The 72,089-nt window shown below is 39.1% G+C and overlaps 1 protein-coding gene across 1 annotated transcript; it reads left to right on the forward strand.

Moving 5' to 3' along the window:
- Window positions 18,968–45,685, forward strand: TMEM47 (transmembrane protein 47). Its single transcript, XM_021408039.1, has 3 exons — window positions 18,968–19,496; window positions 33,641–33,781; window positions 41,882–45,685. Exons 1-3 carry the CDS (start codon window positions 19,271–19,273, stop codon window positions 42,058–42,060), a joined length of 546 nt encoding a protein of 181 aa, XP_021263714.1. The 5' UTR covers window positions 18,968–19,270; the 3' UTR covers window positions 42,061–45,685.

The following is a 72,089-nucleotide window of genomic DNA, read 5'->3' on the forward strand; positions in this document are numbered from 1 at the left end:
CTCTGTTACAACATTGCAGTACACACACACACACAAAAAGCAGTAACGGTATTATCACAAATAAATGTTATTATTCTGTGTAATTTTCATATTTGTTCTAACAGACAGATTATAAATCATTGATATAGAATCTAAGCTAACAAAAAGAGTAGGAAAAGTTTGTGAGCCTGCAATATATTTTCTAGAAAAAAATGCTCCAAGGCCCCTCATCATCTTTGTGGCTATATACCAAAATGTCAGGCCATTTTCCATTTATGAATTGGGACTGTACAATTGGTAGTATAAACACACCACAGTTTGGGACCTCTTAATTTATGTCAAGAATCTCTGTGAGTTTGTACAGAACTATAAAGGCTTTTAAGCAACTAAATGAGATGGTGAATTTTTTTGAAATAGTATTTGTGGCAAATGACTATATTCCAGCTGAACAATAATGAAGAAAGCTCACTGATCTGCAGTGATTTCTGTTTCTTGTAAAACCTTTGGTTGTTCAGCTGGAGAAGATCCTCAGCTCATGCGGTACAACCTCCTGTATGGAGCACGACATTCTAGTACAGTAAGCCAACAAGAAACGTATCTAACCTATTTTTGAACATCATTAATGAAGGTGACTCAGGTTCATCAGTAGAAAGCATTTTTCCATTATCTAATTGCTTGTCTGCTAAGAAATGTTTCCTTTTAATTTTACACCATTAATTCTGATTTGATTTTGAAATAGAAAGCAAGTCATTCCTTTAGCTTTCTCTTCAGATGTAAGCAACTGGTAAATAGCTTCAAAGACAATTAAGTAAGACCAATTAAGTGCTGCGCAATTTATGATGATTACCTTTGCCATGACGATATTTTAAATGTGACAAAAAAAAAAAAAAGGCAACGTAGGTATTTGGTTTTAAAAAGGCAGATAATTCATGATCTCCTGAGTAGACAAATCTAAAATATTAAACACAGAAAACTAACACTTTTTTTTTAATAAATAATGTATTTCCCATTGAAATGAGGGACACGTTGAGTTTTTGTTAGGTCTGGGTGGGTATTTTAAAAACACCTCAGCAGTCTTCCATACAAAATGTTGGAAACTCGTGTATATATACGCACTAAAGAGCATACTGCTGAATTAGATTTGCTAGTGCAAATTCCTGTGAAAAGCCCGAAATACATCTGAATGCTGCCTGTAACTACTACGTTTCACAAAAGCAGGAATTAGAAAATACGTAACTGAACTTTAACTCAAATCCTGAGCCTTATCTTTGAATTTTGTATTTGTAAATCATATGAGACATCAAATCAGGAAATTAGAATCTTTCTGACTTGTTTTCCTTGTGATGCAAGTTCAAACTTTTGCAAGAAACCTTTTAAATGGTAGACAGGAAATTAAGGTTTTCTGATGAAGAATATTTCAAATTCTCATGTCGAGGAGCAGTTATGAGTTATGTTGACATTGCCTGATGTCAACAGCCAGCGCGGTTGCTCATACTCTGCTCAACTCTTAAATCTCAAACTTATACCACACTGTTTTTTCTAAGCTCAATATAGCTGTGTCTAAAATGTGACAATAAGTCACAACATTTTCCTGTAGACCATCTGGTGTCCAAAGTCATGGGAATGTTGGCTGTTTCGCCTGACTTCACATGCAGCTAATTTTAAATGTATTACTCTTGTTTTGGTGGAGGAAAAAAGGAAGTCCAGAGTGTCGTCTTTGGTTGCAAAGAAGTAAAGTTTCAAATTAGAGAACAGAAACATTTGAAATACACAGCAGAGCAGTAAGTGATAATACCTAAACCAGCAGAGGAGCTGAGGTCAAGAGCTTAAAAGCTCCTTTCTAATTTTCAGGTGACAGATAATTATTACACAGCAAGATTCAAATTTAAAAAAATAATAATCAGGGAAAGTGTCAGCATGAAAATTGCGGCTAGACACAATTGAATATAGAGAAACATGAGTTTATTTTGGTCACGGTTGAATTTTTAGAACAGATCTTCCTTTCTAGAGAGAGAAAGTCCTACCTCTGCTTCTCATACACTGGGGGGCGCTTCCCTGAGAGCTGCTTCTCCCGAGCTGGTGCATATACTTGAGTAAGAGCACCACAACAGGGTTTGTGCATGTGGAACACATCTCCTTGCCCTGCTGTTCTAGGACATTTTGCATTGTCTCTATAACAAAAAGCTGTTTTCAGTTAGGGTAAAGTGGATTTATGCCTCCTTAACATGTGTGGCATCCTGAGCCTCACCAGAGGCTGCTGCCTTAACCACCAGCTTGCACAACCAGCGTTGACACCTCCTCTTGTAAATAACAACAGTTTATACTGCTAGATGGGTATGTCTCCACATAGCAAGATCCTCAGGACATTTTTCTGCTTTCTCTTCAACACATAATTTTAAAGCTTCCCAGAGGGATGGCAGAGAACTGTACTTTCCATGTTTTACAGGGAAACCCAACATTCAGAGGATACTTAGAGGAAATCCTTTGACCATATTTATCCTCATTCTACAAGGAACCAAATAGAATGCTATTCTGCAAGCTTTAGGATTCATAAAATCGGACATGGGTACTTGATTCATATTTCTTTTCATCCATTGAACGGAAATAGTACTCATTAGCAGAATAGATTTATTTTATTTTCTTCCAGAGAATGCAGTGTATCTCAAATTGGAAGATACACACCTAAGGACGTTATAACACAAGAAATAAAACAGCAACGAGAAATCCAGCAAGAAGTCTGGGCGTTTTTCTGAAAGGTGAGCAACAAAATGATATTTTACTGGAGATGATGCCAGTTCTAGACAGTGACAACTGAGTGCCAGTGATGGATGAAGCAATTCTTCTGTGTGTATGCACAGACATCAGGAAAGCCACCAGGACTTAATGTTCTTTTCAGTGATGTTAATTGGGATTTTGCCATTAAAAATCATCTTGAGCTCTTAGGACTCCAATTTCCATGAGTCAAATTGTACATATCTACATGAAATAATTTAGATAAGTAATATTTCATGGAATCATAGAATGGTGTAAGCCTCTTCAACTATATGTGTTAGTACAAAATGATTTTAAGAGATATCTGGACACCTCCTAAGCTCAAACCTGACTGAATAGCAGGATTCACTTTGCTTCCAGGAGCACTGAGTATATAATTGCATTGTGGATTGGTGCCACCCAGATAAAAGAACTCAGATGAGCTGCAGATGTCAGGTGTCTACTGAATCTAAAAAAACAAAGGAACAAACCCCAAAACCAATTGTTGTGGTTTAACTTAACATGCAACTCACCACAACACAGCCATTCACTCACTCCCCCTTCCCAGTGGGATGGGGGAGAGAACTGGAAAAAAAACAACAAAGTGGAACTCCTGAGTTGAGATAAAAACTATTTCCTAAGACAGAAAGGGAAAAGAGAAATAATGGCAATGATTTAATATATATAAATGTGTGTGTGTATAGATATGTGTGTGTATTAGACACATAAAACTAACACTTTTTTAAATAAATAATGTATTTCCTATTGAAATGAGGGACATTTCAATATATATATCTATCTATATTTATATACTATCTATATACTATCTATATATAACTATAACTATATATACTATATAACATATACGTATCTATACTTATATACTGTCTATACTTAGATGTACATTTCAATATATATATATCTATACACTCACACATATATATATACACACAACTTGCATGCGCAAGGGCTGCTCCAAAAGTAGTACACCCTATTTTTTTATGTTGACCCACAACATCAGAGGTGGATATTGGTGGTATGGCAGTAGAAATCAAATCTCACCAGTATTCCATCAAATTTTGTTGCTGTGCGACAGACAGCAGAAGAAGAGAAGTCTGACACAATGGTGTCTGAGCTGCAAGTGTGTGTGAAGCAAAGGTGTATCACTGAATTCCTCCATGCAGAAAAAATGGCACTCACTAGCATTTATCAGTGCTTGTTGAACATTTATGGAGACCAAACAGTGGATGTGAGCACAGTGAGGGGATGAGTGTTGTGTTTCAGCAGTGGGAAGAGTGATGTGAAAGATAAGCCTCGTTCCGGATGGCCATGCAGAGCTGTCACTCCATGAAATTAAATGCTTTTTGATTGGCTCATCCATGCAAATTGGCTAATGGTGGTGACTGTGTTGAAACATAGTGTTTTGTAGCTAATAATTTGTTCTATCAAATAGAGTTAATGTGCTCTTTGTATCTGTTGTACATAGTTCCCATGGAAATAAGTAAGACATATTGCTTTCAGCACAGCCTCTGTGTGTGTAGATCAATGTCCAGCTAGTCTAAGTAGTGGTGGCCCACCCCAACCTCCTCCCCAAGTTTATACTTCGACATGAAACCATATAGTATGGGATGTCCCCTTGGCCAGTCTAGGTCAGTGTCCTGGTTCTGTCCCCTCCCATCTTGTTATGGCCCCCAGTCCCTTGCTGGCAGGGCAGCATGAGATGCTGAAGTGTTCTTGGCTCTGTACAGCACTGCTCAGCAACAACTAAAACATCAGTGTGTTATCAACATTGCTTCCTCCTAAAGCTAAGACATAGCATTGTACCAGACACTACAAAGAACATTCACTCTGTCCCAGCTGAAACCAAGACTCCAACCAATGTACCAAACCCCCCCCCAACCCCCAAAAAAAAAACCAACAACAACTTCAAAAACCCTGCACAATGCTGAGAATGTGTTGTCCAACTGTGGCCTTAGAAAAGGTCCGAAGGCAGCATAAATCTCAGAGGAAGAAAGAATGAAATATTCCTCTGGTAAGTGGAAGAGTAATTGGAGGAAACAGTGGGGATCAATGATACTAATATTATATCTAATATTATGTATGCATCTGGGACTTTATCAAACATACCATGGTAGAGGGATGAATGTTTCTGACATATATTTAAAGTATGTGTGTATAGATATGTATTACTAATCAGATTTTATTTAAACATAGTATATTTATGTTCAGAGTGTTTTATATATGCATGCATAAAGTAAAACTACAAAAATTTCCCATCATTTACATTGTTTTCCACAACCAGTAGTTATGTGAAAAAGTGATTAAAAAACACTGCAATTCAAAATACATTATCAGTCAGCGACCTCATCTAAATAAATGCCTATGTTTCTGGAAAAATAGATTGCCTTTTTAAAAGGATGAAGGTAGCTTCTGCTGTGACTAATCTTATCCCGATATCTGAGAAAGGCATAGCAGGAACCAATTTATTGAGTGTAATTATTCAGTATGCAGGTAGCAGTAAATAACAAACATGAGCTTCTTAGAGCATAGTCAGTAAGAGAAATACCTAATTACTGAGAATTTTTGCAAATCTCCTTTCAGGCCAGAGTTAACATGCAGCTCCTAGGAACAGTGTATCATGATCTGTTTTGGAAATGCTTTGGGCCAACAAATCAACTTTGGATACCTTGGCTGTACTTCTGTGTCAGTGATAAAGAGGAAGAAACAGCTGAATATAGATAACATAACAGTATGATTTTCTGAAATATAAAAACTCATAATTACTCAACTAAACTGTTAATATAAATTAAAAGTTTATTATTATAATTAAAAGTTTCTGCTGGATTATCCTCTTCTCTGGCTGTATAAAATGTATATTTTGGCATCTGTCAATTCATCAACTTTTGGACAATTGCTGTTGTCAGAAACTGAATGAGCCTGAGACATAAGAAGGGTAAAAATAATATTTGGTGTTTATATCACCTCCAAAAAGATCTTAATCAACTTTACTGTGCTCTATAGCATACAGAAAAGGAGCCTAAATATGCCTCAGAGAAATTTGGCGCATGAAGCATATAGAATGCTAATACTAATATTCCTTAATTTATAATATTCTGTTCCTGTTTGTCTTCTTTGGCTGCTTCAGCGAGGTGACTCTTCTGGTAAGAGGTTAGTTCTTATCTCTTGGCCTCTTTCTCTTAAGATAAGAAGTTACTGGAAATAGACTGTAGCTGTTGTTCCTCTGAGAAATAAACTTATTTTTGGAATGGGTTCCTTCCTGTTCCTCCCTTTATCAATGTCTATCAACACTGAATTATCTTCCAAACACCTGAAGACCTTTGAATTGTATTGTTTCAGTTTAATCCCACCTAGGTTTTTACCTCTTTATTATTATTTCCTTATGTATGCAAATGGATTAAGAGCACATTTTTCAATTTAGAATCATAATCCTTTTAAAGATATTTAATATCTTAGTACTGAAGTGCTATCTAAGAACCTTTATTCTAAATATCCAAGAAGTTTAAAGCAAGTACAGTGTTGGTAGCATCACTTCTGTTTTGTGCTTCTTATTTCATACCCTTGAAATATATTTTTAAAATATATTCATAGCCTTTCAAGTATATTACCTGAATGTCTTGCTTAGTTTTGTCTTTTAGATTCTTTGGTAGATTTATGAAGAATTTATAAGGCTGGTAATCCTATAGGCAATGCCACCGTGTTGCCTAGTATTCTCAGAGCTTTATTTATAAAAATGAAGTAATGTGTTAATGGGCTAGTGAAGAGTCAAGCTGAATTTCTACATATTGTCTTCTTTGTGTGCTGATATTTTTAATAGTGGTAACCACTGTTCTCATTGCAATCTTGTATTTAAAATTGGATTTAATTGCCTTTCCCTAAATGCAGATTCAAACTTATTCGTCTGTCTTTATTGCCCATACCAGTTTCCAACATGGAATAATTGCTCAGCATTTTACTGAAGGTCATTCAGCGGATTTCTAGGTGATCTGGATGTGTTATTGTATGATATTTTATCACCTTCACTCTGCCTCTTTTCTTGACATATATATTATTTAAGCTGCAGATTGGTGTCTTCCCATGTCTTTTGCAGGTTTTTATTTCTTTCCTCCTGCAAATATTCTTTGCCCTCCCAGTCTATGGCTTTTCATAGTTCTCGTGGTATGAGCTTAGTCCCTTAGAACAAGAGTACTCATATTTAGAATATTGGTGCTATTGTATTGATGTTACCTCCTTTGAGTATATTATAATACTCTAGGGCTACTTTGTCATGGTTTGGGGGTTTTTGTTTTATTTTTATGCTTTGGATTAAGTTATAGCTTCCACTAGTATTTTCAAAGTATCACTTCGCTTTCACTTGTTAAGTTGCCTTATGTCTATATCGCAGCCTACAATCTTAAAGCCCTAAAGTCACAAAATTTGATCAGATTATGAACTGCATCAGAAATAAATTCCAAGTGTGTCCTTTTGCTCTTTCCATTTCCCCTTAAATGTCACTTCTTTAATATGAAGTTCCCATAAAATGAGTATCAAACTTTTGTGTATTTAGGTGTAATCTGTCTTTACCATGTCAGTCACAGATAGCAGTGGATACCCAGATATCTGAATTCAGTAACTCAGATGTACTGATGTATCTGAGTTTCTACAATTGATTACTCTTAACATTGTCATACACACTACAGTTTCCACTGTACTGCATTGACATTCAGCAGTATCAGTTGCAATTCAGCCTTTCTGCTGTTTCCTGTACGTTCTGAATACCCACTTGTACGTAATCATTCTTTCAATAATCTTGTAGATCTTAGTGTTCTATTTTCATTATTACTTTTACAGTTTCTGTTCAGGATCCTCAAAATTGAATCCCCAGTCTTCTTCAGCTTCCACTCCAACACTCTTCATTTTCCACTGCATTTCCCACTATTACTTCCCCTACTTTTCATGAGGTTTCCTCATAGCTGGGAGTGTAAGGGGATTTCAGGGGTTGCTCAATTTTCTTCAAAAGGGGTTGTATATTTTCTTTTTTTTTTTTTTTAATTTCTCTGTATTCTCTTTCTGCAGAAAAAGCACACAGCTCTGAAGGAAGGAAGGAAAGGCAAAGCTCCCAAACTCCCTGGTATGAGAGGTCAGCCCAGTACAGGAATTGTCTAAAAAACTCATTGAATTCCTGCTATATATTGTATTGTCTTTTAAAATTTCCAAAGGCAAACGTAACAGCCACAAAAAGAAATAGCAAAAGAATAAGGCTCATTCATACAAAAAATAAACCAATGTAAAGAGTGGAAGTCAGAATTACAATTTTCAAACACTTTGAGAGAGGAGGAACATTGAATATTTGACAGAAATTACTGTCTCTAGATTGCATGGCTATTTCTAATCCTCACAACAACCTTTTGCCTATTTCCCACACTGGGAAACACTATTCTTCTGACAGAATTCATTAATTTTAATTAAGAAGTCAATGTGAGAAATAAAACAACACTTTTTTTGCTGCTACATTTTGAAATTTATGTTCCATTCTTCTTACTTCAGAGTGGGAAAAGGAGACAAATTCGGCATCACAAACCTTAATTTGCATAGTTGTGAAGCCAGAGACATGGAATTGCTCCAAATCAATATGGAGATGTTAGTTTATTATGTCCACGTACGCTTGTTCACACACAGCACCATCTGATGATTATGTGTTAAACAGAAATACTGGTGTTAATCTAAAGTTGTCACACAATTCAACAAGGTTTGAAAATAATTACAGCTGAGCCAATTTGGATTTGATCCCAACCCTTATGGATGTCACTTACACAATTTTCATAAAACTGAAACTTAAATAAAGTGCATACGTTTAAAACTTTGGGTGGTTGCAGATAACACAATTTAATAACTTAAAATAGTGAGGAATGGAGAATTACGGGTAAATGCTTCAAAATTCATATTTTCCTTGATGATTGTCAGGCCAAACTCTACAGTCTTGAAAAGTTTCTGCTCTTTCCCATCTTCCTTGTGGCAGTCAGTGAGGCTGCTTCCAGCCCTGCTCTCTGCCAGGGTATTGAAGACATGCCTGATCTAAAGTATGTGAACATTCCTTGCAGAGTGAGAACTGGTGCTATTAAGCACAAAAGGAGCCAGACATGATCTTCTATTGTTTTAGGATACCTTTATATCATTGCACGCTACCAGCACAATCTGAAGTGAATGGGTATAAATGAGAGGCTGACCCAGCAGTACTGTATCATCACTGACATTCACACGGAGAATTTTCATCGGGCACACAATTTCAAGGGTGAAGCAGGATGGTGGTATAAGACTTGACATACATTAAAGAGAGGAACTAACTCTTCCGGTCAGCTCCCACCTCACATTACTCTTTCTCAAAATCCCTTTGTTTTCAGTATAGTGCCATTACTTCTGATCAGTTCTTGGATCCCAAATCCCTTTTCTAGAGAGCTTGATATGAAATACAGTGCAGCCAAGGAATCTGTTCTCCTCAGATCCCAGACTTGTTCTGCCAACCTGTCTTCATGCAAAGCCTCTAGCACGTGGCTCCCTGGCTTCCTCATGCTCCTTGCACACTTACGTTGTACTCATTTATAAAACACTTTCTTCATTTTTTACACTTACGAGGCTCTTTAAACAGCTGAATCTTACTGAAAACAGAAAGACACTTCCTAAGCCACATTTTGGAGCTGGGAGGATGCACAGTGCAAGAGATCTGTAATGGTTCATCTCAAAATGAGCAGTACGCCACAGGCATCTTTTCTCAGTGTGCCTCTGGATGCAGTGCCTACAGCCAATATTCAGCAGCAGGGCACAACCTGCAGCACAACAGAACCAACAGCAGTGGTGCCAGCAGCTGGCTGTCATCCCACTGTCGCCCCAGAAAAACATTAAACTGTGGGGATTATATATACTGTTTCTGTAAGTGATAAAAGAAAAGGGAAGATCTCAGTGTAGTGAAAATTGAAAAGGAATTTGATTTTGTTTTTTTTTTGTTTGTCTTTGTTTTTATTTTAAAAAAGCAATATCAGCCACAAATGGTTGAAGCAGATGGGAAATGAAAAAAATACTGCAGACAGTTATGGGCTATTTATTATCAGGACTTGCTCTGTACCTAGTCTGAATTCCTAACATATTCATCAACTCAAATCAATAAGAGTTTGGGATATGTAAAGAATCTGGGGCTGGGTTTAATTTTCATGCTAGTCAAAGTGATTTTTCTTCAATCTATCATGTACTGTATTTGACATATGGCTTTTCTCTCAGTCAGTAATTGACTGGTACATGGTTTGTGCTCTGGTGAAGTTGGATTTAACCCACCAGACATTGGTGTGAGCTACTTTTGTTTTTTGAATGACAAATTTATTTTTGTAATCTTTATTATACTGCTGTTTCTGCATTCTTCATCAGCTCTTTGTTCTATGGATCCATAACTAATGTTTTCTTTTGAATGAGCAAGTACCATCATCCCTCTCAATAAGCCATGACAGCCTCCTTCACTCTCTACATTTCTCAGTGTGGAGGCAGACAGTGAAAGAAAAACACAAGACTGTGGTAAACAGACAAAAAAATGGTGAGTCACTGTTTTTTCAGTGATGTTACCAGTGGATTCTCATTGCTCAGATAAAGTGAAGTAGTGGTTGGAGCAATCTACCTAACCACCAGTGATCCACATGTTGAAAGAAAGTGTAATCTCCTATGAGATTTTTTTCTCACGCTCATTCTTCTAGTTTTAAAGTCGTTTTGAAACTTGGTTTTGTGTATATTGTTACTTTAAGAAAATGAAGGACCTTGATGAACAAAACTCCTAAACATAAGTTCTAATTAGCATACATGATTTTCTCAGTCTTCCAAAAACTTATCCAATTTGATTCTCTTTAGAATCTGTTTTAAGTTCTTAAGACTGCTCATTGAAAGACTTTCTTGGCTGTATTTCTGACTGCAAGTTTCCGTTTACTTTTATTTTTACAACTTCTTGTATGACAGAGAAGCCAGATGAAAATCTTTTACTGGCAGTCTTAATCTGAACAACATAGCAACTGGAGCTGTAGAGCCCCACTTCTTGGCTAAAAACAAGTGGTGAGTGTACACTGTGGAGGAGGGAGTGGGAAGAAAGGGAGCTGCTAGGCCTCAAGCTCATTTTTTTTTCCAAATGTTAAGCTTGCATGAAGTTAATCTGATAGAAGTGGAGATTACAAGAAATAGGACAAGTCTAAAACAGTTATAAATTCTCAAGGTATTAAAAATAAATAAATAACCACCACAGAAGTCTGTCCTTTTATTTAGGAGGAAGATCTGAACAATTTGCGTGAAGGCAGTGAAAAGAGTATAATCCTGTGCTCCTCTATCTATAATAATAAAGTAAGTTTGCTGGAATATTAAATGGAGAAAAAAATGATATTTAGTATTAGCCTCATTTTGCCCTCAACAAGCAATAGCTACACTTCCTAATCTGCATTTCTACTTCAAGTCAGCACAGAGAAATAGTGAGGAGAGGAAAGGACTGGGATTTAGGAAGAGGGAACTGCAGGACTGCCCCTGGAGGTGCCTTGTCCTGGTTTGGTCTGCCAAATGGGCCACAGGAAGGTGAAAGCCTGCAGGAGCAGGGTGCTGGGAACAGCCACTCTCCTGGTATTGCAGTGATGCTTCCTGCGTTAGCTGCCTTGCCTGTTGGTAGGGGAACTAGTGAACAGCTTCAGTGTAGAAGCTGTGTGGGTGTGGCTTTTTAGTTGGCCTTTGCACTAAACAAAATATTCTATGTGCGTAGACATAGCTCAAATCCTGACTTCTTGATGTCTTCTGTAAATTCCCATACATCCCATTTTTAAATGCAGAGTTCTGCAGTTACTTTTGAGATGTGCTACAAAAGTAACGCCTCCTATTTTATGATGCTGGCCCACAACATCAGAGACGGATGTTGGGTGGTATGGCAGTAAAGGCTGAACATTCCCACCAATACTCCATTACATTTTGCTGCCTTGCAACATACAGCAGCAGAGGGGCAGTCTGACACTATGGCATCTGATGCGGAAGTGCATATGAATCATAGAATCATAGAATTATTTGAGTTGGAAGGGACCTTTAAAAGTCATCTAGTCCAACTCCACTGCATTGAACAGGGACGCATACAACTAGATAAGGTTTCTCAGAGCCCAGTGCATCCTGACCTTGAATATCTCTAGGGACAGGGCATCCACCACCTCTCTGGGCAACCTGTGCCAGTGCCTCACTACTCTTACTGTAAAAAAATTCTTCCTTATATCCAGTCTAAATCTCCTCTCCTTTAGTTTGAAACCATTTCCCCTTATCCTGTCTCAACAGATGCTGCTGAAGAATCTGTCCCCTTCTTTCTTATAGCCCCCTTTTATATACTGAAATCTATCAGATCTTTCCGGAGCCTTTTCTTCTCCAGGCTGAACAGTCTCATCTCTTTCTGCCTGTCCTTGCAGGGGAAGTAGAAAAGGTGTGTCACTGAATTCCTCCATGTGGAAAAAATGGCACCCATTGACATTAATTGATGCTTGCTGAACGTTGATAGAGACCAAACAGTGGATGTGAGCACAGTGAGGCAGTGGGTGGTGCATTCCAGTGGTGATGACAGCAACTGTGCAGATTTTAAAAGAGTGGCATACAGGCTCTCGTTCATCCCTGGCAAAAAATGCATAGCTAATGGTGGTGACTATGTTGAAAAATAGTGTTTTGTAGCTGAGAATTTTCTCTATCAAGTAGTGTTATTGTGCTCTTTGTATCTATTGTAATTTTCATGGAAATAAATATGAAGCGTTACTTCCAAAGCGACCTAACATTTGCTCTAACATTGCAGTTAGAGACATTCTTTTAAAACAGCAGAATAAAATGAACCAGCTTGCTCTCTCTAAATACCTTGCCATTTTGAGAACAGTATGAAAAAATAAAAAATAAAAATCCCAAACGCATCTCACGCTAGAAATGCAATGAAAAAACAGCAACATCAATCCAGCCAATGAAAAATGCATTTCTGTTGATGCTTGAAGGCATATGAGATGTGTTAAAATATATGAATGAGGAAATGCACTCAGTCAGGAGTACAAATGACAACGATTAGGGGAAAGATTCAAAACACTGTGAAAGAAATTCCAATGGGCATCAACATGCAGAACAGATACACTTTCTCAGAGATGATGTCTGGGAGGTTTCACAGTAGCTCATTTGACCATATGAGGTGATGATATATCAGGAGATAAACATTGTTACAATACCAGCCTCTGCAGAAACAAAAAGGATATTAAAATTTGAAGTGACTATGCCCATCTTCTTACATTTGAGTAAATCAGAAGCACTGAATTATTTGTGTGTCACTGCCTTACTCATACATTTTCCCTTGGTAAATCTACTATCTGTTCCAAAGAGTAGCTTCTACTTGTCTTTTTTGTTTGGTATGTCATGTCACAATCTTCAAACAACATTTTGTTTTCTTCTATGGAAATAATGTTGTTCTCTATTCCTACTAAGATAAAACTTTTCCATATTTTTCAAGTTTTCATCTCTTTTTTTTTCTCACTATTTGTGTTCTTTTTGGCACAGCCAGTACTAAACCACTACCAAGAAGCTAAAGGCTTTCTTCTGTTGTGTAGTGCCAGATTCACTGTGGTTATGGAAAATGAAGTAGCTCTTGTGCTGTAATATAATTCCATTTTTGGCACAATTTAGCTTTAGAATCTAACTTAAAACCAAACATGTTAGCAGCAGTGATCTCAGCCCATGCATAATTCAGACCCTAACCCCATTCATGGAAAGAAAACTGAACTGCTGCCTCAGTACTACTGTCTTTATCACAGGGTCTAGTCCTGAGACACTGCACAATGGAAGCCCTACAGACATCAGATCTTATTTTCATAGATGCTTTTTTTTAATGGTTGCAAGACTAGAATCTTCTCAGGAAACTTCACCATGTAGCTCTTCCTCTGCATATTGACAGTAGAGGTAGAAGGTGGCTCAGTTCATATAGGACATGGACTAGCCAATGCACTGGAGGGCAGGACTAGGGTTCTGAAGGACCTGGGAAGGATGGAGTCTAGGGTATGATTAGAACCTCACAAAAATCAAGAATGCAAATGCAAATCTTGCACCTTGCAGGGAACAACACCATGCACCAGGAAAAACTGGGGGCTGACCCACCTCTGTGGAAAACCATCTCAGTGGTGAAGGACCTGGAAGTTCTGGTGGACAACAAGCTAACCATGAGCCAGCAGTGTGGCCTTGTGGCCAAGAAGGCCAATGGTATGCTGGGTAGCATTAAAAAGAGCATCTTAAAGGAAGGTGATCCTCCCTCTCTGCTCTGCCATGGTGATGTCACATCTGGAGAGCTGTGTCCAGTTCTGGGCTCCTCAGTTTGAGAAAGACAGGAAACTGCTGGAGAGAGTCCAGAGGAAGGCCACAAAGATGATTAGGGGTCTGGAGCATCTGCTGTTTGAGGAAAGACTGAGATCTGGGAGTGTTCAGGATGGCAAAGAGTGAGAGGGGAATCTTATCAGTGTGTGCAAATATATTAAAGGAGGGTGTCATGAGGACAGGGCCAGGCTCTTTTCAGTGGTGCCCAGCAAAAGGATAAAAATCAGTGTGCACAAACTGAAACACAGGCAGCTCTCTCTGAACATGAGGAAAACTTTACTGTGAGGGTGACAGAGCACTGGAACAGGCTGCCCAGAGAGGCTGTGGAGCCTCCTTCTCTGGAGATATTCAAAACCTGCCTGGATGCTTTCCTATGCCACTTGCTTTGGGTGTCCTTTCTTGAGGAGAGTTGAATTAGGTGACCTCCAGAGATCCCTTCCTACCTCAGCCATTCTGTATGATTCTGTGACTTGTGAGGCCACATCTGGAATGATGTGTCCAGAATTTTGGCTCTCTGGTACAAGAAGGATATTGACATACTGGTGTGAGTCCTGCACTGGTCAATGAGGATGATCAGAGCACTTGGCATATGAGAAGAAGCTGAGAGTTGGGCTTATTCAGCTTAGAGAAGAGAGAGTTTTGAAGAACTTATTGCTTCCTGACCAGAGGACACAAAACGATGGTTCCAGACTCTTCTCTATGAAGAAGAGGTACATGGTGAGAAGACAAAAGGCAATAGGAAAAAGGTCTAACATGGGAAACTATGATTAGATATTAGTAAAAGCTTTTTACCAGTAGGGTGTTCAGACATCACTGCATTATGTCCCAGGGAGGTTATGGCATGTCTGTCCTTGGAGATGCTTATGCCTCAAGCGGATATGGCCCTGGACAACGTGATCTGATCACAGCTGTACTGAGGTTGGGCTGGATGACCTCTGAAGGTCTGGTCCCAGCCTAGGTTATTAAGTCTATAAAAGAGATAAAAAGTGCCAAAAGAAAAATAGGAAGTGGGGAGGAAAATAAGAAAAAAAAGTCAAAAGACAAACTGGAGAAAAAAAAACAACAGAGAAACCATAAATGCTGCTGCTGCTGAGGTATCCTAAGAAAAATAGCACTGTTAAGAAACAGGGTGTCATTCTAAAACTAAGCAGCTACAATGTTTACTTTTATAACATTTTTAAGTATCTTAGAAAAATAGTAGGTTGGAAATGCTATTAATCAGAATAACTCTATTTTAAGTTATGAATATAATAGCATATTGTATTAAAAAAAGATTTTTGTTCCAAAGTATAGAAATGACAAGGTTTAACTGGCTTTAATTCATCTGTTTCTAGACAGGTACTGCGTGAAGGTAAATGTTGATACACTAAATTAGTATATGAGCATGCACTGTGTTTCCAGAGGATCCCTGCCTCTCCAAAGAGGTAAAGCAGGTAGTCAGTACCTCTTAGAAGCTTTGCTATTTTTTATTGCATTTTACCTCCATACTAACTTTTTGCTGAATACGACACTATTAATTCTGTTACTACGGTCTTTGTGAGAAGAGCACACGAGTTCATCTCATAAACAGTAATGAACATCTCTGAAAGATTTGGAGATGGTTTTATAAGAGGAATTTCATGTACAGAACTATTAAGAATCACCTGAACTGTTTACTTGTGGTAAGAGAAATTTGGGTGCTTTGAAATTCATATTTGGGAATAGTCAACAAGTTTGTAATATTTTACATGTTTAAAACATGCTTGTAATTGATTTCATTTATCAGTAGGAGCTCCAAGCCTCAATCCAGGTAAGTCATTCAGATGCTTCAGAAATGGGTAATTTGTGCAGTGCACATTGTGTGAAATTACACTGACCCACAACTTAGCCTTCAGCAAAGGTTAGGCCATCGTAGTGACACACAGGAAACCTTTGTCACTTGAAATAGTAGTTTCAGTAGTTGCTTATTCTGTAGGCCAACCACCCAGGGAGGCAGGGCAGAGATTTTCTAGTTGATTTCATACCCATTAACCAAAGGAAAAAAGATGGTCACAGTACTCAGAAATTCAAAGACAAATTTCCGAGGCAGTGGTGCTTGTTATTTTGTTACTAACTATGCTATTTCAGTTCCTTCATGCTGCCTTTTCCTATTTTGCCTCTGTTCACTTAATCTTTGCTCACACTCTCATGCTGTCTCTGCCTCCTTCTTTCCAGCCCTCTGCGAAGCCTAGGCTGCCCTCTCACCCATACCTGACTGTGCCTTAAGACCAAGCAGTCCCAGCACTTGGGCTGTATCTCCCATGCTCCTTGAGCAGAACATCTGTGAGGTGGAGAAATCTTCCTCCTCCTTCTTATGTTTTAACTGGGCTCTCGTGGGTCTTTCCAGGACCAAGAGGTGTCCAGAATCATAGGATTGAATCATAGAATCATTAAAGTTGGAAAAGACCTTTAAGACCACCTAGTCCAACCACCAGCCCACCCCCACCATGCCCACTGCCCATGTCCCTCAGTGCCACATCCACACGGCTCTTGAACACCTGCGGAGATGGTGACTCCACCACCTCCCTGGGCAGCCTGTGCCACTGCCTCACCGCTCTTTCTCAGAAGAAATGGTTCCTAATATCCAACCTGAACCTCTCCTGGCACAACTTAAAGCCATTGTCTCTCATGCTATCACTGTTACCTGGGAGAAGAGGCCAACCCCCACCTCGCCACAACCTCCTTTCAGGTGGTTGTAGAGAGCAGTAAGGTCTCCCCTGAGCCTCCTCTTCTTCAGACTGAACAATCCCACTTTCCTCAGCTGCTGTCCACAGACTTGTGCTCCAGACCCTTCACAGTTTTGAAGGCCAAGGCTGGAGCATGCCTCAGCATTCAATTGCTGATACATGGTTCATTCAGATGCAGCAGCTTTCAACAGAGGCAGCCAGCTCACTACAGATTAAATCTTGGGAAAGTTTGCTGCAAACACATCTCTTTGGAGCACAGCAAACTGAAGTGTGGTGTGCATGGCATGTGGATTGTGGTGGGTTTTGTATTTTGGGGTGGTATGTCAGCTTTCTGCTTCTCTGTGAGAAATGTATTGAAGTCTTTTTTTTTAATTATTTTTTCTTCTTCATACACAGTGAATATATATATTTGTCAGCCTCCCTATGACAGAACTTCATCCAGAACTTAAAAACAAAATCAACCTGAGGCAGATATCTTGCAGAGGCAACTCCAGCCCTAGCAGCAAGGGTTTAATTAAGTAAAAACAAATTGAGTCTTGTACCAAAAGTGCTGGGAACATTAACTATAGATACCAGTGCTATTTCTGTTTCCATATTTCAGCTGTTGGTATTTTCTTCTTTTTATGAAGCACAAGGACAGAACCATGATTCTACAGTGCAGACGGTTTTGAGATGGTGTGCTTAGCTTGGCAGAACTCTGCTTTTTATCAATTTTTAAACCCTTTCCCTTTATTTTAATTATATTTGCTATGTTCTCCCAATACTTAATATCCTATAATTGAGAGGTAATAGAAACGTGACTTAAACAAACTAATTGGCTAACATGGTAATGTCTGCTACATATTTACTCAAGTTATTTCAGAAAATTAAAAAAAACTGATCTCATTTCCTTTCAAATCTTAGCAATAGCTGGTCAGGGAAAGCATTTCTCCTTCAGGATTAGTGACAGAATGGCTACTTCACAAATGCTTATGGTGTAGTTCCTTAGACACAAACCCAACTGCTGTTAGCATTGTCCATGCATCCCAATGCACCTACTCTGGATTCAAGGCTCTGAGCGTTGGTGCCTGTGTTTTTAACAGAGAAGGCATCTAAACGCTTATGAAAAGGAGAAATTATTGCAAAACCAGTGTTAACTACTGCAGTGTCACTGAGAAATCACAACCAGGCCTCTTGCTTTCCTGTAAACAGCTGTAAGAGCAAAGCTGGTCATGTTCAGGGAGTCTACAATTCGAACAATATTCATTCTTTTTGTTTCTGCTTTAAAGGACTACAAACAGAATGATACAGAGTGAAGAAATTGTCTAAATTGTTAAGATTTAGTCTTGTACCTTTTGAAATTATTGAGAATACTCTTGTAGTTAAAAGAAAAACAGATAAACCAGATCAGGACCTTAAAAAGAAAATTGAAGTTGGAGGGGCAGGGGGAAGTGATTGGAAGGAGGGATGAATGGAAAAAAGAGCTAAATAATATCAACAGAGATGTAATAATTCATATTACCGGAGCAGTTTATTTATTTATGCACCAGATGGTGGCTTTCCCGGCTTGATTTCCCCCTTCCCATTTTTATATTTGTGCCTCAGTTCTGAAGGCTGAAGTCACAGTGCTCTCCTTCAAATCCGGGGGGTGAATCTTCTTCAGTACTCTTTAATGGACATTACAGGATACCTGTGTGTGTGCTCCTATCTCATGAGGGCAGAGCTGCTTTAGACAGTGAATTACAGCAGTACCTGTGTTTAACAACTAACCTTAATACTCACCTCTGACATTCTCAGTGCTCTGATGCTAATTATGCAAAATAAACAGAGATGAAATGAAGGCTGGGCATCCCATCCTTTCTCCAGATTTAATTTGGGATCCAAAACACAGCCAGTAGGAGAGGGAATTACCAGTATGTCCATATGCGAACCATGAAAAGGTGATTTTTTTTTTTTCTTTATGCTGATAATTTGTGATTTAATGGTTATTTAAGACGAGGAACTAAGGCTAGGCACTGCTAACCCCACAACGGAGGTGAAGCTGGATTTCCCCCGGCTCCTCCGTTCTCGCCTCACTTCACGCGTTCCTCCCGCCCAGACCCGGTTGCGAGCGGCGGAAAGTTCTCCAAACTTCAGCCTCACGGCCTCACTCGGAGCGGGCCGGGCAGCGTGCCACCCTCCCGCCAGAGGGCGGGCAGGGGGCGGAGCTCGGCGGGAGGGCCTGGCCGGGTCGGGTCGAGTCGGGCCGGGCAGCGTGGAGCTGGGGCCGCCTAGGGGGAGCTGCTGCACCTGATACACCGGGGCGGGAGCTCAGCGAGGAGGGAGTGGCGCTGACTGCCGCCTGCGAAAGGCGCTCTCCGCCGTTAGTCAGCGCTCCTCCCGCTTCTCCTGCCGGTAGCCGGGGCTGTGGCTCCTGTTCCCCTCGGGGCCGGTGGCAGCGCGTCCTCCCGCTCCTCCTCCTCCTCCCTCCTTCCCCCGGCCCCATGGCTTCGTCCGGCAGCGGCATGGAGGAGGTGCGCGTCTCGGTGCTGACCCCGCTGAAGCTGGTGGGACTGGTGTGCATCTTCCTGGCGCTGTGCCTGGACCTGGGCGCCGTGCTGAGCCCCGCCTGGGTGACGGCGGACCATCAGTACTACTTGTCCCTCTGGGAGTCCTGCCGCAAGCCCGGCAACTTGGAGAGCTGGCTCTGCGAGTCCACTCTGCACAGCGGTGAGTGTGAGAGAGACACACGGGTGTCCCCGGCCGCCTCCCGGTGCTCCGGCCCCACCCCGGCCGTGGGGACCTCGCCCGTGCCCGGGTGCCCCGCGGCAGCCCCCGGCGCTCCGTCCTCGGCCGCCGTCTTTTGTCCCCCCTCTCCGGGCAACCTTCCCGACCCTCGGGTCCGTGCTTGGCCCTCCGTCCTCCTTTCCGATCCCGACGCTGCGCCGGCCGCCCTCACCACCCGGCTCCAGCCCGTTTCTCTGTCCTGCGAGTGAAGGTGAGGGCGGTGGAAATGGGCTTTGGACGTAACATGCGCTGGTGAGGGCTCCGAGGGTCCGTGCTCTGCTGTTCCTCCTCCCTGTGTGATGGTCTGGGGTTCAGCGGAGGTGTAAGGTTAGCTCTGTGAGTGACAGAGGTGACTGATTCCGTATTGTGCACTCGGCTGTTTGCACAAAAGGTCCCGACTTCGGGCCAGTTCGGGTTATTTTTCTGTGTGGCCGTTGTTCTGAGAAGCTCCGGGGGAGCAGGGGTCCTTACCATTCTCTCCCCATCCCCCATAGTCACTGCTCTAGGCTAGCCAGGGCTTCCCAAAACCGAAAAATCACTGTTATTTTGTCCCGAGTGAGGACATCTGGATTCTAGCTCTCTCTCCATCCCTCTTGATGTGCTTAAGTCTTTTTCTAGCGTGTATTGTTTGATATTGTTCCCATCATCTTCCATACTCCTTTTTCTGCTCACCACATTCCCTATTTTGACTTCTTGATGTTTGGCTTTTTATGCGTCTGGTCACATATGTATATATTATTGCCATTTCACTGTTGCTTGGGGTACTTCGAAAAAGAAACCACACAAAAAGAAAACAGTGTGTGATATAAACAAGCTGCCTGTTGAATATTTTTCAGTGAATTCTTCTGTAGTTTGATAATCGTTTCCATTTTCATGCTTTTTTTAAATTTACTTTATGCTGATGGCAACTTCTGGAGTCTTGATAGAAGCACCCACAAAGGCAGCCTGCCTTTCCCCACCCTGTCCTCCTTGCACACACACTTGCATCTCTAAATCATCCCTTTGCATCACTGAGCTCTGAGACTTCTGGTACGTTGTGAAGGGACAAGATGCTCGCTTTGGGAAGGAGCTGCGGGCTGCCTTTTCCGTGACTTCTCTGAAATCCTGTTTTAGGTTCTGGGAAATTGCAGTTCTCTACCAGGATAGGAATAGTACAGGTTCCTTCACTCCTGTTCTTAATTTTTCTGCCATTGTGTAGAGTAATGTTTGAGGTTTTGAATGTTGATTGGGGTTTTGTTTTATATCGCGTAATGCCAAAACGAATTGTAAAGAAACGTCAGTTTCAATCAGTTACCCGGGCTTCTTCACAAACTTCGGAGAGCTTTCTTTTCTTCTCCAGCGTAAATGGAAATTTATGTAGGAATGTCGGCTTCTAAGTGTCTCCTTAGCAACGTGAATCCTTTACCCCTTCTTTCTGTCTCCTGAAATAGTATCCCCTTGATTGCAGAAGGACTTTTCAGATGGAATGAATGAGAACCTGCTTCCACTCTGACCCCCCAGCGCATACACCCTTTGTCAGCCCCCCCCATTCCATCCCCCACCGCTCGTGCGTACACACAGACACAAAGTGGGACATGAAGAAAAGCAGGGCAGCTTATGGCACAGCGTATACAGCAGCTGATCTCTCCGGTTGCTTTGTTAGTTGCCTGTGTGCTTAGGGAAAGGTGGAAGATGAATCGGTGCAGACAGATGGAAATAAAATGTAGTTTTGTAGGACACTGTGTGGTGAAAATTTGCCCTCTCCTGGTACTTTCTTCTTCCCTGTGCAAAAATTTCTGCCTTATTGATTTGTGCTTATTTTGCCTAGATACTTTCCAGTGTAGTGGAGCCAGCTTTCACAAGCTGCTGGGGAAGAAGTGAGGGATTGTTTTATTTGAGGTGCTTGGAATAAGCCCTTCATTTTCTGCACGTTTGGCACACAGTTCTGCACTCTGAGGAGTCCTGAAATATGAGAACCATGCTGTATGCCTTCGCTTTCTGCTGGTGTGTTATAATTCCCATTAGAGTCAGTGGAAAGGCTCCCAGTAAGTTCACCGAGTTGGTTTGGGCTCATGTTCGAGACCATTTTGTATGCTCGCTTAATATTTTAAGTGCACTTTCCTCCTACATCAAAAATATAGCGAGTGGTATATTTTGGAGAGAGTGGAGAGCTCCCACAGGGAAAGCTCTTTTAGTTTGATACCAATGCAAGCAGCTTTGTAGCTAGCTAGCTGTGAAAAGCAGTAGCGTACACAGGCAAAAGGCATCTTCCCCCATGGTTCTAAGAGATTTACTTCATCATCCCTTGAAGGAGAGCACCTCAAGTGGCACCATCAAGGGCAGGCTCATGGTAGAAGCTGTTAAAGCACATTCAAGGTTTAATTAAAAACCTTTGTAATTAGATGTAGGACCCCTGACTGCTATCAAAAGGGCAGCTTGGTAGCACTGAGCAGAAGGGAAGGCGCAATGTGATTACACTGGCTGTTAGAGCTAGCAGGAAATGATAATTCTCAGTTTTCCTTGAGCTGTGCTGGTACTTGGATTATGTTCTTGCATTCACTCATTCACTGTTTTCAGACCTTTTTCTGTAGCTTACAAGCAATCCTTTGCTCTCACACTGCTTATAAAGTTGTGTAGGTGCTGTACAGGGTTGCTGGTTCAAGTATGTGAAAGAGTGAGTCAGATTAATTTTTAAAATCTTAAGACTATAAAAGAGCTCATCCTCATTTGCTTTCTTCTTTTCAAGTCTGCATGAAATACCAAATACCTTTTTTTTTTTTTTTTTCCCCTTTCTTGAAATGGCAATAACTGAGAAGCTGTTCATGCATATGCCTTTCTTCGTTACGAAATTCTAAAATTCTCACTATTAGCAGTTGCAGGAGCTGAAAATTTGACAGAGTTGCTGGTGTGGAGAGCTTCGTGATAAAATCTTGAGATCCACTGTTGCTGCTTTGCAGTTTCACCAGCTGTCTGGGCATAAAATTATTTTCTCTGATTAAAGCTTAAATTGGCTCGTGCACAAGTTGTCTTTAATCCTGCTGTGTTTTTAAACCCACGTGCTGAACAGGAAAGCTTCCAGTGCTGTCTGTTGTGTCATTGAACAAAATTTGCTTTAGACCTAATTTGAAGTGTATTAAGTCTGATTAGCAATGGTTCATTTACAGATTTATCAGGAGCTATGAGTTATGTATGAAAGTTTGTGTCTATATTGGCATCTGTTTAAAATTAAATGTACCTTTGCTTAACTGCATGGTGAATCTGTGCCTGTACAGGTAGTTGCATTATACTTGCATAAATTCAAATCCATTATTATGAATTCTGCAATTCACTGTACCCGTTATGGTTTTCTAAATCAAAGATTTGTGAGCATGATGTGGATTCCATAGAATCTGATCTGTCAGGTAAATATTTTGTATTTTGGCTTAAATACATAGATATGTATAAAAAAGAATGGCTCCTTATGAAGCGTTTTAGTTTATTGTGGAAATAGCACATATAAAATGTATTTGACTGAATGCCAGTAGCCAGTATGAAACCCTCCTGATTTTGGGGGGACATATGACTTTGTTACTTAAGAATCTGTGGTTTTGTTTATGTAGCACTTAATTTTCTTTAAGAGTATTACATTATTTAAAAACTATCCATGGCTGTTTGAAAATTAAAACACTCAAGGAAGTGTAGCAGGGTCTCTGTGCATATTCAAGCACACAAGTACACAAACTATACATGTAAGCTTATCTTACGGCATAGTGCTGTAAAACAAGTCAAGCTTTGTGCTTATAATTCTGTTCTAATTTGTTCTTAAACATAAGTAAAAATCAGAGGCTGCTCCTTTGGTACCACTTGAAGAGGTTTAACCTTAATTATACCTTAGATACAGATATCTGAATTAACATGGCTCAGTGGTCTTAGGTGAAATCTGCTTGTTTTGAATCTAAGCAGTTGTTCCAAGGGGAAGTTGCTAGCATAAAAGCAGCTTCCTCGTTAGAAGATGTGGATCATTGCTCAGAGTTGATGTTGACACGTATTTGTAATAATCTTAGCAAGTCTGATAGTTCGCTATAAAATAACATAAGAAGAACAGATGTAATTTTACTAAGTCTGAAGAATGTAGCTCATACAATGTAAGGAGGAATTAATAAAACATTCATTTTAGTTTTGAAAACTGTGATCAGTCATTTTCCATATTACTCTCTTATTAATCATCCCTGACACTGCATCTGATCGTAGATATAAAATCAAAAGCCATAATACCTCCAACTCTTCACCTAAGACCCTGAGCAAGCTGATCTAGCTTTGAAGTTGAGTCTGGTGTGGAGGTTGGCTCTTCTTTCCCCAGGGAGATGGATTAGACGGCTTCCAGAGGTCCTTTCCAACATAATTCATTCTGTGATGACTGATAACTGTTTATGCCTTGTGTTCATCTGACTTCTTAAATGTGTTCAAAATGCTTTGAGTTTGTTAGTTACCTCTCCATTGGCCCAAATAGAACACATGAAGGTATACTCCCTCTTCTGTAAATGGACTGCTTATTTTAGACTACCCAAGACTTGGATAATCTCAAACTACCCAAGGCCATGCTCTGTGAGAGTAACAGATATCAGACTTTTGTCAGTAGTCTAGACCTTTCAATATGATGACATCTTCCACTTCAGCCACCCTGCTCCAGCCAGTGAAGAAACGTGGTTATAGCACCTTCATATTCACTGCATGAAGTTTGTGCAAGTTTATCTGATCTAATAGAGAGCACCACACACCCTATGACTTCTTAGAAGAAATAAAGGAAGAATTCTAATCTTAGTGGGTTATTGTCACTGATGTTGTTCATTGCAATTTCAAAATTAGTAATGAATTCTGTAGCTGTAAATTGTCTTTGGTAAGAAATCTTGCACCAGTAAGTTAAGAGAAGTTTCTTATGTTAGGGAGATTACAAGTGGTGTAAATATTTGAGGAGACTTTATATTTAGAATCAAGTGTAGAGCAACCTTGCCTCTGTTACTGATTTGTGGCCAGAGATGACAACATGAGATTCAAGGTAACAAGCTGCAAAGGGTAAAGTCTATCCAGCTGTATTGGTTTATGTGTTTTGTCTTGTTCTAGTTCTACAAAACAGAGACCATCATTTTGATGGAAAGTACTCTGAACTGTTTTAAATGCTAATTGTTTTGTGTTTTGTTTTGTTTTGTTTTTTTCATAAGGAACCCTGGAATGAGTTTTGAAAATTGCAACAGATTGCTAGTTGGTTTGAGGAACATTGGTAACTGTGGGAAATAGTTATGCTTCTGTTACAACTTGAAGTGTAATTCTTCCTTCCTCAGATTAGTAAAATGTAGTAGCGTGTATGGATGAGGTCAGAAAAGGTGATCTTTACTTGAAAAGCTTGTATAACACGTCTCCCACACATCTCTCCTAATGACACCATTCTAAGACTTCAAGGGTTTTGTGTTGTTCTTGGAGTTGAGGGTGGGTGGGTGGGTGTGTGTGTTTTGTGTTTCTTTTTTCTGTCCTTGAATGAATGAATATCCAATAATTCAAATGGCAGAGTAGCAAGCTAATTTCAGAGGAGTGCCTTGTATCCAAGGGAAGAAATACCCGAGTACAATTTGTGTTGTTCTGTGAATGAATTATAGATTATTATGATTTTCTGTCATGCTGCACTGGTCTTGAATTCTTCTGTTGGCAAAAGTGATGCGCAGTGTATGTGGTCTTTAAATAATTTAAATAATAAAGATCTATATGATGGCAGCACTTGACTCTATTTAAAGACATGTTTCGTTTAAAGAGTTTTACTCGGTGATTTTAGAATTGCAGGCAGGCTATGACTCAGAAAGTGAGGAGCTATCCTAAGACCTCCCAAAGTGTGTATTTTGTATAAATAAGCAATGTAATCCTTAATCTTTAGGAGAGATGTCTGTCAGTAAGCAGAGAAGCAAGCACCTGCTATGTTTTAAGTTGCTCATACATCTGTAACCCCCCAGGCATTAGGCCATCTTGTCTTGAAAACCTGTCTCCTTTCCACAACAGCAGCAGCAGAGATGGTTACCATATTTTTATTGCTTTTGTTGTTCAGTTTGGTCTCTTGTAGGGCCTAAGGACAAAGCTTGCTGTGGTGTCGAAGTTTGCAGAGTTTGAGTCCAGTAGTCTCAGGGCCTCACACAGTCTGCGTAGCACAGTAGCTGAACAGAAACAGCAGATGAATGCAATGCATATCTCAAGCAAGTCTACTGTAGAGACCATCCTGAGAAACTGAGTCTATATCTGCTTTGTGTGCCGCTGACTTCTCTGGGAACCCAGATGTCCCCTGCCTGCTCAGCAGCATCCTGAGGTAGACAGCTCAGAGCTCTGCTGGGCGTTAGAAGGTGGATGGAGAGGTGCCTGGTTTGCCACCGTCATTCCCCAACAGATCTACGTGGGCAGTGGCGTTCGGTTTAAAATGCTTCTTGTAGCATGTCATTTATCTGCACAGTGGATGCTTGATCAGGCCCCTGGTCTACTAAGTGCTTCTCAGGCTGAGGAAGCTAGATACTGGAGTACCTGCCTATAGGGAAGGTTGTTCCATCAGGCTGCTCCCTAACCTGGAACGAAGCGAGGCTCTCCCTCTGATCAGCTACCTTGCTCTGGTGGAGAGTAGAATGAGAAACAGCACTGTATCCCTCTCACTCAGGCACTAGGTGATTGCTGAGGACATTTCCCTCAAAGCTGGGAGAATCTGAGCTCCCTCGTGGTAAGGTCAGGACAGACCAGCTAGTGTAAGACTGACTCTGAAGCAAGGCACAAGTTCACCTTCCCTCACATCTATTTGCTCACGCATCTTGTAGATCTTCTTTATATTTTTCCTGCTTGGTTCTAGAAGATGGAAGAAGACAGTGGTTTTGGTCAAACCTAGAGGTTAAAAAATTATTCTGGGAGATGGGAGCAGAAGTTCAGGTCTGGAGATGAGGGAAAGACGTGCTGTTTCTGAGAATTCCTCTAGCCCCTAGGATGTGGTTGATGTCCTGGAGTCTCCTGGAGACTTTCAAGGCGAGGCTGGATAAGGCCCTGGGCAACCTGATCTAGCTGTAATGTCCCTGTTCAGTGCAGGGGAGTTGGACTAGATGGCCTTCAGAGTTCCCTTCCAACTCTAAGAATTCTATGATTCTATACTGCAATTAAGGAGAACTTGCCATTTTTTCATTAACATCCCATGTCTCAGTAAGACAGGTATCCCTGATTCTGCTCCAGTTAGCTGTTTCTGGACACATTTATTTATTTTTTTTTTCTTTGGCTGGATCTAAATGGCTTTCCACCCAGCATCAGAGGCATTAAACCATCCTGCAAGCTTCTTGTACAGTAAACTGAAAGTGACTGATGCCTTATCTGGAACCTCTTAATTATCCTTAGGAGGCACTTAAAGATTTTGACATCCAGCTTAAAATGCTCTCATTTCTGTTTGGATGTTGCCAAAATTCTGATGAATTAGAAGTATGTGAAAAACTCACTGTTAAACCCACCTGAGTTGTGCAAGACTCATGGTATCCAATGAATTTCATGGAGTTTGACCCTCTATGGAGGGCTTTGTGTGCAGATGAAGACGAAGTTCTAAGATAATAGTACAGTACATCAATCTATTGGAGGGAAAACAAACAGAAAACTGTTCTGGCTCTTTCCCAGACAGATTCTTTTAATGTATGAGACCTCTCATAGTTATATGATATGTTCAAATTCATGCTAATATCACAAGTAGAGGAATTTCTTGATGATGTGTCTGAGTTTTGTCTTAAGAAATGGCTGCACTCGGCCACAGCTGGCTGGTTGCCACAGCTCTACATAGTAGTACCTGCATGAACAATTTTCATACTTGAGAAAATGCAAAAGATAGAATGCCTCTATGCAGCAACTAATAGTAATAAGTATACTATGCAAAATGACAAAGAGTAAAAAAATATCAAGTTGTTATTTTGTACAAGGCTCCACTGTGGAAAGTTGTGTCCAAAGCAACTTAAAGGTAATTTGGTATGGGTCCTGCCAGAAAGTGTTTCCCTTTGTTGTGTGCAGAAGTGTAGACTACAGAGACTCAATGGACTGTACTTGTATTTGCTGTGCAAGAGTGGAGGAATAGAGACCAAATAGCTGAAGAACATTGGGCTTTCTGGTTTAGCTATTTTGCCCTTCATCCTTATGGCAGCCAAACGTGTTCTTTCTTGTGCTTTTTTTGTTTCTTTGAACATAAGGTAAGAGCAGAATTCATCTGACCATCTCCTTTTTAAAAACAAACAAAAAACATTTTTTTAAATCTCAGGTGAGCTTCCAAAGAGTTGGCTTCTTTGTAGATGCAATAATTTTGTGTAAGATCTTATAGTTTACTGCAATGTTTTTTTTTTAACTTCACTATTTTGACTGAATTTGATGGATTTTGATCTTCTATAGAAGTCAACATTTCAGCCTTAAAATACATCTGTTAATGCTGAAAAAAGAGCTTTATCATGCAACAAATGTACTTTTAGAAACTAGATTCTCCCTTGATTTTTATATAACATCTCACTTTTAAAACTTTTCTTAGCTGTTTGATAGCTAAGTTGATGATTGTTGATAACCTTAAAAATAATTTTGTATGTGAAGAAATTAGGAATATCTGTCACAATCTTGTTTGTCTTAGCTGATATGATATTCAGTGGATTATATTTAATTCCTGATGCATGAGTACCTCAGCTTCTGATGCTTTACTTGACCCATCCTTTGAACTTAAGTGCTGTAGTACAATTTATGGGAATGTGTATTGACTGAGAGCAGGCTAAGTGGAAGCTTTGCAATGAGTCAGAAAACAGACTTGAGAGTGTTTTAGGGTTTTTTGTTAGTTTTTTTCTCGCAAAAGTTTTGTTTAGTGTTAGAAGAAGGTCTTTCATTACTTTCAGCTAGTAACAAATATGTGTACTTTCTTTCTTCAGTCTCTATGAGGAGAGGACTGTGGAGAACTACTGTTGAAAGAACAGAGTATTTGATTGCTTTTTAAGAGATGCATTCCCTTTACTTGCATTTCCTGAAAGAACCATATGTACAAAATACTTGTCATGTTCCAACAGTATGTTTTTACTTCTACAGCTGCTTACCATGGAATACCATATACAGGGAATATTTAACTTTTTGAGAACTTGCCAAAAATGTGATAATTGTGACTATGCTAGCCATTTGCCCTGCTCTTTCTCGTGTTAACAAATGATCTATTTAAAATAAACAACACTGTAGAACTTAGTTTTTTCATCCTTTTGTGACTTTTTCTGATTTTAATGTGGTACTGAAGTACTATTTTGCCCAAGAAGTTGAGCAGGTAGAGCTGCTTCTAATTAAAAGTGAATATGCATTCAAAGCTTTAGGTCATTTCATTTAGAGGGACAAAGAGGAGAAGTCCCATCTTTCCATGTGCAAATTAATGTGGTTTCCATGTTATTAAGAAACAGGCAGAATTTCCAAAGAGCAATGCAGCCAATCTGTCTTTATGAAAGGGCACTTAGTTATGTGTGAACAATTAACTGAAACATAATCATATATAATATATTTTTTACTCAAGGTGGTAGTTTTTATTAGTTTTATACCATACATATTTTGATGTATGAAGTACCTGAGTTCAGATTTACATACATATGCAAATACAGAGATCCACATCCCTAAACTACCAGACAGACTGTTATAACAATTATGCAGATGTTACCATCACCATCAGAACTGAGGTATGTATTTCCTATGGCATTGTGGTATTCACATTGTAATGCTTCATGGGCAGTGCAAAACTGGATTTTCAGGCAGTTGATATATATAAACTGTAAGGTGATATATATCAGGGCGATTCTGCTCTTGTGAGACTCCACATGAAGTATTGCACCCAGTTCTGGAGCCTCCAACACAAGAAAGACATGGATTTGTTGGAGCAGGTCCAGAGGAGGGCCACAAAGATGTTCAGAGGGCTGGAACACGTCCCCTGCAAGGACAGGCTGAGAGTGTTGGGGCTCTTCAGCCTGGAAAAGGCTCTGAGGAGATGTTATAGCAGCCTTCCAGTACATGAAGGGAGCCTGTAGGAAAGCTGGGGAGGGACTTTTTACAAGGGTATGTAGTGACAGGATGAGGGGAAATGGTTTTAAACTGGAGGAGAGTAGATTTAGGCTAGATATTAGGAAGAAATTATTTACTGTGAAGATGGTAAGGCACTGGAGCAGATTATCCAGTGAGGTTGTGGATACCCCCTCCCTGGAAGCATTCAAGGCCAGGCTGGATGGAGCTTTGAGCAGCCTGGTCTAGTGGAGGTGCCCCTTCCAACCCAAACCATTCTATAATTCTATAAATTAAATGAGGCTTTCCTTAATAAATCTGTCTTGAGTTACTTAACAGATATTTAAAAAAAAAAAAAAAATTCTGGTTATTCAGTTTACTTAAATCATGGGAATTGAAAGAATTCAATTTAGGCCTTCTATTATAATTCTTCTAATAGGCCTTATATCTGCAGATATAAAACAACAAAACAATTTTGTTGTGTCCACATCTTTTAATGTCTAAACATTTTTAAACGTTTGTGGCAGTGAAACTTTACTGGTTACCAGCATTTTTCTTAGATAGTTGTTGTACAGTGAAAATATTTTTGTGTGTTCTTGAAGTGTGACAATACCGTGTGTTTTGAATCCAGAAAACTGATAATGATCACCTCTAAAGTCCCATTTTGCTCATTTTCATGCACTTTTTATCTCTGCATGAACTGATCTGCTGAGTCTTCAGAAGTGAGTACAGTAACTTGTTTGCAGAGTTTTCCCTTGCACAGAAATGGTGCAAGCCTATTTTGGATACCTCTGAAGTAGGCTGATGATGGTTGTGTTATGTGTACCGGTAGTATTATGTAAATGAGAAGTTTGCTGTTCCCATTTTGATGTTGTGTGTTATAAATCACACCTGGGCAGTCTGAGGAAACTACTGGCTTTTACTGTAGAAAATTGTGATTGCTGCATGTGTTCATATTGTTATAGCTATCTTATCTGAGAGGATGTTCTTCCTTCAGAGGTAGTGATTCAGTTATCTGTGTATGTTTCTTTTCTCTTGCATTTAAAAAAAAAAAAAAAGCTGTTAAGTAGAAAGCCTTTGCAGAAAGAAGATGTTATTTACTTAATCCAACATTAGCTTTATTTTGTCACCAGCTCTGATGGCTTTCAGAATTGAAAGTTAAGTTGTTTCTAAGACAACAAGGAAATTTAAGTGTACGTTTTCATGGTAGGCAATACAGGAAAACTCAGTCCAGTATTATTTATACAGCAATGTCTGACTGTTATCTGACTGAATGACTTCCGTGACGTTCTTTAAACAGAATCTCTCTGTTGCAGCTCTACATAAAAGCTGGCAGTATTGTATGCTCCTGCGAATGGAAGTTGGAACTACAGAGAAAAAAAAAAAAAAAAGAGAAACCAATTCCAGACATTTTGGCCCAGAACACAATGTTAAATACCTAATCCTCAGTAGTGTGGAACATAAAGAACCTCATATTGGTCCTCCTGCCAACATCAATGATGAGGTTCTCTTACTCTAAAATCTAATTTTGTTTGATTAAGTCAGTTCTTTTTTAGTTGAATGTGTAGGTGTTTTCCGACACTGATTTGTACTTTTACCTCCCACATCAGTACTATAGTAAGGTAGTTTGTTTTTTAACCTTTCCAAAATCCATTGATAGGTCTGTTCTGGGAACTAAACTATATTTTAACCTCTTGCTTCCATAATCTTTGCCTTAGTTATTTTCACTTAATTGGTGGTCTTGCTTTGGGAAGCAGTAGCGTACTCATAGATTTTTCCCATTTATTTGCTACTCAAATCTTGCACACCTTTTATTTGCGTTACACTTGGCATCTGGTCAATGCGAGGATAACATTTAACATTTTATTATTTGTTGTGGCTTTCAAAAATGTTCGGTTTTTAGTTTTCCCATCTGGCACTTTGATTTATCACTTTTCTATGGCTTTTAACTTTGGGACAAGATGAATTTGTCTAGTCTTTATATCTGTGCGGTTCTTAAGGATTTCTTTCATGGTGTTCCAAAATGGTCTGCTCTGTTTATTTATTTCTGTGTTTTCTATCCATAACACACTCTGATATTGGAAGAATACTGTCTAAATCATTGCTGTACTAACTGCTTAGTGTTTTTGAAGTATCATGTCGATGTTAAAAACTACTTCACATGGCATTCCAATCCATAACTAAAATAATATTTCCATCCACTAACGGTAAAGCAGCAGGACACGTTTTTAAACTAAAAGAAGGGAGATGTAGGTTAGATGTTAGGTAGAATTTCTCTACCTAGAGGGCAGTGAGGCCTTGGCACAGGCTGCCCAGAGAAGCTGTGGTGCCCCATCCCTGGAGGCACTCAAGGCCAGGTTGGATGGGGCCCTGGGCAGCCTGAGCTGGTGGGTTGGAGCTAGATGGGCTTTAAGATCCTTCCCAGGCCAAGCCATTCTATGATGCTATGATACACAGCAAACCAGTGTTTTAGACTGCATGCTGAAAGTAGGAGAATGAAGGCTTGTATCCAGCCTTGGTTTTGGCCCGATAACAAAACAAGGAGTAAAAGTACTTGGAAGGCTGAATACTTAGTAATTATAGAATTAATAAACAACATGTCTAGATTTCTTTAAAAAAAAAAAAAGGAAATAAATGTGTGTACTTAAACACACATTTAAAATAACTTTCACTTTTAGAAATGCTTTTCTATCTCTTTCATTCGGTTTCTTCTTTTTGTCTCTTTTATCCTTTTTCATATAGCGTGCAATGGCTTTTTGTGATTATAGCTGCAAATCTTCCATTTCCAGAGCCCACAGCTGCACTGTAGGTATCTTCAGCAGATTAGGTCCCTGTTGGAACCAGATGTACTCTTTGTTGATTGGTTTTTTTTTTGCGTGTTTAAAAATAAAAACCAAGTTTTGCTCTTCTCAAAAAGAGAATGTGGATTTTTATTGTTACTGTTCTTAGTAAACTTAAAATCTCTTCATTTGTTCTGAAAACAGTTAATCTTGTTACATAGTTCAAAGAAAATAACGTCTTTAGCCATTTCATTCTGAACACTGTACGCATGCTAGTACATTGAAAGTAATGAGATGCATTGGATACATAGCTCCTTTTCTCATAAACTGATCATAGATCTTCCTTAAAATGAAAAATGGTAGTGATAAATAGTAAATAGTAATTGGATTCCTTTTCTTGAAGCCCATGATTGCAGGAAAGCAGGGTCTTAAGAGAGCTGCAAAGAGAGGCGCACAAAGCGTGTGCTTTTCTGAGACCTTGCAGAAGCTTTTAAGATAGATGTTCTGTAGATCCATGGTGGCCATCTGCTTACAAATTGATTTTGTTTTTATACTATCTGAGACTTCAAAGACGTTGTTTACAACTGCATCCATAATGCATGAAAATAGCTAGCAAATACATAGAGTCAGATCAAGAAGTTGCTTTTGGAGGAACAAAAGTAAAACTGACGCTTGAGGATATCTGACATTTCAGAATGGATTTCAGATTTGACTCAGTGCATCTAAGGAACATTGCTTCCTTTATAAGGGCTTAACATCCATTTTTATTAGTACTGAAAATGATTTATTTTCCCTTCCTTTTAGCATCCCCTTTCTTTAGTTTTGTTATTCCTGTTACTCAGCCTTGCTGCCTCTATGGTGGCATGTGTCCATGATCAGCCTCTGCATTTCCTTTCCTATGCCCCCCTAATCAGCTCAAGCATAGATTTGACTTTCACTCTATTCTCTGAGAAAGTTACAGCACTTAGCTTGGGTCAGCTAACACATGCTAACCGATCCTTGCCCAGCCTCAATTTCTCATTCTAAATTGGACAAAATCAAGCTACCAAATTATTCAGTCTTCCTCAAGCTAAAATCCCAGTGAGGCCAACTAAGCCTTGAAAATGTGTGGGAGGTTGCGGCACTTTGCTCTTGAATCGCATCTGTTGTATAAAGGTGTTTTGCTAATTAGGAAATCCAAAGTGCAGCTGTGTATTTACCCAAGCTTTGGTGCAGGCTCTGTGTTCTTCATATTCTGATGTTTATCCCAAGCCTGTGGGCTTGTTTTACTGCAACTGATTTATAATTTTCTTTCTCTTTTCCACACAGACTGGCAGATAGCTACTCTTGCTCTGCTGTTGGGTGGTGCTGCCATCATTCTCATAGCTTTCCTGGTTGGCCTGATTTCTATCTGTGTGGGATCTCGGAGACGATTCTACAGACCAGTTGCAGTCATGCTCTTTGCTGCAGGTAAGCAGTTTACCAGCACTATAATGAAAATTTCATGAGGGCAGTTTACTTTTGTAAAAGATGATGTTTCTGGTTGTGCATACTGATTCAGAGGCACTTGGTTTACTTCTTTAAGTCCTGTGAGGTTTTTGAGGTACCAATTCTGCAAGGTATTAATCAGTTTTGCAATTGCACTATTATGTGGTTCAAAAACTTTGATTGGCATTATACTTTGTGTCTGGTGAAGTACATGCAGCGGTGGAAACTACAGAATATAAAACCCATTTCAGTACCATTTTTAGTCTATGACTTTGTGCAGCTTGGTGGCCCCAGTCTTATTCTTCATGCAAAGCCTTTTCTGGTATTTTAACATTCTTCCGTTTACAATTTTAAAGTGGAAAAATGAATGCTCAAATGTGAACTCTTGAAGCCCTAAATGTGAAAATAAATATGTTGCAAGGTGTTTATATATGCCCTTTTACTGCTGGAGGAATTGATTTCATTGTGTCAGTTTGGTTCCTTAGTTGTTAATTTAACAAACTGTCACGCCGTGGTCCCTGTTTGGCTAAAGGAATGTCAGGATGGAACAGTTTATGTAGACTGTTGCAAAATCTTCAGGGAGACTAATACATCTGAATTGCCTGTGACACTGTTCCAGTGAGGTATAATTACAATATCAAATCATCTCCTTTCGTAGCTTCTGGTGTTCTAGGGCTCAGGCAGCACGGATGTTTCTATTTCTCCTGAGATTCACCAGGAAAGGTGTGTCTCCATCCTGTCACTCACATCTGCACTGGAGCTAGCAGCTTAAGCCCCTTTTGATAGTCCATAATGAAGGGATTGACAAAACCTAGTCTTCAGGACATATTCGAAAAAGCCACTTACAAGGATATGAAAAAATAAAAACTCGGCATGTGAAGGGCATTCAGAAATGAAAGGAAGCTCTAGGGAAGGCTCCTGCTGCCCCCTGCTGTTTTTGTTACTTTGATGGAACTGCAGCGTTTTAAGATGTTCTTTTATTTGCTCAAGGAATATAAGTAGGTTGTATTTTATTCACTTTGAGAAAAGAGTGTAAGCTAGGATCAGATTCTCTGAACAGAAATTGTATTTCTTGTTCTGCTTGTTGCGTTGCTGAGCTGGTTGAATAAATAAAGGCACTGGTGCCATTACTTAATCTCAAAATTAATGTTAATTTTTTATAAAGCATTTTGGGCATTTAACTTTCAAGGAAATGGGATTCTTGAATTAATGCAGGTGTTTCTTATTTGTTTTTTGATTTATCATATCATTGTGTAGTAATTTAGTAATTGTTCAGGTAAACACCGATAATCTTGCCATATTGCTCAGTTAGTGTGTAGTTGGTACTGGGGGTGGGGAAAAAAAGCAAAGAAAAAAATCCTACTCTTTGGCTTATAGCTTAATTTTATCTCCTGTGCATAAAATTATTTCTAGTCTATTAAAATAGTTATGGAAGAGGTGGTGATTTAGGATGATAGAATATCCCAAGTTAGGAGGGACCCACAAGGACCACCAAGTCCAACTCCTAGCTCCACAAAGGACCACGCAAAATCCAAACCCTATATCTTAGAGTGTTATCCAGATGGTCCTTGAGCTCCGACGCTTGAGGCCGTGACCACTGCCCTGGGGAGCCTGTTCCAGGGCCCGACATCCTGGTAAAGAACCTTTTCCTAATCTCCAACCTGACCCTCCCCTGCTACAGCTCCTATCTCTGGTTACCAGAGAGATCAGGTTTAGTGCTTGCTTGCATTAGAAAAGAAAATGTATAATGCTGTAGCTCACAAGTTGTGTTCACCTCTTTCTTTACCTGTTTGTGTATGTACGCATGTGCATGCATTTTAAATTGCACTGGCCTGAAGTCTGTAAAAAGAAGAGAGATGATGAGGTTAAGACAGCCTGTCTCATTATTCTTCATTGTCTAGCAAATCTAAGGAGAATTATTTGGGGATTTGATGCTGACATTGTTGCTGTTCATTTTCTACAGATTTTATCTTTGTTTTCAGCTACTTTTAGAGATGAATATGGACTGGCATATCTTGAAAGAATCAGGAGAAGAATCCACTGCTGAAGTGGGGAAAGTCAAGGTTGCAGCACAGTAGTTATGCCTTATGCAACTGTCTGTAGGTTCAAACCTTTACGCGTGGTTTTTACAGAACATCTGTGAAGCTGGAAAACTCTGTTCTGTGAACTTACTGACAACACAAAATATTTTGTATGGTTGATTAGGAACACAGCTCTCTGCATGTTTCTGCTGGTGCCTGGTAGGAGGACACTGTCTGGAGGTATTAGTGGCATTTGTGGGAAAGAACAGAAGTGGCCTCCAGTCACTTCAGAATCCAAGCAGTTTGCTCTAGACATTTTTCTTCTAGTTTTAATGTTTCTTTTTTAAATTTTGTGTTTATCTTTGTGTCAGGTTTTAGTTAGTGACTTTGTAGGTGAGGAAGGTGAACGAATTACCAGGGCTGGAAGAGGTGATAAAGCCAAGATACTGAGAATAAGTCAGCAAATAACCAACAGAAGTGTGTTCAAAATATGCACTATCAGCTCTCTGTAACTGGGAGAGGAACAGGAATACCTCAAGTAATGGAAACATGTGGAGCACGCAGAGAGGCAGAGTTGCTGGATACTTTTGCGTGGAGCTACCTTGGATCAAGTGGGGTTTGTAGACATCTCACTGTTAGCAGTTATTATCTCATGGTGGCTTGTTAACTCATTGACTCATGTCAGTGTGGTGTGTGAAGAACAAAAATCAGTCTTAATTGAGCTTGGTAGGCTCTGTGCCCTCATATAGCTCTTCTCTGTGTTTTTTTGTTTGGTAGAGACCATTAGATTACATACTTGCTGGGGTATCCAAGTGCTCCTGTTTCAAACTGTCCCTGAGAACTGCATTCTCAAAGTACCACGTCTGATCTCTTAAGCTTCTCTATGTAGGGAGTCTCATGGTTACCAAATGAATGCTAACAAGTCAAAGTTTAGAAATAGAAAGAAAACGTATGATTGTTGAGAGTCCATAAAAGCAACTAAAAAAGGAAATTTAAAAGGTGTTTGCTTTCATGGGCTATGTTTTAACTGTGTTTTCTGAGAAGCTGCAGAGTTTGGGTTCTCTCTGTCTTAAGAATTTCCTTTCTTTTCAGCCCATTATGACCCAACTTTGACTGACTGTGAGGTAATGAAATTTCATACGTGTGACTTGTGTCAAAACAATTTCATTACCTTTTATGATTAGGTCTTAGAAGAACAACCTTTGAGGTCAGTAAGCTTTTAACACATTTCACAGGAAGTTCTTATGTGTAAGCTGGGGAAATGGTGGCTAGGTAAAAGTACGGGTGAGGGAGTAAAAGAATGACAAGCGGATAATATTTGGAGAATACTTAAAGAACATGTCTTTACATTCTGACAGGGAATGAGAGCACAATTCCGCTTGATTAACTCTTGAGTTCTGTGCTGTTATTTATATTTATAATACTGTGAAACACAGAGTAAAAGTATAACTTACCAAGCTTACAGTTACAATGAAGCTACAAAAACTGCAGATATGTTGGAGGGCAGAATTTGATTGTGAGAAGTGGCAGAGTGCTCTGAACAGCTAAGGTGAAGGAAGTAGTGAAAGTTGTTACAAGAAGGCAGAGAGAATGACAGCATCAAAGAAATTAGTTGGCAGGATACTGTAGGTCATCTGGCCTAATCTCATTGTTGAGGCAGAGTAATCACTAACATTTGATCTGTTAACTTTGCTTTATCTTGTCTGGTCTTGAAGAACTCTAAGGATAAGGCTGTGTAACTCCTTCAAGTACATTGTCCTACTGTTGCACTGGTGTCCATGTGATTTTTTTTTTCCTGATATCCATCCTGAATGTCTGAAACTGAGTTTTGTGTCCTTTGCCAGTATCTTGGGTTTCCTGGCACTACAAAAAGATTTGTTCCTGCATCTTTGCAGCTGCATTTCAAGTTAGATGAAGGCTGCTGTGAAATTGCTCCTTCGCCTCCTCTTTGTGTATCTAAATAAACCTAGCATCGTCATCTCCCTCTTCAGAATGACTTGCTGTAGGCTTCAATCATTTTTGCTGCTTTCTGTGCCCTTGCCCTTGGCTGGTGAATCTGTGCTGACTATAGATTGCTTCCTTGTTCTGCCAGTGCTTGGAGGTACACTCCATAATGTTTCCAAGGATTGGGGTTGAGGCCGACCAGCCATTAATTCTGTGGATTTTTTTACTTCTAATCATTTTGAAACACAGGCACAACTTTTACCTTTATTCTAGGCATTGGGAATATCTCCCAATTGCTGTTGAATTTTTCATAGATGAGAGAAGCTTCACAATTGCATTGATCATCTCTTTCATCACACTTGTGTCAGTCCCATCCATCCCTGTAGACATAGAGAGGAAACTGCTGAGTGCCCTAATCCTTCCCAAAACTTCCAAGACCCTTGGAGATCTTGGAGAAACAGTCATGTTTTTACCATCTGTCATTAGACTGGCTTTTCTTCCCATCATTGGACTAATATGTTCTGAACTTCATTTTGCAATTAATGCACCTATGGAAATCCTTCTTAACTTTTTTTGCCATTTCCCAGCTTTATGTTGGGCTCCAGCTGGGCTTCAGCCTTCCTGGTTTTGTATCTATGCATCAAAACAGTGCTTTTATATTTCCCACTCATTGTCAATCTTTGTTTCCTGCTCTTGTATGCTCCTTTCTTGCATGTTCATTGAAAAACCCCCTGCTTGGTCAGCTGGGCCTCCTGCTGAAATTCCTCATCTTCCTGTGTAGTAGGGTGGCCTGTTCTAAGCTAGCACTATTTTAAAAATGAGCATGAATCACCTCTCCCTTTCTCTTCACGCTCCTTCCCAATTAATTGCACAAGATTGTATTAAGTACTAACACTTCCTATACAATAGTTTTATGTCTGTTAATCCTTGAAAATGCAACACCCGTTGGTTATTGATAAAGTATATGTGAATGAGCAGAAGGAATGGTTGAGAGTAGTAGAGGAATAACCAAGTTACTTACCAGGAGCATGATTTTCATAAATAGAGACTAATTGAAAAGCCACATTATAAGCAAAGCTGTTAAACATTTTAACAAAGAAGAAAAAGATGACCAAAATTATACTTTCCTAGTTTAAAATGGTTTGTTGTTATTTTTTTGGTATGTTTAATATGATGAGTGTGTATACTTCATGTAAATAGAATAGAACTATTATTCTTGTTCCTGTGCAATTCTCTTGCAAATATCTACTCTAGCCATAAAAGTGGGTCTAAAATTGAAATGAATAGTCTGGTCAAAAAGATCAGTCATTTCAAGCTAGAGTTCTAAAGTGGATTTTTTTTTTCTTTAAAGATTTATTTTACAGCCTTTTTTCTATAGGAAAGAGCCAGTGTTTCTGAAGAACTGTGATACCTATACTTTCCATAAACAGGTCAGCATAGCATGAAGTCCACTTAAATTCACTGGAAGTAGATCAGTAGTTGCAAGTGTTGACTTTAACATGTTTTGGATCATACAGGCCATCTTTCATAACTTCACTAGCTTGTTTCTAGCCAACAGTGGTCTTTTTCCAGTTCATAGAGGGCAACAGCAATGGGATGCTAAATTAGAGCAAAGTGAAAGCAAAGTTATGCAGTGTGGTTGTTTCTGCCTACCTGTTGATACCAACACTTCCTTTGAATTTTTCAGAGTGTAGCTGAACTAATAGTAGCAAAAGCAGGAAACCTCCCCAAAAATGTCAAAATGATCTCTCATAACTGTTGCTCCTTAAGTCACATGTTCTTCTTCCAGTGGAGCTACTTTTTTCCTTTGTTTTGACAAGCCCGGTCCATAGAACAAAATTCCATATGTTTCCCCCATTAGATTGAGGGAAAGCGGAGAGCTTCCTTGGTTGAAACTTGATACAGAGAGGCACATGCACGCTGAGGGCAATTTCTGTATTGACCCAGCAGAGATGAGTTCAAGAAGGCACTAATGAACTTACTTACACCCATTCATCTGAGGAAATCCTCTTTGACTTTGAGTGGTCTTAAAGATGTGTCTGAAAGTGAACGAATGTTCAGGTGTTTCTGGGTGTAATGATGCTCTCATTATACAGAATTAGAATGTATAATCTTTTCATAAGAGTGGGAGCTTTCCCTAGTATATGCTGTCAAAAGTTCTCCAGTGTTGTACAATATTTTGTGAGCTGGCAGGCAAAAATTATATTAAAATGAAATAACACAAAGTAACACTTCAATAACTTCAGGATTAAAAAAAAAATCCTGTGGATTTTGGTACCCACATCAGAAAATCCACTATCCAAACATTGTTCAGTTTGTCAGTCCCAAGTAAGAGTCCAAAGACTAGTCTGTAAGCTAACTGGATGCTGGGCAGGGATGAATTTCCAGTGGTTGTTTTGCACAGTGTTATCAGAGTGTATGTAATGAGTACTAAAAGTCCTCTCCCCCTTGCAGCCCCCATCCTGAGAATAGGAGAGAATTAGTCTCCAGGTGCATAACGGATGGTGACAGTTTGACAGCACTAAATAGGGCATGTGGGAATTAAAAGGAAAATGGTTGGTTTCAGCTGTGCAAAATGCTCAACCAACAGAAGAATATGATTAGCATTATTTTTCTGCAATTTCTCAGTGTAATTTCAAAAGGGCTTCTGTAGGCCCAAGTGGTCTTATTCTTTGTTGTCCGCTGGCTTTGTAAAAATTCTATACGGTGTTTGTGCTTAAAATACTTTGTAAACTCAAAAAATGACCTAGTTGATGTTAAAGTAGTCATTATGGCATTATATTACATACTATTGAACTTTCATCAGAATATGTCTCAGGCCTGCAAATACTTAAGCATGTGCTCTGCTTTGTGGATGTGCTCACCATGAGCGCATCTGAGGGATGGCAGTTTTCAGTGCAAGATTTCCCCTACAGTCTTTAAAATTTGATTGTGTTAAATGCTGGGAGGGAGCTGTATCTTGTATTTGAAGGTTAAAAAAAGTATTTTTATATGTTCCCGTGATGGTTAGTCATTTGTAGATGGCTGAACTAGAAGCTTATAGAATCACTAAATCATGTATCTTGCTCTCGCACTTCAAACTGAGTATAATTTTCAGCTGCTTACTCTGGAGACTGCTGTCCCAATTATGCTGCCAGCAGTATGCCTGACTTTAAAAGAGAATGGACACCAATGAAACTGAATTCTTTATATGAAAATTGGGGTTCTTCATCTGCATTTTCCTTTTCAGGTTACTTTGTGCGATTTTGATGTAACATAATAGCCAAGTGTGCTGAATTTCTCTGCAGACATGTGGATCAGGCTGCATGAGTTCTGGCACTCTCAGAGACAGTGCTGTAGAAAGTAATGGTTTTTGAGCTTTTTCATGCCTTGGATTTGATCTGTTTTATTAACTTTGTTCAGCGTGAAGCATCTCTGACCCACCCTCTAAATTCATAATACAAGGAATTGTTTTTCCAGTGGGAAGTTTAGTGATTGATCAAACTTTATGGATTCCTTGGTATTCTGTGCAATAATATCATTAATTCTGATTACACTACACAGTAATGCATATGAAATAGGTAATTTGGTGAGCCTCCACTGAACATAAATATGGATCACCTACTGCAATTAATTACTGTTAGGCTAAGTAAATGATTTGATTCTGAGCTTTATTTCTTAATATTCATTTATTCTTGCTTCTCATTGTTTTGACTTAGTTTTAATAGGCATGGAACAAATGATCTTAGGTTTGTTGCTACAGAAGGAATAATGACTCCAGACCAAAATACAATGAGGAGAGACAGAAAAGAATTGGAAAAAGATTGCTTTCACTATTTATTTCCTAGACACCTGATAGATTGTTTTTAATACTGTAACAATAACATTTTTCATCATCAAAGGAATATGCAAAAACTGCTCTGTTCTGTGGATGAAATAAAGGTTGTATATATGATGTATATAAATATAATGTATAAGCACGTGTGTGTGTGTGCATATATATGTACTACTCAGAAAGGGCAGTACTTACTAGACAAAATTGCACCAAGAGCATTTTGAAATGCAAATTTCAGTTTTGTGGTGGTTTTATGGAAATGTGTTAAGGCCTCTTCTGACATCTGGTTTGTTTCTTTTTCAGTTGTTCTTCAGGTGTGCAGCTTAGTCCTCTACCCAATCAAGTTCATCGAAACAGTCAGCTTGAAAATATACCATGAGTTCAACTGGGGCTATGGCCTGGCTTGGGGTGCAACTATATTTTCATTTGGGGGTGCCATTCTTTACTGTCTGAACCCTAAGAACTATGAAGACTATTACTAGAATCATTTAATGAAAAGAAAAATACCAGAAGGATTACCCCCATCTTTTCTAACTCACTGTTTTTTTAGAACACTTGTGGAGCACCAGTCTGCTCTGTTGATAAAATAGCCTTTGCCTTTTGGGTGTGAACACTGTAACCAGCTTTTACCACCGTTTAGAAGAACTGCAAACACTAGGATTGCTGATCTTACGTAGGCAGATGCTGCAAGCTGCTGATACATAAGCTTTGTTTTTCCTGACAACAAGCAAAGGATCTACATGACAGCGATCATTGTGAGAAATTTAGTTGGAATGCGAATGTAAGGCCAGCATCTGCTATTGCCTTCAGGGGAGCAGCTGGTGTAGGCTCCATTTAGAAGTTTCCCTGTATCATAGAGGATTCAAATGTCTGATAAGCAGGCAATGGCATCTTGTACAATAGGCTGTGTTGGCCTCTTGTTACTTGCTCAAAAAAGCTCTTAAGGAATTAGTTGCGAGTGACTGTGTCAAGGGCAGCAAATGTAACTGGTTAATGGCTTGTCTAATATCTGCATTCAGCAGTCTTCTGGGAGAAGTGAAAAAACTACACACAGAGAGGATTTCATGAATCGACATCACCATGCCAGCTGTAGCAGATTGTTGAAGGAAGTCCAAACCCAGAGATATGTGCTTCTGACTGTGTGGTTGGAAGTTGTCTCAACTCTGAGTAATTTGTTGGGAGGGTGGAGATAAAGGGGAGAACAAAAAGACCTTATGTGTCCCTAAAGCATCCGAAATGCATGAATGAATTGCAGTTTTCCTAAGTACTCGTTTAACTTCTGAACAGCATTATGAAAAAATGCATACGGAACAAGTTTGATTATATTTTTGGAAGGTATTAGTATAAGTGAATATATATAATACATATATAAATGCAGAGGAAGAAAGAGAATTATCTTTAAATTGTAATAGGAGCTGTGGTGCAGTGGTTAAAATACTAACTTTGTATGCATTCTTGGGGGTCTTAGACTAGTACCCACAGTCATGATTGGTGTTACAAAATAAACACAAAATGATTTGTCTTCTGTATATGCCCTTGTACAGACTCTGTGTTATGGGAAATGCATAAAAGTTCACCTCAATTTAAGGTAGAAGTGGATGAAATAACTACTTTCTATTCCATTTGTAATTCAGTTCTTATTAAAAATTGTAAAAAAAAATAATAAAAAAAAGGCTGTTATAAAGAGGAAAAACTGCCATTAAAAAAAAAAAATCTAGTTAAGTTGCAAGTGTTTCTGATAATCAAGAATATAGCCAAGATCCAATCATGTCCATATTAAAATATTAGCTCTGCAGGAGCTAATCTCATGTTTTTAAAGGCTGGGTTTGTAGGGGACTGGCTGATGATTATGTGTATCTAATTACTCCTTGATTGGTATGCTTCCCACTTAAACATCCAGAGACTGTACCCACCAAATGGAACCCAAGTTAAAATAGAGAGAACTTCTATATGAATTTAATCCGCATCACTTTTATTTTTGTTTACAATTTTGCTTCTTTTAGTATTTTCAATTAATTATGAACATATTTTTATACAATTCTAATCTTTAGAAATAACTATTTTTTAATGGAGAAATTTAAAGTATATTCTATGTGGGCCTCTGCAAAAGCATGTATGCTGCTGTTGCTTGTCCACCTCTGCACAAAGGGTTCTGCTGGTTCCAGGGAAAAGTCTGCCTAATGAATGCCTCAGTGTTAAGAACGCATTTGCAGTGTTAATGTTTGTGCCGCAGTTCCCAGAGAGCAGAGGCTCTGCCAGGACCGTGCTACCCCAGGACTGCCTCTCGGAAGCTGTTCTCAAAGTGCTGCTGCCATGTAGAGGTGGTTTTTAAAATGCAGTGCCTCTCAGAAGTTAAGTCTTTACTATCATAGCAGAATATTCCGTATCAGCATTCCTTCCTGGACCAGCGGTGATTAATTAGATTAGACAGGGCAAAACGATAGCTGCACTTAGGAGAGACTGTATGGCAATGCTGAAGGAGAAAAAAGGATGTGAGGGAAAAATATGTCCACTTAATTTGCAGGCACCAGAGAGCATTCTAAACTCTGCTCTTCCTGAGACTGACTTAAGGCAGATATTCCGTATACAGTAAACTATATCTTTCCGAACAGCTGTGTAGTTCTGCTGTTACTTAGCAACACAGAGAATATTGTAGATTGGCATGGGGTTAGGTTGACGTAGAGAAGCCCACTGTGAGGAGATCACTGTACCTTTCTAGGAGAACGGTGTTTTGGTGCCAGCATTGCACGGTACTATGCCTGGGCTGGCAGGAAGTTATTGTGCTGAACCTGTGTCACATCTTCTAATTTATCAGATATTTTTTCTTTATGTAGAATTTGAGTGAAATCAAATGTCAGCCTTAAGGCACACACAGCTTAATTGCCAGCACTCCTAAAGTCACACAAGCTTTTAAAATGACTGATGTTCTGGCAAAAAAAAAAAAATTACAAACATGGATGCCTAAAAGCAAAGTTCTTCATTCATGTGTGAGTTGGTGAAGCAATTTTTCACTTTCAGCACCTGGTTTTCCTCCAGAGCATAATGTAATCTGTTAGGACGCACCTCTCAAACTCTTCAGGTCTGTTAGCATTTGGGCATCTAGTGTTCGGATTTAGGCACCTACCTGTATCAGCTTGGAAACCTCTCTTTAGCTTATGTTGCTCTTTAGTTTCTTATTATTATTATTATTTTTTTTTTTTGTAAATGCTGCTTTTCAGGACTGAATGAAAAGTGACTACAATGTTACCCTATTTTTTTTTCTAGCCACAGGAAAAAAAAAATACCCCACATGTCTTTGAGTGTATGTCCAACAAATTATTCCTTTAGAATGTTATGCTTATGTTATGCCATCATTATTTCAGTTGTTTGGCTTTATCTCACTGGCAGGATGTTTATTTTTTTCCACACAAATCCATTGTTTATCATCCAAATATATATGAATGAAGATATATAAATATATATATATTGCAAGCAGGGCTAGTTATTTGTATTTTTTAGGCTTAAAGTATACCGTCCGGTGCTGACAAGTACCTAGCACCTCTTCTGGACTTCTTGCACAACTTCGGTTAGCTTTTGTAAATTTTAAAAACAAATATAGAGAGACCTATGTGTTTGAAATATAAATGATATATATGGATTAGCATGTACCTGTATATTATTAAACATGCAATGAACTGACTGGTAAGTGAAGTCTAATCTTATGGCTAGCAATGTAATTTATTCAGACTGTATTTTTGTACAGAGCAGTGCACACTAACCTATTGCCTCTGTGTCCTCTATAATGCCTAAAACTGTGCCTAGAAATTTAATTTGTCTTTAAGGGGGGAAAAAAAGGACAACTAAATGCTTCATGTTGTTGATGGTGTTGATTTTTTTTCTGATGTTGTTCTTTATTTATTTTTGAGAAGTGTATGGTATGTTTATTAAATGAATCCATCAAAATATGGTTCATTTTAAACGGTTATTGTTAGCAGGGAAAGACACGTTTATTTTTGTTATCAAAACTTTGAAGTTTGCAGTTTTAATATCATTTCTGCATTTCACACTTTTTGTAGCTTATATGAAGTTCTATGTGAAAAAGTAACTGAAATAAAAAAAAAAATGTTACACTAATCAAATGTGCCTGTTTTGTTCTAAGTGGAATACTTGTGCAGCTGAGACTCACCTGGTTTTTCTGTTGGGCTCATAATCTAATGGATCTTCTCAAACTCCACAGGGAGAGAGGTGTTGGATCTTGCGCCTCTACCTCCCCGGGCTGTAGAATAGCACAGGGTAGGCATCTGGGTGTCACAGAGCCCAGTAATGCCTTTATAAATGCAATTAATGTAACATCAGAAAAACCAAATTGTTTTAAATGTGGTAAATAATAAGACAATGTGTTGAAGTTAGAATCTGTACTCAGCACCTTGTTCCAGTGGGGAAACTTATTCATCATATACAAGTTTCTTTTTCACATTTCCAGTAATGGTGATATTTTTTTTCAGTTTTGCTTCTGAAAGTTGGGCTACTTTTCACGCTGAAAAAACAGATGCTGGCTTTGAACCATTGCAAAGATGGAAAAAGTGTGTTTTATATACTGAAGATATGGCACTGTGATATTTCTGCTGTTCAGAAAAATCCTTGTGTCACTGGATATCTGTCATGTAAGTGGGCAGCAAAGGGAAGAAGGAGCAGTCAGCAGAAAGCAATAGGAAAACTGGAGACAAAAGTCTGTGGCTTCAGTAGTGACTGAGTACCTGCAGGAGGGTGGGGAGCACAAAGTGGAAATCAAGTAATGGCAAAGGAATTCAGAGCAGGGAGGGAGTGGGATGGGTGACAAGGGGTGGAGGATGGGGTTGTTTGAAGGCTTGTTTCCTTCTGAAATGCAAGTACAATAAGGGAGGAAGCTGACAGAGAACAGGAACACGCAGCCACTGGAGAGTGAGTGAGCAGACCAGAGGTGAAGGTGTATTTCTTAAAATCTGCGTTAAATTATCATGTTAGTGACTGTGGCTTTAAGGGGGCATTTTTTTCAATGGTTTGACTGGTGCTTGGAGCCCAAAGTCAAGGTCATCTGCATACCTACACGTTGAGGAAAGATCAGAGGAGCACACTGGTTTACCAGGGCAAGAAACGAAGTACAATGTGAAGGTACCTGATGTTAATCCTGTCTTTCCAAATGCACTTAATGATAAGGTCACTGAACTGGTTGCCCTTGGTCTACTAAAGTTGTCCCAGCTTACTTTGCAGTCTTGGCCTGTGTCTTGCTATATGTTTGGTATCTGCCATAAAAGTAGACCTGTGCTGTGTCACTGAACTGGATGAAGTGTGGCTGGATGTATGGCATGCTACAAGCAAAAGAAAATTTGTGGGCTATCTTGTATGAGCCCAAGTTTGTTCCTACCAAAATGCAGCTTGAACACGAGTAAGCGATGCTGAAAACTCCAGCGTACAAACTGAGGCAAAAGCAGGGAAAGTAATGTAAGTGCCCCATGGGTGTTGCTCAGTGGGTGTTGCTATACTCAAATAACGTTTTCTTGATTTATGGATATAAATAAACTTAAAACTCTTTGGAACATTGTGAAAATCTCATTTTAAGTTGTTGGTTTTGGTGTTTGCCTATGGGTTGTATGTCTTATTTATTTCTGTGGCTTTAAGGAGTACTTCCCAAGGAGATGTTTGTGTGTTAAGTGTGTGGAAGTGATGGGATTTGGGAGATATAAAAGATTGTTCTACTGTCTTAATGACTTTCTGGCGCTCTTGATGAAAAGTGCTCTAGCTTTTCAAATACAGTAGCTTCAAAGAGGGCTTTGAATCATTCAAGTATCCAAAAAAGCCTGATGTGTGTATGGAATGTGATATGACAAGCATTACGTCCTACAGGAGAGCTAAGTTTCATGATTTTCTTTTGTACAATTAATGCTCTCACCATGATGGATTTACCTTGGTGGAAGCAGCATATCCTGGCACAGATGAAGGATGATTTTGCATTTCAAGAGTGGGTTTGATTCCTGAATGTACCACTCATGCAGACGCTGCGTGACTGCCCTGCAGCCTGCCCCATGAGAGAGCATAAACATTCAGCACCTTTCAGTTGAAGACGCTGAAGAGTGATGTGGCTGAAACACTTCAAGTGTGGGTACTGGGACAGACAAGAACTGTTTTGTGTGTGTGAGCATGGTTACTTTAGTGGCACCTACCGTATGTGTTGGCACACTGAACAGGCTGTGTAACAGGGCAGCACCATGTTTACATTTTGTGCTCTGAATGGGAGCTAATCTTTTTCTGCAAGAAAGGGAGAGAGGGAGCCCCCTATCCCATTCTAGGATGAGAGAAACCCTGGAGAAGGAAATGATCTTCCTGTCTGCAGAAGAAACAGACCCAGAGCCAAGGGCGAAAAATGTGACAGGACTCCCAAAAGATCAGTTCAATTACTGTTGGCTCCCTGAGAGGTGTTGGACTGCATAGCATGTTTGGAGCTGCCTTTGGCCACCGCGGTATCTTCTGATCACCGCTGTGCTGTGGCACAGAGGGACGTGGTCAGTGGGCATGGTGGTGATGTGTTAGTTGTTGGACTAGATGATCTTAGCGGGCTTTTCCAAGCTTTACAATCCTATGGTAACTAAAACCCTGTCCTGAAGGGAGATGTTGCCCACAGTAAAATGAAACTTAATCTGTGTGGGCACACTGGGATTTGGGGTAGTCCCCAGTCATGCCACAGTTCAGTATTAGATGCAACGACGGCTTCATCCCTTGGTGAATATGAAACTCTGTACCTGAGATAAATCATAATGATGCAACAGAGTACAAAAGAATTTCTGTGGTAGCAGGGAAGCGTTGGTATATAACAGCGATGAATGGATTCGTAAATGCCTTCCTAAATAAGAGGAATATTTTCTGAGTGACTCAGAGCTTCTGTGGCTCTAAATACTCACCTCCAGCTGCAGGCTTCTGTTATAAGAGCTATCTCAGGAGATGAAACCAGAGCCATTATCTTAATTCCTTTAATCGAGAACAAGTAATGTTTGGCTTTTTATTAGGAGTTTTACAATATTAGCATTTTTTAAAGTACCTAAATGTATTCAAGTTGTAACGCTTTAACTTTTTCGAATAATTTCTTCTGAGCCTCTTGGAAGGTAAGAGAATAGGAAAGCAATGATGAACATTACACTTAGCTTGGAATAATAGGACTGGGGCTGATGTTTTTCAGCAGATAGCTCAGAAATGAAAATGTCGGAGAAAAAGTGAAATGAATAGCAACTGAAAAATATGCTCCTTCTTTCCTACTCAGACTTTTTTTATTATCCATTCCCATTTCTTCTCTTTAATCTACAAGAAAAGAAACATTTATTTCAGGATCTGTTGGTTACCATCTTTTGAAATAAGAAGTATGCCTGCTGTAAAGATGTGTAACAAATGGTTAGACTAATGTCAAGAACTTCTAATGGAAATGCTTAGAATCCCTAATTTCCAAGGCCTAATTGGAAACAACTAACAGGATTGCATCAATAAAATTTGCTTGAGGGGAAGCCAAAGGGGATTTGTGTAATGAATTAAGTTCTATCTGGAGAAAATTATTTTCACTGTGAAACATTTGAGAAGTTTTGCAGCTGTTGGATTAAAAGAAAAACTACTGAATAATTCTGATTTTGTAAAACGCATTTTTACATAAAAGATCATGCAGACTGTTTTACAGCAACTTACCAGAGGAACAGGCAGAGCTGTTCTGAGGCACTTAAGTATGAACAGATTGTGCTCCATTTGTTTGAAAACAACTTCTACCTGACTGAAGTGCAATGCCATTATACCTTCCAACAAACTTCCTGTAATTCTCACATACTCGTTTTTATGGCTGCTTTTAAAGCCATTGGAGTGTGACAGCATGGTGGCTTAGGCTTCAGGTTTTAAAATGGCCTATTCTCTTGGGAGCTGTAGGTGCAAAACCAAACTGCCCCCAGCTCAAGTCTTCATCTTGGAAGAGTGCCCTCTATTAATCAGGTTTGATGCTATTTGCAGCTTGCAATTCTTGAGTCTATTAACGAAAGCTAAGCCTCCAAGATTTTGGCTTCTCCGTGGCTATACAAAAGATGGCTTTTCAGCAGATGTGGGAAAAGTGGCTGTGCAGAATTCTCCCTTTTTACGTGCAGTTACACTCAAACGTGTGTGTGTTTGTGGGCTCTCCATGTCAGAGAAGTGTTCAGTCCAGCACTGCTGCTGTCACAGGACTTTGTCGAACTGTTCTCACACTGTCAAAACAGCTAGAAAGTAATGAATTTTTGATTTTTCCCTGATTGGTTCTATCCAAATTTATATGTGTAAAATGTGAGTAGGTAAAGGGGCAACCAGCCATCGTGGTGGCAGCTGAGCAAGTTCCAACCTCTTCACAAAAACATTGAAATTGCTGAGTGGACAGTGCTTTGGAGTGCATGTGTGTGTGAATATGTATCAATGGACAGTGCGGGGAGGCCGTTCTAGGATGCTATTCACACTATTAGAGCGAACAGCAAGAGAAAGTAGATGACCATCTTAGAAACAAATTAAGAACATGGAGAAAAAAATTAGAACCTTAAAAAATACCCTATGAACAATTATTTGTTCATAGAGTACTCATCTTTTCCACAGAAACTGGCAATAAAAACTTTTCCCAAATTTTTATTTTCATGAGGAAGTTTCCTTGCTCACAATGAAAAATTAAATACTTATGCTGCTTTGCAAGCCTTATTTTCTGAGAGATCTGAATAGCTACAGGTTAATTATTTGCATACAATTGAGTTCTCCAAACTTCTGATTCAATTTTGCTGGTCTCTAGCAGCTGAAGCTCTTGAGAATAGTTACATTAATTCTTTTAAAGGTCTCATTTTTATTATTGCAGCAAAAGTTTACAAAAAAGTCAGATCAGCAGTCTCTGCTTCCCTATGTAGTCATGTATCTGTGGAATTCAAAGCACAGTTCTCTAGAAGCTGCTAATTGCCTGTCAATCATCTGGCACACTAGCAGCTCACACATTTTTGCTATCGACCTAGCAGATTAATAGTATAACCCAAACAAAGGAACAAAGGCTAAACTGTTCAGTTGGGAAGGGTTATGTGTGGTCTTTTCAGGCCAAGATTAACAGAGAAACAGAAAAATAGTGTTCTTTGTAAAACTAAAGCTGCAGTGACCTTAACTCTGGCAAATAGACTGAATGAGTTCAGCACTATTTGCCAGAAAAACCTGAAACAGCAAGTACTTTAAAAATAACACCCAAAAAAAAAAAAACCAACAACAAAAAAAACCCCACACAAATAAAAAAAGCACACTTATAGTGAAAAATCTTACCAAGCAAACACTGTAAAATTAAAATTAATTTATTCTCACTTTTAGCAGTTGGCAGTATGGCTAACATGATTCACAGAACACCGCTGGAAACTGTTGACCATTATGCTGCAATTCAATGCTGAAAGTATTTTAGTATGTGTGTGAGTCTATGTTCAGTACAGTGCTGTGTAGAAAGAAGTGTTTAAATTTTCTTCTGATATCTTTGGGACTTGTATTCTTGGATTGAGAACTATCAGAATAAGGGTACTGTAGTTACTGAAGTTAAAAAATTTTGTAGTTACTTGTGTGTTCATCGTAGCTGAGAATTCCAATCCAGATTAGGACTCTGCTATGTTAGCACTGAGCCAGCAGCAAAAGAGAGCCCCTTAAAATTTCCATTCTCTCTGTAGAATGCAGTTTCCAGTAAAGGCTTCATAATTAATACTGAAGTGAGATTTGCTCTCTAAGCAGAGCAGTGTTGGATGAAGAAGAAAGGGTGATTTGTGCCTGGATTGATGCTCCAAAGAGTACTTTAGCTACCTATATAGACATTTACTAGGTATTAATTAGTTAGAATCCAGGGAGAAAAATTGCCTGCAGACTAAAGGAGAAAATATACCCATATATAAAATGGGCATCTTCCTCAATTTTTTTTTTTTCCACAGGTTTTCTTCGGAGGACACTTCTTCCTTTTACTTCCCTCTGGCTTCTTGTTTCTGGTCACCATACCCATATCCACAACTTCAGTGTTCTAATACAATATTTTTTCCAAGGACTGTGAGATAATTTGAGCCTCTGATATGACCCATGACAAAATGAAGAGTATGGGGAGTGTTCTTCCTCACATCAGGTCATTTCAGCAATGAGGCACCAGGAATAAACACCAGCAAGTGGGCAGAGGAGAACTTGTACCAGCTTCAGTGCTGCAGTCAATGCATCGTGTCATCACAACCTGTTTCTGTGTTGCATGTACTTACTGAAGAGAGCACTTCGCTGCTGCTGCCACTCCCAAATAGTATCTGCTCTTAAGGTGAGTCTTGGAAAATGTCAAAAGGCACAAATCAGGGAGTATGAAGCAAGAATGAGTTATTCTGATATAGTTTGACCTCTTAACAGGCCCAGGAGACTCCCCCAATATTGTCTGCAGCAATTGCTTGAACCTGTTTAAGCAGCATCTCCCGTCTCTTCAGTTGTTCCCAGTGGCTTTGGCTCAACTTTTCAACATCTTACTTGTTAGTCCTTTTTTCACAGTGCGTAATGTTATGATCAGCTTAAATCTTCATTTGCTTCCAAAACATCAATTCCCTCCAAGCAGTGGTCATGTGTTCAGCCACCTTCTTCTGTGCCCACATTTAAGGGCAGACATTATTGCTCTCTACAATTACCTGAAAAGAGGTTGTAGCGAGGTGTGTGTCAGCCTCTTCTCCTGCATAACCAGCAATGGGATGAGAGGTAATGGCCTCAAGTTGTGCCAGGGGACGTTTGGTCTGGATATTACGGAACATTTCTTCTCAGAAAGAGCGGTGAGGCACTGGCACAGGCTGCCCAGGGAGGTGGTGGAGTCACTATCCTTGGAAGTTTTCATGAAACATGGAGATGTGGCACTGAAGGACACAGTTAGTGAGCATCGTGAGGCTGGGCTGGTGGTTGGACTCGATGGTCTTAGAGGTCTTTTCCAACCTTAATGATTCTATGATTCCATGGTTCTATGATTTTAGCACTCATGCCACTGTGCATTTGGGACATCACAGCAGCTCAAATCTCACAGAGCACAAAACGCACGGCCATCAGATTTCAGCAGGATTCCTTCTTAAAACACATCAAGCTCCAAGTCATTGTGAAACCAGATCCTCCATGTTGCAAAAATTTTAGCTTAGTCACATTCAACTGGAAGCTGGGTACAGAGCAGCTGGCTAAGAAGTCTGGTGTTTTGCATGTAGTTCCTTTAAGAGAACTCTCATCACCTTGAGGAAGGGAGTGTGGAGAGTTTGCAAGATGTCTATAGAAAATTCAGCTTGTGGCAGGAATGGCTGTGTGGACCACATGTTTGGTCGTGTCTTAACTAACCAAAGAGTCTACAGGCTGCAGCACACTTCTTGAAAGTTTTAAATGCTTCATATGGAAAACTGACATTTTCTTTACTAGTATCCTGTTGCATCTGTGGCCTCCACAAACAGGGGAAAGGATGAATATGTGAGAACTAGTTTGTCTTTCAAAACAAATAATTAATAATTCCTGCAACTAGATGTTGGTCTGAAAAGTGTCAAATGGCAATCCTGAATGTTTACTTTTGAAATTTCAATATAATTTAAATAACTTATGTGGTTCATGTAGTGCTGACATTTTCATTCTTGGATTCAATGCACATAATTCATAAAAAGATTTCTGAAACTAAGAACTAAGGTTGGATTCAAGATTTGTTTTCTATGAATATTATGTAATATTCATTTGAAAATTCCCGTTGCTACAGATATTCAATTCAGCAAACTCATTCATAGGCCTATAAATTGCTGATGAGTTGTAAGGCATTCACCTTCGTATACCCTTTCGTACCCTTCTTTAGTGAAGGCTGCAAATAACACTATTTCATCTTGTAGTCATAAAAACACAGGGAATTTTCAGCCTGGAATCAGAGCCAGGAATGACAGTCAAAGAAACTAAAGTAAGGGCATATAGTAAAGACAGGTAAAGGAATATTTCAGGCCTTAGAAAATCAATTGAGAAGTAATGAACATTGATGTACATATAAAACTCGCAGAAAGTCTCGTTTATTCATTGCAAGCTTTGATAAAGGGCATCCCATTTGTCTGCTACAGAGTTGGAGCAAGGATGGATTATACTACATAGTGAATATTTTGTTTGGTGTCTTATTGATCTGAAGGGGAAATACAGGTTGTACTGTAGAATATGAGCTGGATTGAAAGCCACAAAAGTCAGTGGGAAAATTTCTTTTGACTTCGGGGCTTTTAGAGCAGCTTCCATCTGTGAAGCGTAGGTTGCATGATCAATGTAAATTGATTACAATCCTGGGCCAAAGGGAAGAATATTGTCCGTTTTCTCCAAATGAGCTGTAGCTGCTTCTTAACATTTTCTTTTGTGAACTTAGTTGCATGAAAGTAAACAGTCTTTAATTTAACAAATCATCTGAGATAAGAAGGGCTACATTCTTGCATGCATCCTCCATCCTTTACATCTGTAGGGCAAGCAACCCTCAAACTACTGGAAAACTAAAATGCTAATCTGAATTGTACCCAATGGATTGTGCCTTGGAATAGCAGCATTCAGGTGAAAAAAAAAAACAGCCATCCTTTTCAGCAGACCAAATACCAGATGCCAGGAAGGAGATATGGAACATCAGAAGGGATATCCTTTGTCCTTACAACCAAGTCTAGTTGGAACGTCTCCAACAAGTAATATTTTCCTCTTCTCAGTCTCATGAGGTGTTTGAAGAATCTAATTGTAATTCTAAAACTGGGAAAAAAATGAAGGAGAATAAACACCATCCATGTCAAAGTATAGACAGTAGCGAATGGATGCTGACACTGAAGATATGCATTTAAAGTATGTGTGCAGTATATCTTTTGGTTCCATTGAAAATTTAAAGTTGATTTCTTTAAAAGAGAAAATACAAAGTAGATAATGTTTGGAAAGCTACTGAACTTTCCTTCCAGTTGCCTCTAACTGGCAATATCTTGAAACAAAATTGCAAATTCTTCTTTACAATACATGCACAAGGACCAAGAGACAGCTCCTTTCCTCCTTTTTTCTCTTTATTTCAAGATAGCATAGATTTGTATGCTAGAGTACCAGGACTGATTTCTTCTGATACATGAAGGAGTACAAAAAATGACATTGGAGCTCAGATCCTATATAAATAGTACTTTGGTCTGAAATGTCAGAAAGCTATGGTAGATATAGTATGTTGCGTGCTAGTGACAAATGACAAAAGATCGATATTTCACAAAGACTTTTTGTTTTCTGATTATGACAGCTGCAATTTGCCTTTAGTTACTCATGATGAAACAGTAGAATTTGTTAATTAAAGGTATCTATATTCATATTAAAAAAAAACACCTTTAAACAGGCATTAGAAATAGTTCACTATGCTGTTTAGTCTTTACTGAGAAGTGATGAGTCCTGCTGAGCTTTTCTTCAATTTTCACCTTTCAGAAATGATGTTTAATTTGTTTTAAGAAACACACTATTCTTGGAGGAAGTGTAAATTAAAAGGTGGTTGATGAACATGTGGCTACTTGTACTTCTTATCCTATCTAGCTCAGTAGTAGCCAGAAATGTGCTTCTGGGAAAACAGAAAATTCTGAATGAGGTTGTAATGTTTGCTTAATGTCATGGAGAGACAGAAGGAAGGTTTGGACTACTGTGGAGAAAAGGATGCTTTTGGCAAGACAAATAATTACATTTCAGGACTAGTATTGAGAGAGACTGTGGGTGGCACTGGTAAAGCTTTTCAAAGGATGATATTCTCTATTCCAGTTCTGTTGCTGCTTCTCTTGACTTCTAAGAAATTATAAATGTGATCAGATTACATTTTATTAATTTCCTTCTACACAGAAACCTTCTAGCTCTGTTGGCTTGTACCTTTCTTCCAGCACACTGCCATCAGTCATGCAGATGGAAAGCTGAGCTCTTGGTGTATAAAATACTGGACAATGCCTTCAGGTTCAAATATATAAATACTTGCAAACATTATAAGAACTATCACTGTAATTGCCAATTGCAACGACTACAGTCTGGCCTTAAATTTACTTTTTCATTACTGTCCCTCACCAATGTCAAAGAGTAGAGATCCTTTTACACTAGGTACGGGGAAAGTTATTCCTAAATAGTTTTTGAGCATTTTATCATCCGATAGATCTCATCTTTGCAAATGTACCCACTTTTAAAATTTCCCAAAACTACAGCACACAAGATTATTGTGCTTCAAATCTTGAAGCAAGCCAATCTTACTTCTGTTTGAGATATTATTTTAAATTCCAGAGGAGAAGAAATTTACTACGGCTTAGCTACTTTTTAGTTATAGATCCAATAGTTGCACTCGAGAAGTGGGTAAGATTATATTTGTCACCAGATATTGTGAGTATCTATAGTAAAAGCAAATATAAAGATGACAGCCGGGAGTGGCTAGTTGGTCTTTAGAACAAAATCACACTCTCCCCAAAACTCGTGTGGACAGTCTTTTCTCAGCACATAGCAGTCATATCTCTCAGACAATGAGGACACTTGGTTGCAATCCATACAGTCACATGCTGGAAATGGGATTAAACAGACTAGGTAAAACGTGAATTTCCAGGAGTTTGCTACTTCATTACTATCCCAAACCTCTGTAAGATCATCAAGTATGACAAAGAATAAGAAAAAAAGTTGTCTTCTGCATTTTAGATTCAGCAGCAGTCACAGTGCATTTATCTACAGTAAATTGCTTGTGCATCTGCTTTCTTCCCAAGGCTTCAATGCATACTAATTATTTTCTCATGTATATTAACTAGGATTTTATAGCTTTTGCTGCTTTGTGCACTGTTTCATATCTTTATCCCATAGCTCTTCTGCTATCTTGCTTGCTTAGAGCTGAAAATGTTTTTTTACAGAAGTCTGGAGCAAATTCCTATTTGTACATGGGCAGAATCTTATATAAGTTTAATACCGAATAGTACAAAGACTATAGTCTTTAGACTAGTCTTAAATTTCCTGGGTAAGGTGAAACACTGAAGTGTACTAAGGTGAATTGCTTTGTTTTATCATGTTTCATTTTCCTACAACCACAGATAGGAAGGCTAAATACCTTTGCAAATGCCAAGGACCTCATAACAAGCCCCCACACCGATGACTAACGCTAAAATTATACATATTTGGTACATATGTCTTACAGACACAATAGGTATTTAAGTAAAAGTACAACTCTATGTTTTTTCCTAGTTGTTCTGGTTCCACTTCCTACCACTCATATATGTCTTTATTTCAATTCCCTGTAAACGATCTTATTTGAAATAATTCACCAGTCATTGATGTAGCACCCTGATATTTATTGAGAACTTGATCTATCTTTTTCACATAAAAAAATAAGTTTTAAAAAGTTATATTTTGTCCTGTTGTTCATAGGAAGATAAACTTTCCTTCAGTCTGTAGAACCATAGAATCAACAAGTTTGGAAAAGACCTCTAAAAACATCCAGTCCAACTGTCCACATATCACCAGTAGTTCCCACTAAACCATATCCCTCAGTACAACATCTAAAGGTTTCTTGAACACCTCCAGGGTCAGTGACTCCACCACCTCCCTGGGCAGCCCATTCCAGCACCTGACCACTTTTGAAGAAGAATTATTTCCTGACGTCCAACCTGAATCTCCCCTCATGCAACTTGAGGCCACTCCCTCTCATCCTATTGCTATTTACATGCGAGAAAAGGCCAACTCCCACCTTGCCACAACCTTGTTCTCTCTTGTAACTAGTGACAGGATGAGGGGGAACGGCTTCACGTTGCGTCAGGGGAGATTTAGGCTGGACATTAGGAAATACTACTTTTCTGAAAGAGTGGTCAGGCGCTGGAATGGGCTGCCCAGGGAGGTGGTTGAGTCACCGTCCCTGGAGGTGTTCAAGAAACATTTAGATATAGCGTTGAGCGAGATGGTTTAGTGGGGTTATTGGTGGTAGGTGGATGGTTGGACTAGGTGATCTGGTAGGTCTTTTCCAACCTAGCTAATTCTATGACTATGATTCTAACCTCTTGTCAGGTGGTTGTAGAGAGCAATAAGGTCTCCCCTGAGCCTCCCCTTCTCCAGACTGAACAATCCCAGTTCCCTCAGCCGCTCCTTGTAAGGCCTGTGCTCCAGACCCCTCACAGCTTCACTGCCCTTCTCTGGACATGCTCCGGGGCCTCAATGTCTTTCTTGCAGTGAGGGTCCCAAAACTGGACACAGTACTCAAGGTGCAGCCTCACCAGGGCTGAGTACCGAGGGATGATTGCTTCCCTGCTCCTTTTGGCAACACTATTTCAGATACAAGCCAGGATGCCATTGGCCTTCTTGGCCACCTGGGCACACTGCTGGCTCATCATCACTGAAATCAGTAAGTTTCTCTTCTCCACTCCCCATTTTATCACCACTGAAAGTATCCTTTTCTGTATTACTTCTTGGCCTAAATAGAATGTAATTCAGCATTGATATTAATGCTGCATCAGGTCATTACACCTTGCTCTGCTTCAGTAATTCACTTCATGGTCTAGGGGTTGCCTTTATTAACAGGTCAGCCTGAGAACTAAGCCTGTAGAAGGAGAACTGCAAATAGGATTCCCGATCCCCTTCTAACTGTTCTGACATATTACCTAATTTTCACAAGCCCATAAAACTTTTAGATGAGAACTACCTACACATTTAACTTTGCAATGCAGTCACGCCTTGCTGATTTAGAGCTTTCTCCCCACACACATATAATTTAAACAGATGCAGTGTTTAATTTATTGTGGAAATCAGAGGGTGGGGATAACATATTCCAGGTAATGCACTCAAAAAATTTATCATTGCTAGTTAATAGCTGGAAGGTTATTGTATTAAATTTTGAAGAGTATTTTGCATTATCTTGCATAGTGGAAGGGACCTCGCCTTGTGCATGGTGCTGTGTGTTCCCCTGATTTGGTCTGCCTTATCTCCTTGAAAGGCAGAATAAAAAAACATTAGTTTTGTTTTAAAATAGTTACACTCAGTACCTGTCACCTTTGTTTGGTTGGCTGAATCAGTATATGATATTTAAAATGGGGCTGGACTCTGGAAATTGACTCTAAAAAAACATGGTAGGTGGAGATTCTGCAATATCATATGATACTTGTTACATTTTGCTTATGTATTACTTTTATTCCCACCTTCCATTGTCTAACACTATACCATAGGACTTTTACACGCTGCCACCTACAACCATCTGCCACCAAATGATCTCTTCTAGGGTAATTTGAGAGAGTTGTGGATTTTTCAGAAATACATACTAGAATTGCATCCCAGTGTCTTTACCTTTGCTTTGCCTTTCTAAAATTATGTTCAATTCCTGCAGTAGCAAGAAGAAAGGTCACCTTAAAGGCTAGAGTCACCCTAAGATTCAGGGAACAAATGTGGGATTCTCAGGTCACCTACAAAGTTCTTGTGGTATCCTGGGAGCATCTCTAAATCTTTTCATGTTAGAGTTCCTCATTCTTATGATTTGGTGATAGTCTGGTATCTTCATACTTAATGCAGTGAGCAATCAGCATTGAGAAGATAAACACCACATGGTCCAGTAGTATACTGAAGATGATCTGATGATAATTCCAGTAGACAGAATAAATTCCTAAGTTTAAAGTTGACAAGAATTTTAGAAATCAGTTCTGTAGATGGTTTAGGTGGAGGCACCCAGATACACAGGGTGTACCTCATTTACTTCCTAAGGCTGCTGAATCTGCATGGCTAGAGTCATAGGATTACAGTCATCATTTGATTTGGAGGATCCTCTGGAGGCCAGCTGGTCTAGTCCTTATTCAAAAACTAGACCAGGTTGCTCAGAACCTTGCTCAGTTTTGCCACATCCAGCCTGGCCTTGAATGCCTCTGGGGACGGGGCATCCACAACCTCCTTGGGCAACTTGTTCCAGCACATCACCACCCTCTGAGTGAAAAACTTCCTCCTAACATCTAACCTAAGTCTCCCCTGTCTCAGTTTAAAACCATTCGCCCTTGTCCTATCGCTTATTCCCCCTCCTGTTTATATACTTCCTTCAAGTATTGGAAGGCCACAATGGGGTCTCCCCGGAGCCTTCTCTTCTCCAAGCTAAACAAGCCCAGTTCCCTCAACTTTTCTTCATAGGAGAGGTGCTCCAGCTTTCTGAAAGATCTATCTAAAGATCTTTTTTAGTAGAGCTGCTTCCCAGCCAGTCATTCCCTCTTTGGTAAGCCCATTCAGTGAGCTGCCCCATTCCCAATTCACGGCTTTGCATTTTTGTTGAACTTCATGAGGTTTCAGTCAGGCAATTTCTGCAGCCTACTGAGGTCCCTCAGAATCACAGCCCTGCCTCCCTGTGTATTTTACTGCTCCTTCCAGGTTGATGTAATTTTCAAACTTGCTGAGTGCTTTCTATTCATTAATAAAAACACTAAATAGTATTGGTCCCGGTATTGCTCCCTGAGAAATGACACTAGTCAGTAGCCACTAGCTGCATTTTGTGCTACTGACTCTGGAGATAAACATTTGAGCCAGGATATCCAGCCAATTATCAACACTACCTCTTTTCTAGTTTGTATCTCTCTAATTTGGCTATATGACAGCAATGGGAAAATACGTCAAAGACCTTGCAAAAGTTGAGAAAAACAACATCTACAGCTCTCCCCTCATCCACCAGTCATCACAACTAGTAGATAACTGGTAGAAGGCAGTGAGGTTACTCAGGAATGATTTTCTCTTGATAACTCCATCTGTATGTTCCCAGCCATCTTCTTGATCTTGATGTTCTTGGAAATAAATAATAAATGGAAACTCTTCAGCTTAACTTTAGTTGACATCATCTAAATACATCTGAGAAACTAGTGCTGAAGTGACCCAATCTGACTGAATACCAATGGAGAAAATCTACTGAACTATTTTAGAGAAGAACCGTATCTTGCTTTAGCATTGTTGATACTTACTCAGCTGCTGTTTTTAAAAAAAAGGCACTGCATGGTGTGTTACAGTAGAAGGAATCACACACCAAAGATGTTTTGAAGGCTTTGGCAACAACACCAGTATAAATAATTTCAAAGTTGTTATTTGCAGGTACTGTCAGCCTATCAATTCATCTAAATAGTTTCCTTAGCTGAGATCTGATACCTGGAGTTTAAATTTTATTATATCTGTATAGCTACTAAGCCTTCTGAAGTGTAGAGGTTGCAAATGATTTCATTTAGAATTTCAATCCATTCTTACTCTTAACTGCTTTCTTAGGATGCTATATTTAAATTCATATTCAGGAACCTCCTGTTCCTTGTATGAATGTTTCTTTTAATTAAATAGGATAAGTATTTGCTACTGTGAGTGAAATTATGAACCAAACAGAAATTGGATAGTGTTATCTCTATGTGAATGTCTTTTGAGATAATTCCTGTTTGCACCGCCTCATTAAAATTGTCTAGCACATATTTAGCTCTTAAAAAAAAAAGAAAGAAAGAAAGAAAAGAAAAAGACCATATAAGTATTCCACTTGAACCCATTTGCTTGGTAAGGTTTGTTCACCTTGTTTATAATTATCTCTACTTTTAAAATGTCAGTGTTTTAAGGTTAACAAGTCCCATTTTCTGCAGCATCTATGTTTGAAGAAGACTGAGCTGAAGGAAAAAAAAACACCCTTCTTTTTCCTTTAACTCGCTAAGGTGGTACAGGCTGCTGTCAGCTTCACCTTATCAAGTTCTAAGAACACCTTATTAATTCCTTCAGTTTTCACCCTCCAGTTTTACTCCTGCCTCACTTATTCTAAGGATTTCACTTGTGCTTAATCTATTTTTAAGGCTAATTCACAGGAATTCAGTGGGATTTATTTCTGTTTATGTAACTGTTGCCTAGCAAATAGGAGTGAGCAGACTCACTGCTCCTTCATAAGTAGAGCATGTATGGTTATGGAGAACTCGTTTCCTTTCATTATTGTTAAATAACTAAAAAAAAAGCATTTTTCCTTTTTTCCTAATGTATTTTTACTTTAACTCAGCGACTGTCTCCTTCCAAAGATCCATCTTTGATCTTCTGTGAAACCTCTGTTATCGTAAAAAAAAAGTGGCACAGTGAATGCAAATGCTCATAGTAAGGAATTAGCTCTTAATGAAAGGAAATGCAGGCATATGGTGTTTGTCTTTCAGAGGTTTGTTAATGTAAAGCAGAGACATTCTATTCTAGGTCACCCATCTGTCCCAGACCCAAGTCAGGGATGGTAAAAAAAAAACCTTGGAGCTCAAATGGCTGTACCTTGACCTCAGCAAAATGAATGTGTCTGCTGTGTAGTTTCCAGTAAGCACATATCAAGATAACAAATAATTGCTGCAGCCACAAATGCTGTCTCCTTGGGTTTTCTTTCCCTTCTTTAGCTGCACCTTGAGCTCCTTCAGCGAAGATGGCAAGTTGGGAGTGTGAACCACACATCCTCTTCTTAGTTTCTTTGTCTCTTTTAGACTATGTTGCTCATGTGATTGTTTTCTGCTATAGGAATGCGATTTTTGTGTGTGTCTATGTCTAAAAAGCCAACAACAAATGGGCTAGATTCACTCACCTAGGTCTGTTAATAGGGGTAGAACCTTTTTGTAGATATCCATTCCTGAAAAGTTCAAATGACTTTTTCCCAGGTAATTCTAGGTATAAAAGGTTAGGGGACCAACTGAAGGGAACATGTTTCTTAGAAAGTGATAGATGGTTTTCTCTGAAACACTCCAAAGAGTCTCAAATTGAATATCAAAAATAGCAAACACGTCTCAGGACTAATCTCTATGAAAACTCTTTGTCTTGATGTAAAGTATTTTATAGAAACAGTGATATGTAGAAAGGTTATTGTTGTATCTGGCTTGACAAACCATTGGCAAAGTCCTGGTTTAGAAACAAAAATCTCCTCTAATGAACTGAATATGAAAACACCTGATCATTATTCATTCAGAAGTGTATATGTCTCTCTATATAAAACTTTATGTGTTTTACACAGATGCCTCGGGAGCTACAAGATTTCATTCTTATCCTTATGATTGCTTGCATAAGTCCTCTGGTTATTCTGTGGTGTTCCAGCACTGAAGTCTGACACATTCCTGAAAGATCAGAACCATGAAGGCATATATAACTAGGTGATCTTAAAAGTTTCTTCCAAACCAGACCATTCTATGATATATGTAATACATGTATTGCTAGATGGATGTGGGTTGTCTGAGCAATCAGATTAAAACTGCAAGCATAACTGCTCATAAGACAATTTGATGAAGTACTTTATGTAAATTTGTTTAAATAATACAGCTCTTTTGTTTTTGTTTTAAAATTAATACAGTAGCATGGGTGTAGAGAGAAGTTTGAGAGTTAGTGTAAATTTCCACTGTGATCATATGTACTTTTCCCTCTCACATGCCCTGCCTGTGCTTTCCTCCACTGTAATCCTTACAATTCCTCAGATAAGCTCTGTGGCAACTCAGTCACAGAAAACATGACTGTGATCTTCCAAGACAGTCAGAGTGTTCCCAGAGCCCTGTATTTATGCCACAGGTCAGGTTTGCTTCTGGTTTCCCGAATGAAAGTGATAAGATTTCCATTGTCTCAAACAAGACCCATAGGCAGAGCTTCTCCTAAGTGCACACTTTCCTCTTGCAGTGGCTGGCTGTTTTCCCTTAGATACAAGGTTGTTGGAATACAATGTCATTCTTAAGACATGTATTTGGATTTGTAGAAACTGGATCGTCTCTGCTGCAGTCTTTCTACATGCTGAACAAACATCACTTGCCTGAAAGAAATGTGCTTGCTTATTCTTTCCTCCTTTTAATCTCAAAACAGAGGAGATAATGTTGAAAGACTACAGCCAGTAGCTGTAGAACACAATACAGTGAACTCATGAACACTGAACTAGTGAGTTAGTCCAGATTCCTTCCTGTTTAATTCTTTTAAAATAGCAACTCTCATCTATCTCTCTTTTTTTTGAAAATTTAATTATTTTTTTGCATTTTCTTGTTCTCTACAGACTTGATTTCTTTTTTTACCTCACAGTCATCCTGCAATACCTAATTACTTGATGAGTTTTAAGAGAGAATGTGAAAATATAGTCCAGAATGATGGGATAGGTTTTTGTAGCTTGCCAGATAAAGTTACTTGTCCCTATTGAATGCTTGTTCCTTAATTATGCTGGTTATGATTTGTAGTAAATTACTGTCTCATATTGAATGATCTCAAAAAGACTATGTTTTTACTATTCAAGTTTTCTGGTTTATGAGTAAAGTGATGAGTTCTCAGAAGTATGTTACGAAATAAATTCCATTTCAATGGGAGCCTTAAAAATCTCACATAGGGGAATATGTCTGGTACAGTGCAGTCTGGTGCCTTTAGTAGCTAAATGGAATTTCAGTATGTAAAAATCAATTGAAACCTAAAACTGGCATTGTCTGCAAGTTTGAGTAATCTATAGGTACAAAATGTATTGTAAATTGTAATTCTGGTTGTATGGTCCTCCATTTGTTGACTCATTCGTTTTTTCCTGCTTTGCTGTAGCCATTAAACAGATCAATCCTAATTCAGTGGAGCTCCTAAAGCACTTTGCTCAAAGCCGCTTCTAAACTGGTTCATAAAACAAAAGGTGATATACAGAATTTTGACACAATGTTGTCCTTCAAGCTAGTGATACTTGTCATGACCACTTAATAGCAAGATTTTCTTTTTACTGATGTGTGTATCGAGAAAAAAGAACAAACTGCTATTCTCTCTGGAGATCTCTTTGTCACCATTGATTGCCTTAATTTGATTTTATACAGCAATTCTTGCAAAATTCACTGTGTTAAATTAGCAACCTTGTATTTCACCTAGCAAAGCTCGATTGACTCTTAATTAGTGAACTAGTCAATTATAGATACCTGCCTTACCAACTCTATACCAAGCACTACTTAAAAGAGTGATTTCTTTTTATAGAAGAATTCATTTTTTCTTCAAGATGAGTAAATATCTTACAAAGTTATTGATTCACTAGTTTTATTTATGCATTGCTGATTGTCCCCCTCTGCTCTGCCCTTGTGAGGTTCCACTTGCAGTACTGCGTCCAGGCCTGGGGTCCCTAGCAAAAAAAAAAGATGTGAGGCTGCTAGAAAGGGTCCAGAGGAGGCCACAAAGATGCTCAGAGAGCTGGAGCACCTCTGCTATGAAGACAGGTTGAAGGAGCTGCTCTCGTTCATCCTGGAGAAGAGTAGGCTTCGGGCAGACCTCATTGTGGCTTTCCAGCTCTTAAAAGGAGCCTATAAACAAGTTGGAGACCAACGATTTTCATGACCTGATATGGTTAGGAAACAGGGGATCAATTATAAGCTAAAAGAAGGGAGGTATAGGTTAGATGTTAGGTAGAATTTCTCTACCTAGAGGGCGATGAGGCGCTGGCACAGCTGCCCAGAGAAGCTGTGGTGCCCCATCCCTGGAGGTGCTCAAGGCCAGGTTGGATGGGGCCTGGAGCAGCCTGAGCTGGTGGAGAGCAGCCCTGCCCATGGCAGGGGTTGGGGCTGGGTGGGTTTTAATGTTCCTTTGAACCCAAGCCATTCTGTGATTCTGTGATGCTATTATTCTGTGATTCTGTGATCTGCTGTTGTACATTGTACTTTCTGTCTGGATGGTTCAACGGTTCTGTTACTATTACACAATAATGTGGGGGGTTGATACAGTTTCACTTGAAACACCCTGCATAATCCCACCTGTGCGCTACTCCTGTATATCAGGACCCTACCTTGTCTTTTTCAACACTCCAGATTTTGGGGAGCTGACTTAGGGCCTCTGAAAGGCCTCCAATTTTCACAGCACTTTACTGAACAACTTCTGCAGTCAAGCTTGTCTCAAGTTACCCCTCTGAAGCAATGACAGCAGTACAAGTGGATATAGCTAAGCTAGCTTTAAACTTGCTTTCCAACTGCTGATAGCTGTATGCTGGTAGATCAAGAAGCATATTTTACTCTAAAACCCACATGAGAATCTGGGTAAGTACTAAGGAGATTCACTCATGCTGAGCTCTCCACTACTGGTTACAATGCCAGCAAGTGCCCAGACTGCCTCATTTTAAGTGTGACTACACAATCTCTGTCACTAAAGTAGCTGCAGAACTGCCACAGCCTATAGCAGCAAGACAAAACCCAGCCTGGAAACAGAGTTTATCATTACTTTCAGCATGTGCTATCAATGTGTTTGTTTCTCACAAGAGAGCTTAGCTCTTCTTTCTCTTCTGTCCATGGTGTACTCCTATCTATTTTGGGCATTTTTAGGTTTATAATTCACCACAGTTTGGATATTAATGCCTGTAAATAACCCCTGCCCCTACACTCAGAATATCTTGAAAAGTTAGGTTTGTTTTCAAAAAAAGTTCCAAGTCCCAAAATAAATTCATCCCCTGGTAATAACTCTCCAGGGTCTTAATAGGCGCTTGATTCTTGTGGGAAGCTGTGGATATGGTGTTTGTAAGCCAAAATATTTTTGATTCCTGCCTAACCTTGCTTGAACTTAAGTGCATACAACTCACAGTCTAAAACAGAAATAGCAAAACCTTAAAATGTATAGGGAACAAAACTGTTACTACTTCCTTGTGTAAATCACTTCAATTCTCTCTGCATTTGTTATTCTCCCTGTCTTTGCCTGTCTTAGCTTTCTAGGTGAAAAGCTTTTCAGGAAAAAGATGTGTTGTTTTCCCCAGATGCTTGTATAATATATCACAAGGAAGTGCTCTTCTCAAATGGTGACAGAGGACGTGAGCACCTCTCTGTGCTACATTTTTCTCTTTGTCATTTTCTTCCATGTGAACACAAGCTTGTTTTGCATGTCTGTGGCTGGTTTGTGAAGCTGAGTGGACATATGGAATATCTTAGTGTTAGTCAGAGAATATACCATCATCAGGCTTCTCTGGGAGAATTTTCCATCTGTCTGTCCTGATCAAGTGGCCATGGTGTGCTGGGATCTTGCTTGCTCCTCACTGCTTAATTTCTGGTCTTGGTTTGTTGAGAGTGGTAAAAAAGTAAAGTCATGTGTGCACTACAATCCCAACAATTGATAAGTCCAATGTAAGTTTAAATGAGTTGAATAGATATGGTAATAAACATGTAACACTGACAGCATGAGGTTCATTGCTGCCTGACAACATCCTCTTCAAGCAGATTTAGCAGCTAGTTCTGACTTCCACACTACTGGTGCTAACTGGAGACAAGTTTTCTCTAGCTAAAGTCATGGTTGTGATGGCAGTTCCAGCTATATCCATTGCCTTACTGAAAGGAGAGAAGATGACTCTTCAGCCTCTAAGTGCAGGGTAAATTTTTTGTAGTATTTCAAACCATTCTGGGATCCCTTCAGCAAACATTCCTAAAAATGGCCTAGGCTTTTTTTTTTTTAAGCTTGTTTTGTTTCAAATCAGGATGTAAATTCATCATAAATGAACAGTTTCTGATGTAAGAAAGGATGGGCTTGTATACTTAGGCATAGATAATTGTTGCCTGACTAACATAGGACAAGACTACCATGTTCAAGCTGGTGTAAATTTAGGCAAATTCTTTACCTACCATCCTGTAACAAAAAAGTCTATTGGAGCACTCACTTAAGTGTTCTGTACTGCACTAAGCAATAACTTAAGGTTTCTTTCTCTGCTCTTAAACAAAATGCTATAGCAACATGAGAAGCTTTGCTGACCTTAAAGGAAACCTCTCATCAATTCTATGTCTGGAAGACCAACTACCTGGGGAATAATTTGATGTGGTCACAGAAGATAAAAGCATGTATGATCTGTGGTTAAAGGCCTTCATAATTCTTAACAATATGACATTCAATTTTAGCACAGGAAAGGAATGACTTGGGTTGGAATATCTATAGCTCTCTATGCTGTCTGTTGTTTAAACAGCCTCAGTATTATGGGGGAAAGGAAAGTAAAATCTGAATTTGTGTTTTTCTGTTACTCATGTTATTTCTGCAGCATAATGAGCATTATATGGGTATTCCTATCCTGTCCCACTCATGGGAAATACAAATAAAATACCAGGAAACGTAAGAGAAGCTAATACTATTAACCCTTCAATGTTGTTGATTGTAGTATAATATATTTCAGATAAAATGTTATAGGATAAGGCATCTAAAAATACCTTCGAAGTGCACTGCCAGTAGATGTTCATTTACGGGCATTATTTATGACTTAAGAGGTAAGTGGTAAGCTTCTTTCTTGTTTATTTATCTCAGTCAGATATTTTTTCCTGGATACAAAAATAGGCTAGTAGCCATTTTAATTTCTGTAATACTACCTCTCATAGAAGAGGTGTGCTGCATCAATGTGAAATAATTCACTTAGGCCTGAAACCATGCTACAAGCCAACTTCTAACTGCTACATATGCTTCACTCATTTGTTCATCTGCCCTGCTTAGGTCATACAGGGCACAAAACAAGATGAAAACTGGCAATCCAAATCACTGGGTATAAAGGAAAAAGAAAGAAACAACTTCGTATTTATGTTTTAGTCCTGTCATAGCACTGACTTGCTCATATTATATTGTTACCTAACATAAAAGGACATTTCAGTTTTACCCTACCCAAACAACTACATCTGTTTTATAAACAATTTCTCTTTTTTATTGCTGGTAAAGATGTTGGGAATATTATAATAACTCAAAATCACTAGTTAATTCTGGAATTCCAGCTTACACAATTTAGATATTGAACATGTATTAGCCACATATTTCTCAGAGATTAATCTGAAGCAAGGAGCCTGTTTCATGGGTTTGGTATCTGAGTTGCACTCAGCACAAAACTTGTTCTCATCCCCTCTGCTAAATACACATGCTCTTTCCAGCCATGCCTGTGTAACAACAGCCGTAATGCTGACTGGATATAGTATGACCAGATACTGCGAAGAGAAATGAAAGAACCAGATGATGACATTGCATGGTTGGCCTGAGACAGCCAGCATCTCCAAGACAATCAACAACCATTGCTGTGATGTGCTGAAACCTGGACCTGCTGTTCATTTCTCCCAGGATTTCCCTCTCTAATTTGCTGCTGGTTATCCACAGATTATCCTGCTTGAGGTTATGCACAGGCAAAAAATGTTAAATCTGTTGCACTTCATCTCCCTCCTTTCTGTCAGATGACCAGTTTCCTGGGGGAGTATGAACATTCTGGGGTGACTTTATCCAAATGTGGAAAAATGGGTCTGTTTTGTTGCTGCTTCTCACCCTAAAATGTGCAATGTCAATGAAGCAATTCCCACTGTAATCTCTCCCCCTTTGCCTTATCTATCACTTGCATGTCCTTGCATGTCTGTCAGTTCCTAGACAGCAAATGTTCTTATGTTCATCTTCCTGTTGAACAAAATATCAGCTACTGACAACCCTGGCATCTCTGTTTCTGTAATTTGAATGCTCTAAATATGGCACAGAATCTGACTTAGCACTCATAGTTTGGTGTTTTCTTTCAAGAGAATACTGAAAATGTGGTTCCCATATGCACACAGGAAAAAAAAAAAAAGGAAAAAGAGGAAAAACAAATTACACTTCTTTGCTTCTCCCTCTCTGTATCTGTTACTCATCTGCTTCTTTGGATGCTATATTTTGTTCTTTCTTCTTTTAGAAGCCCAGAAAGTTAAGTAATGAGGAGGGGTATGAGTGCCTCTGATCCTTTCTATGGCCTTTGCTTCTATATGAAATTTGGTTAACATTTATTATAGCCCCAGTGCAACCAAAGTTTTTATGGGAATCAGGATGCTCCAGTCTTTTCCATCAGGAAATCATCAGGTGTTAGGTAGAGCAGGAAGCTGCATCTTCAAAAGATGCTTGTTTCAAAGTCTTAAGTCTCTTGTAAATCAGCTGTCTTTTTGTCATGAGGAATACACATGTAGTTCATGCTAAGGAAAGAAAACTAACTTTGATAATTACTCATTAGCTAATTTTCTCCAGAAATATGTTCTCCTGAGAGTGCTTACCATGATTTTTCCACATTTGTTGAGAATATCCCTTTGTTTGAAAAATCCACTACTGCATTGCGAAAGGCATAAGGATTAATAACAAATTTATTCATTCCAGTGGAAGTAGCTGAGCAGAAGTCATATTTTACCAAATTAATTCAGCTTTTAATGAAGAAAGGTTCTCCCGAGCTTCATGCAAATGTGGGGTGAATGTTTCTCAGGTGGTCCATTCTCAGGCAATACCTACTAAAAGTGAATTTGATATATTGTGTGAAGATTTTAACTCCAGAATCTTTTCATAATGATATTTCAGTAAACAAAAAAAAATGCTATATGGGACTATTTGCTCCAATTAACAGACTAAAATCTATTGTCTTTGCACTAGGATGCCCATTTTCCCATCATATAAACAAAATCTTATCCTCACAACTTGGCCTATAATTTGGCATAGGCAGAAAGCTTTAATTGCTTCATCAATTTCAGTGTTTGCTTTAGGCTGTCTTTCTCTTAGGTTTTGTAATTTTTTACCTTCTCATTCTTCAAATGATTTAGGAATTTCTATTCTGAAGTAAAAACTTCTTCAAAACAATGCAACTGAGAAAAAATAATTTTGGCTCTATACAACTAGACTCATTTCGCTTAACTGCACATCACTGAAAGTGATCTTGTTTTCTGTGGATATTTTTATTTTTTTCCATATCTCCTGCAAAATTATAAGAATACCAGTTGGGTACAAACACATGCTAAAAGAATTTCATTTTAATCTTTGTGGCCAGTGAGTCAACAATCATATGTGTTTCACCAATCTACATAAACTTCTTTGTAGCTCTGAAATCAGAGGTTATCTGAGGTGGTGTGCGCTGGACGTGTATTCACCTGATTAAGTTTATGCCCTAAGCTATCAAATTCATGACTATTTCTTTTCAAATAAGAACTTCAGTAAAATTACTGTGAGCTCCTTAGAGAATACAAAATTAGAAATACATAGCTTGCTCTGAAAGTAATGCCTCCTATTTATTTCCATGGAAAATACAATACATACAAAGAGCACAATAACAGTTTCATAGAGCAAATTTTCAGCTACAAAGCACTATTTTTCAACATAGTCACCATCATGAGCTATGCATTTTCATTAGCATTCTGCACTAATAAAAATATATACCAGTGGAGGTGACCCACTATTGCTGTCACCACTATTGAAACACACCACCCACCGCCACTCTGTGCTCACATCCACTGTTTGGTCTCCATAAGCATTCAGCAGGTATCAATGAATGTCAGTGGGTGCCATTTTTCTGCATGGAGGAATTCAGAGACACACTCTTGCTTCATACGCACTTCCATATCAGACACCATTTTGTCTGCGCCCCTTTACTACCATTTGTAACACAGCAACAAAACATAACAGGATACTGGTGGGAGGATTCTACCTCTACGGCCTGCCATACCACCAACATCCACCTCTGACTCTGTGGACCAACATAATAGAGTAGGAGGCATTACTTTCGGAGCAGGTTGCACATATTTTACTTACCTTCAAAGGAAACGGTTACCTTAAAGCACCTATGCTTAATTCAACAATACACTGATTAAGAAAAGACTTTGTCAAAAAGAATTAACTAAACATCTGTTCCGCTAGTGATAAGAACAATGCACTAAAAACAAAGGAAAAAGACTGTAAAACTATTTCATGGGAAATAAGAAAAGCATTTTGAAAATTCCAATTTCATATGCCATGGTGTTGACTGCATTCTCTCAGATTTTGGATCCATTGAGGAACCATTAGAGAAAGCATTAGGAGGCCTCAGAGTCAGAATGTGTTTTGTTTTACTGGTATCCAAACTGATAGAAAAGCAACTCCACAAACTACATTGTGTGAGCTAGTGCATCAGTCTTCACTGACCAGCACTGGTGAATAGATCTATTTCCTTCCTCTCACCTCAGATAGTTGCTGATTTCAGAGCTACCAAAAGCCGTTAGATTGGTGAGAAGGTACTTGACCATTCACTCCTGGGCCATAATTAAAAAAAAATTCCTGCAAACACAAGAGTGAGGATTTTTTTTGCTTTGCAATAGTACTTTCACTCAGGAAGAGTGAACTCTGAACAGAATAATCCTAGCAATACTCTTTGTTTTTTATGTAGCTTATCCTGCTATGAACTCCCTCCTGTTCTTATTGCAGGTATGCTGGTGTTCTGCTTGAGATATCATGGGAAAGCTTTTTTCCTTGTGGCAGTGATATACTGTGAAAAAAGAGTTTGGGATTACCTCACACAACAGATCTGAATACACAATACACCATTATTCTAGAAATGCTGAGGGCCAGGCCCATTGCTGAGGGCAAAACCCATGGAGAGTGGATTGCAGTAGATCTCGCTCATTTATTTCAGGCTGAGATTTTAACCAAGAGACTGTTGTAGTAATCTTGTTACTACTGGTTTAACTTAACAAGAAATCCTTTCATTGTGGCATTTCTGAATTAGTCTGATACTCTCCCACTTCTGATGAGAAAGAGGACTTCTAATTATGTGTTGCATTATTGTAAACCAATAGCTTCAAGTTAACCCTTACACTACTATTTGAAGGACTACCCAGATTTT

This window comes from Numida meleagris, chromosome 1 (assembly GCF_002078875.1).
Source record: "Numida meleagris isolate 19003 breed g44 Domestic line chromosome 1, NumMel1.0, whole genome shotgun sequence".
Classification (NCBI taxonomy): domain Eukaryota; kingdom Metazoa; phylum Chordata; class Aves; order Galliformes; family Numididae; genus Numida; species Numida meleagris.

What these genes read in the sequence shown, in the direction of transcription:
- TMEM47 (XM_021408039.1), top strand. Translation starts at nt 19,271, where the DNA reads ATGGCTTCGTCCGGCAGCGGCATGGAGGAGGTGCGCGTCTCGGTGCTG. An exon ending in CGAGTCCACTCTGCACAGCG is followed by an intron (nt 19,497 to 33,640) that starts GTGAGTGTGAGA and finishes TTTTCCACACAG; the next exon opens with ACTGGCAGATAGCTACTCTT. An exon ending in AGTCATGCTCTTTGCTGCAG is followed by an intron (nt 33,782 to 41,881) that starts GTAAGCAGTTTA and finishes TTTCTTTTTCAG; the next exon opens with TTGTTCTTCAGGTGTGCAGC.